General features: G+C 38.0%; 1 protein-coding gene across 1 annotated transcript; it reads left to right on the top strand.

Annotated features, from left to right (window-relative positions):
• The first annotated feature begins 21,337 nt into the window (after positions 1 to 21,337).
• Positions 21,338 to 39,274, top strand: LOC131069710 (protein DJ-1 homolog D). The gene is made up of 5 exons (XM_058005243.2): positions 21,338 to 21,525; positions 21,612 to 21,728; positions 37,688 to 38,128; positions 38,372 to 38,734; positions 38,849 to 39,274. Exons 1-5 carry the CDS (start codon positions 21,463 to 21,465, stop codon positions 39,035 to 39,037), a joined length of 1,173 nt encoding a protein of 390 aa, XP_057861226.2. The 5' UTR covers positions 21,338 to 21,462; the 3' UTR covers positions 39,038 to 39,274.
• Positions 39,275 to 72,089: the final 32,815 nt, after the last annotated feature.

Here is a 72,089-nt window from a genome sequence, read left to right on the forward strand (position 1 = left end):
TTTCAAAAAAAGAGCAAAATTGAATAAAAGTGAATAAATCAAAGAAAGCTTGTTTTAAGAAAGGAAAATGGTTTATAAATCAATTTTTTCTGATTTTATCTCAATCTTATCTCAATCTTATCTCCTTCAAATATGAAGAAAGCAACCAATCACATCAAATCACCTGGACTGTGCTACTTTTGGGAGAATCTTGACCGCTCATCAACAATCAATCTTGACCGTCGCTTTCTCTCTAGATTTTCTATAATTTCAGGCTCTCATCTCTCAATAAAAAAAAAAGGGTTAGAGATTTAATTGCTATCATGTTGGTTTTGCTCTAGAGTCATTGAGAATATTGCATCTTAGCTTATTGCATATTAGATTAATCATGTTAGCTTGATAGAATCATATAACTTGATAATTATTGTTAGCGTCTAGATTTCATATAGCTTAATCTTTCATTCAAATAGATTAAATCCTCCATCTTGGTGTAGTCTAGTCACTGGTATTGCTTAGATAAATCTGAGAGCAAATATACACTCACATATTTTAGGAGGCAATAGGTCGACTTATTATGGTTTTACATTCATTGATTTTGATCAACTAACCATGCATGCAATGACTTATTGAGTGTTTGTGTTTCAGATACAGATTCCAAATTTCACACACACACACACACACACCTTTCAATTCCTCAAGAAGGAGTTGGTTGATTATCAAAGAAGATGTGGTAGTATGGAGGTCACGGGGGACAAAGGTAGACACTGTAAAAATATGGAGGTGAGACGATAGGAGCACTAGGTAGATATGATTTCATTGATAGAAAGTAGGAGTTAGCACAACCTTTGGAGGTGAATATTGCATGTGTGGTGCTTGTTACCCTTTTAAAGCAACCAAATTGTATCCAAGGAGGATTTCACGCAGGTAAGAATGGTAGATGGGATTGTTAGAACAATGATGAGATTGTTAGATTGAAGGGATATTTAACAGGAAGAAGGGGATTTGGTAGGTAAGGCAAGATGGCATACAATTTTGGCATCAAATGTTTGTGCAAAGAGGAATCTAGAAGGCTCAATGGAGAAAGTTTTTTGTCATCAAAGAAGATGTTGTGTGGGAGGCAATGGATCCAGCGATCGCAGTCAAAAAAAGTTTTGGAACCTCGTACGCGTTTTGTTGTCAATAAAGTTTGAATTCAAGGTACTATTCTATTTTAACATGCTACAGAATCTATACCTCGGGCGTCGAAGCTGAAGCTACAACAATTGCGGGAGGAATATCAAATGGTGTATTAAAACCCACTACTGCATCCTGAAATACATATTGTTTGTATCAATTTAAATCGATCTATAAATGAAAATTCATTTATATTTACAATTTTTAAGTGATTATTAAATAAAATATCAATTCAAATTAATAGTCCTCTATTTGCATGTGATCACTAAACACCATATCCACCAAATCACCAGTCAACGCCACATCCTCTGCAGTGGTAGTCTAACATCTACTCCCACAAATTGTACACATATGGGACGTGGAACCATCTTCACTGGCCTCGACATCCATCCCAGAGAATATACCTAAACAACTAGGACACACATGTTGAAAGGGCTCACCAAGGCCAGATGGCTCAACTACTGGATCACCGTCTGGGGCAAGAGGGTGTGATAACTTTTTTCCATGTTGAATGATGACATTGGTCAATGCAGTGGCCACCGAAAGAGTCTGTAGCTCCATTGACTCTTTCAGGGTTACTGGGATCATGACATGGACCACAGGTTTTGGTGCTAGGGGGATGCGAATTTGGGGGTTTTGTACCCTCGAAGATCCAGGTCTATCTTGGGTAGAGCCTCTACCTCTACCTTGGAACTCTCTCATATAAAAATATTTTGGTTGCTCAGTGAGGATAAAATCACAATATAGTTTCCTCAAAAAATATAATGGAACCTCAAAATTATTACAAGGTGGTTGGTCAAAGACCATCCACCACCTATCCCAGAAAGCATTTTTCATCTGCAAATGGCTACACCAGTGTATAAGAAACCTCTTTGAATTAATAGGTAAGGTCTCAACCATTTTGGGATCAATAAAAAGAGCACATATTTGTGCTTATGTTTTTTTTTCACTTCATTATATGACAACCCACTAGCATAAAAAGCACGACATCGATCCCTATAACTTCCCCATTTTGTAATTTGATTGGAAAATTCATTGGCACTAATAGCCAAAGATTCTAGGGTTGTGGCAAGGGATGCATGATTCTCATGCTCGGATGCCTTCAGTCTATTCACCAGTCTAGTTATTTTGACACTGTTTTGTGTTAACTGGTTTATCAAATCCTCTTGTGTAGTTTGTGAATGGTTTACTGGAGGAGTTGGAGGGTTTGTATCTTGAGGGTTCTCCTGTGGGTTCTATTATGGGGTTTTCCCTAAGTTTTCAAGAGGTGTGTCTTGCGGGGGGCATTATTTTCTGAATCTAATATGCATTCATAACAAAAAAATTTAAAAAATAACTAAAAACGATGAATTTACATTCTAATTGCAAATATAATTTATCAAATGCATACAATAGATGAAAAATATGATCTCGTACCTCTTTCCATTGTGTGTGTGTTTGATTTTAAAAAACTATGTTCATGTATTGTGTTGCTTGAAACCCTTAAAGTGTTTTTTCTTGCGATCACAAGTGAAAATGACCAAGCAACCGTAGTAAAAAAAAAATTATTGACAGAAAAATGCGTACGAGGTTTTGAAAACTAAACCGTGTATGCATTTAGTATAAGCAAAACCCCGTACCTAGTTTTTCTTCATTTAAGCTCGACAAAACGATCCAAAACATGTACGGGGTTTTTAAAATGTCAAATAACCAGTGCGCGTTTTGTGTTTTTCCAACTTGTTTTTTTTTTTTTGGGGGGGGGGGGGGTGTCTACCTTTTTGCACACCATCTTGGCACACACACCCATAAGCTAAAATGAGTCACACTAAGGTAGGGGTACAAAAAGTGATGTAAATTGTACATGGTTATAATTTACGGTAAAGTAGAGAGAGAGAGAGAGAGAGAGAGAGAGAGAGAGAGAGAGAGAGAGAGAGAGAGAGAGAGACTACAAGGAGATAAGACATCACTAAATTCAAGGGAATAAGATCCCAAGCTTAGGATCTTAACTCATACAATCACATACAAGGACACAAAACTAGACAAAAAAACAAACAAAAGGCAAATAGACAAAAGACACACAAAAGGGGTTAGCAGTAAAAACAAAGTCTCGAAGTCAACTAGTTGAAGAGACCTTGATAGTGAAAATATCTCAGCCACTAATATAATTCTCAAAATGCTATCTCAAGTGGTCACATGGAAAGAGAAAGAGCTTACATCAAGTGATGAACCAAGATTTAATGGCTAGTGAGGTATATTATGCTATGGGTTCACGGGGAGGAGAAAGAAACACACAGATTCCACTAGCTAGCAAGCTATGTTATGGTAGGTGATCCATGAAAGAGAGGTTGAAAAGAAACATGGATTCCACCAGCTATTAATCTGTGTTATGCTAGGTGAAACATGGATTCTCATGGGATAGCAAGTCATGTTATGTTGTGTGATCCATGTAGAAAGAGAAAGGGAGAGTCAAAGTAGTCTATCATGTGTTATGATAGTCAACTCATCCTACAAAAGGAAAAGGAAGAGTTAAGTAGTCTATCAAGTTATGTTATTATATATAGTCAACTCATCCTACAAAAGGGGTTCCAAGCAAAGGTTTCATAAATTGCAAGGTGATTGCAAATTGGAAAAGGAGAATTAAATAGTATAGCAAGTTGTGTTATGCTAGTCAACTCGTCTGACAAAAGGGAAATTTCCAAGATAAGTTGTCTTATTACAAGGAAATTGATTTGACAATATTTTTCCAAGTGAAGCTTTCTTATCACAAGGTGAGCAATTGTAAAGGTGTTACCGAGACACCGCAACAAGGATAACCAAACAAAGCATTGTATGTAAGGAAATGTGCAACACAAATTCATCATAATCAATAAGGAGGTTGCATGTATGCCCTCATTAAGATGTCAACATAGGATAATGTTGATGTCTTAAACCAAGACAAGGATACATACCTTTACAAACTAGGATCCTACTCAAATGTGTTATAAAAAAACCTTGAATGATATGATTAAATGTAAATTGTAACTAAATCAAGAACGGATGAATCACATAACTTGAAATGATAAATCTCAAATTTGAAGCTTAAATGTAGAAATATGAAAACAACATGAAATCATACCCAACCCCTTTGGAAGAGGTACAAGTCAGTCATGAGTCAATGATTCCCTATGATCCTCCAACATCTCCTAAAGCTTCCATCATGGTGAATGAATTTGATGCAAAATCGATGCTTCTTGATTAGATCTTGACTTTTCTGGTTTGAATCTTCACATAAGATTGCATCTTCACTTCATTAGGATATCATAATATTACACCTTCAATTTTTGCTTGAGTGCTCTAGATTCATATCACAAATGAGGAAAGGAACTCACTTATATGTGAGATCCTAAATTTTGTTAGTGTAGGTTTTTTATTTTCCTTATGTTAGGGGGTATTTATTTTTCCTACACATATATTATTTAAGCTTGCTTAGGTTAATAGGAGTGGTTTATATGAGGACACATGGTGAAATACTTCAGATACATGTGTAACTCTCCACCTCACATGGGTAGTTGAGTTACACACCCTCTTTTGGCTTGTTGTGCCACCTCTCATAACCACTATTTTGTCATTTCCTAAGTGGGTTATGGGGTAGTTGGGTTTCACACCCTCTTTTGGCCTTATGTGCCAACTTTCTCAACTCCTTTTTTGTCTTCATGTAAGGAGGTTATGCCACATGTTTTGGCATTTACCAAGAAGGTAAAACCTCCCACTTTTTATGGGGAATAGGAGTTAATGCACCCCTTGGATGTACATTCTTGTATTTTTCTATATAATAAGCACTATACTCTCACCTTCACTAGTTAAGTTAGTGGAGTGATAGCTCGGTGAGAGTCTTCTCCAAATTTTCTTCTTTGTCTCTATTTCTCTCTCATATTGAAATTATCTTCATTCAGCTATTTTTATCTTCGATCATCCATTGTGTGAGGAGTTGCATGTGATCTACGACCGACATCATATCTTGGCTCGATTCTCGCTTCTCGCTTCTCGCTTCTCGCAGAATCTCACATGGTATCAGAGCTTATTGTCTAGTATAGCTCATTGCTTTTTTTTTATTTATTTGAGGGATTTGAGACTTTTATATAGCTAATATTTTCCTTAAAAACTAAGTATGCTCTTCTCCTGCATTCTCATGTGATCTGGAGAATCAGAACAGTTTAAAGGAAAATAGCTTCTAGTTAAATCTGGTTTACATGTATGTGTTCTTGTGAGATCTGGGTGATTACAACTTTGTGGTAAAATTGGAAGCTTAATAAAAATTTCCAGAGTGTCCATAAGGCTTGACAAAGTCAAAAGTGACTTTTACTTCACCAAAATCAGAGTTTGGAGGACACAGTAAAAAATCAGAGTAAATTTTTTTTACTGGAGTTGTTTTCATTTCGGCTTTAGTGTTCCAACTTCTGTTCACTTTCACAAAAAATGATTTTTGGGTTTTCTTCCCAACATCGAAAAACTTTTGGGTTTCAGATGGTATTTCCATAAAATTAATAAATGTTGTAGAAATCGAGCATGAATAGGGCCTAAGCCGTTTTTCTATCAGGGAAATTCAACAACATTTCTTAAAAGTTGCACAACTTTTGCCTCAGGTGTCAGATTTTTGCAAACAAATACTTGATGGAAAGTTGGAAATGAGCACTCTCCATTATTGCAAGTCTAATTGAAATTTTTTGCCTTTGTCTATCAGATATTAAAGGTTGGATCAGCTGCTTCTTTTTCTCTTCAACTGGTCATGTCTTTCTCCTCACAACTTTGTTTTTCAAAAACTAATAGTTGTTGGAAAGGTATTGAGATAAATTAAGCAATTATAAGGCTAATTTGTTTCAGATCTGTCTCAAATTATTTGTATTTAAAATCTCTATTGGTTTCTTAAAAGAATTGTAATCTAATAAAAAGCCTTGTAAATGCACTAATTATAAAGTGCCAACCTTGTAATATTTAGGGGGGTGATTTCTGAGACTAGTGAAAAGTGGGGGTGTCTCTTGTGCCTTCTTTCTTGCACTTTTCCTGATTCTTTGCAATCTTATTTTCTACTATCATGGATGCATCTATAGTTCCACTTTTAACACCATATAATTATTTTGAATGGAAATCTAAGATGATAATATATCTGAAAAGACATGGATATCATCATGTTACTATGGGACTTGAAATTGAACCTCAAGATGCTACAGAAAAGATTAAATGGTTGAATAAATGTGATGAAGCTTTTGGTACTCTATGTATGTCAGTCTCTCTAGACCTTCTTTTTCACATTGAATCTACCACTACACCAAATGCAGTGTGGACCACTTTGGAAAACCTCTTTGGTAAGCAAGATGAGCTAAGAGGTCATCAATTAGAGAATGAACTCATAGGGTTGAATCCAACCAATTTTGATACTATACAAGACTTCTTCACTAAACTTAAGTCTGTAAGATTGCAATTGGAACGGTGTGGAACTAAGAAAGATGATAAGCAACTAATCTTGAGTATTCTTTCTAAGCTTGGTCCTAACTATTCTGTGTTTGTTTCTACATTCTATGCTACAAAATGTGCCCTAGGTACCACATTCAAAATGCCTTCTCTCGATGAATTTGCTACAGAACTCACTAGGGAGCAAGACAAATTGGTTCAAATGGGTACAATAAAACCCTCTAAGTCACATGCCTTAGTTGTAAATCAAGGCACACAAGAACAAAAAGGGTCTAGTAAGCAAGATAAGAAACAAAAGAACTAAGGAGAGAAGAAAAAAGATCAAAAATCTGCTACTTCAAAAGTAGATAATCAGACCTCTTCATCAAGAGGTGAACAACCTGAGAAGGAGAAGGTCAAGTGTTCTTATTGTAAGAGGCCTAGTCATGATGAGAATAAGTGTTTAAAGAAACAAATTGATCACCTTTCAAATCTTCTTGAAAAGAATAATATCAAGGTGCCTGATTCAGTCAAACAAAGTTCATCAGAAGGATCTTCTAAGGATATAGATAAGAGTAAAGGGAAAGGAAAGGGTAAGGCCCTAGTTGTTGTTGCTTTACAACCCAATACTTGGATAATTGACTTGGGTGCTTCGCACCATATGGCTTCTTCAAAAGATGATTTCACCTCTTTAGAGCCATGTTCTATGCCTTCCATACTAATGGGTGATGACACTCTTATTGAAGTGCATGGGAGAGGGTTTGTTGATGTGGGTGAAGGAACATTTAAGGATGTCCTTTGTGTTCCATCTTTATCAACTAATCTCCTATCCATTTATCAAATCACTCACACTGGTTCTAGCAAGCGAGTTGAGTTCACACCAGATACAGTGGTAATCAGTGAAATGCATAATGGGTCTACTATTGCCGTGGCAAAAGCAGATCATCAATCCAGATTATATCAGTTTTCTCACTTTGTTTCTGACTCTCCTTCGACAGTTTTACTCACTCATGCAGATGAGATTAGTTGTTTGTGGCATCAACGATTTGGCCACTTGAACTATCGTTACTTGCAACAACTCAGTAAACAAGACATGGTTTCAGGGTTGCCTTCTATTCGATTTTCTGATGGAGTTTTCCAGGGATGTATTCTTGGTAAGCGTCCTGAGGAGAAGTATGATAAAGGAAAAGCATGGAGAGCTCCACAGCTATTGGAGTTCATACATAGTGACTTGGCAGGACCATTTCCACAACCATCTTTCAGCAGGGCTAGATATGTCTTAACATTTATTGATGACTTATCTTGATTTACATGGGTTTACTTTCTCAAACAAAAGTCTGAGGTATTTGAGAATTTTCTATATTTCAAAGTTTTTGTAGAGAAACAATCTGGGAAGTTCATCAAGATTCTGTGTACAGATAATGAGGGTGAATATGTTAATAATCAGTTTGAACAATTTTGTGCTTCAGAAGGTATCAACATGCAGCACACAGTTCCATATAGTCCTTAGCAGAATGGTGTCGTAGAATGGAAGAATAGGTCCTTGAAGGAGATGACAAATTGTATGATTCACTTCAAGTCTTTGGCACCTCAGTATTGGGCAGAGGCGATCAATTGTGCATGTTGCATCCAAAACCGAGTTCCTCATAAAGTTGTGAAGGGGGTAACTCCTTTTCAAGCTTGGACTAGTTGGAAACCTATAGTTAAGCATTTCAGAGTGTTTGGTTCTCTTGCATGGACCCACATTCCAGCAGAGAAATGCAAGGCTATGGATCCGCAGAGCAAGCCTTGCATATTTGTTGGGTATCCAGATGATGTCAAAGGGTATAGACTTCTCCATCCCTCTACACATGAGTTGTTCATTGAGAGGAGTGTTAATTTTGAGGAGAGTTCTTCTATTTCTTCTCATACCACTTCTCCATCCACTATCACATTGGAGACATTTAATGATGATGACAGTTCTTCTGAGGATCTTAATCCTCCTAATCCTATTGAGGAGTCTTCTTCCTCCACTTCAGATGGTGATAGTGATGGTGAGGATTTACATTCTTCTCATAGTCATCCTTAAGAGGTTGATGATTCTCCCCCAGACTCTCCAACTTCAGTGCCTCTTTGGGCTTGACAAACTTTTGAGTCAGCAGGAGATTGGCTTGGTGATCCATTAGATTCTAGAAGAACTAGGTCACAATTTCAGCAAGCTCCACATCTCTTCATTGCTTCGGCTTCTGATCCATAGTCTTTTCAAGAAGCTACAGGTGTTCCCGAATGGGATGCTACAATGCAAGAAGAGTTTAATTCCTTGGAAAGGAATCACACATGGGATTTAATTCCTCTTCCTAAGGGAAGGAAACTTGTTTGATGCAAGTAGATCTATCAAACAAAATTTGTAGTGGATGGGTCGGTTGATAAGTATCAGGCTCGCTTGGTAGCAAAAGGCTTTTCCCAAGTTCCAGGGGTTGATTACTCTGAGACTTTTGCTCCAATTGCTAAGATGAATTCCATCTAGCTTGTCCTTGCTATTGCTGCAACCCATTGTTGGGAATTTCATCAAATGGATGTCAAGAGTGCATTTCTTCATGGTGATCTTCACGAGGAAATCTACATGGTGTAGCCACAAGGGTTTGTTCAAGATCCTTCACTTGTGTGTCGACTTTAAAAGTCTCTCTATGGCCTCAAACAAGCTCCTCGAGCTTGGTATGCCAAGATGGACTCCTTCCTTCTAACAGTTGGTTTTACTCGATGCCATTTTGATCCTAATGTCTACATTCTGCACCAGGATGATACTCTCACATTTCTAGTTCTCTATGTTGATGACTTATTGATCATAGGGAGTCACTCATCCACCATCAAGGTAGTGAAAACTGCTCTACATGATAGATTTATGATGTCAGACTTGGGTCTTCTACATTACTTGTTGGGAATTGAGATTACTCAATCTTCTTCAGGCATCTTCCTTGGACAACCCAAGTATGCACTCGATATGCTCTCTAGATTTCGCATGGCGGACTGTAAGCCTGCACCTACTCCTTTTTTGTCTGGGGTCAAACTTGAGGCTAAGTACTCTTCACCCTTGGTTGATAGCACTTTATATCGACAAATTGTTGGGAGCCTCATCTACTTGATTCATACGAGACCTGACATTTCATATGCGGTGGGCATGGTCTCTAGATTCATGCAGGAGCCACATGAGTTGCATTGGAAAGTAGCTAAGAAGATTCTCCACTACATTCAGGGTACTCACAATTATGGAATTCAGTATGTAGTAGGCATGGATATTGACTTGGTGGGATATACGGATTCAGATTAGGCGGGTGATTCTCAAGATCGCAAGTCCACTTCAGGGTATTTCTTCTCACTTGGTTCTGGTCCAATTCATTGGTCGAGTAAGAAGCAGTCTACAATTGCTCTTTCATCAATAGAGGCTGAGTATCAAGGGGCAGTTAATGCCACCACTGAGGCAAATTGGCTTCAGAATATTCTCACTGAGTTTGGTATTCCAGTTAGGAAGCCTACTATCATCTTTTGTGATAATCAAAGTGCTATACAGATCTCAAGAAATCCAGTTCATCACCAGAGGACGAAACACATTGAGATACATATGCACTATATTCGGGAGCTCATTCAGGAAGGCATCATTGATCTTAAGTATTGTTCTACAATGGAGCAAACTGCGGACATCTTCACCAAACCCTTCACCGAAAGCAAGTTCCTTCATTTGTGATCTCTGCTTGGGATACGACGGGTGTCTACCTCAGGAGGGACTTCTTAGTCCTCCTTTCTTTCTCTCCTTATTTAGGGGGGGGCTATTCCTCTTATGGGGGGGCTTCTTCTTTTGGGGGGGCTATCTATGTACATGGGTACCTAACATGGTTGCATTTGTCGGGACCCATATTTTCACCCACCTAAGCTACACTTAAGGGGGGGTGTTAGTGTAGGTTTTTTATTTTCCTTATGTTAGGGGGTATTTATTTTTCCTACACATATATTATTTAAGCTTGCTTAGGTTAATAGGAGTGGTTTATATGAGGACACATGGTGAAATACTTCAGCTACATGTGTAACTCTCCACCTCACATGGGTAGTTGAGTTACACACCCTCTTTTGGCTTGTTGTGCCACCTCTCATAACCACTATTTTGTCATTTCCTAAGTGGGTTATGGTGTAGTTGGGTTTCACACCCTCTTTTGGCCTTATGTGCCAACTTTCTCAACTCCTTTTTTGTCTTCATGTAAGGAGGCTATGCCACATGTTTTGGCATTTACCAAGAAGGTAAAACCTCCCACTTTTTATGGGGAATAGGAGTTAATGCACCCCTTGGATGTATATGCTTATATTTTTCTATATAGAAGCACTATACTCTCACCTTCACTAGTTAAGTTAGTGGAGTGATAGCTCAGTGAGAGTCTTCTCCAAATTCTCCTCTGTCTCTATTTCTCTCTCATATTGAAATTATCTTCATTCAGCTATTTTGATCTTCGATCATCCATTGTGTGAGGAGTTGCATGTGATCTACGACTGACATCAGATCTTGGCTCGATTCTCACTTCTCGCAGAATCTCACAAATTTAATTGGATGAAATGGCCAACCTAGAAATGTTATTTTTTTACATTGAGATAGTTTTGAAAATTGTAAGATTGACCCTATAACCTCTTGAAAATTTAGCCAAAATGCACTCAACAATGGAGCTTGGGCCAAATTTGTCCCAAAAAAATAGGTCTGATTTTTTAGGGTCATTAGACTATAGGATCTAATTCTCGAAAATGCAAGTTTCATGATGAATTATGATATTTCAATGGGAAAAGTGTTATTATTTTTGAGTTTTTGAAATAGGTAAAGACAAAAACTAATTAAAATGATGAAAGATAAATGGTACGCCTAGAATTAAGGGCCCAAATAAGAGTGTGATAAGATTTAAATTAAGATAGACTCATATTCTTGAACTAATTATTAATTAAATACATATGGTCCTATAATGCATAGTAAAATGAGACACACATAAGTGATTACCAAAAAAGTGTGGAATTGGACACCCTAATTAGAGGTGTACAATTTATGATGATATATTAGTCCCCACTTTAGCGATCATATGAAATTACATGCATATGCAAGATAAAGTATAGAAAAGTAAACATTCATGAAAAAGAAATGTATTTGTAAAGGTGTTGAATGAAACTCAAAGTATAGCAATACCTACAATACAATGTTAGGAACCGCATTCTGCAAGACCACTTTGTCAATCAAAATCATAAATCACCTAAAATGCTTACTAAGAATAATGAAATCAAGGGTAGCTATATGCTTTCTACTTGCTACTTAGGAGGTAAAAATAAGGTTTCATGTATATTGCTTTCAATTGTGAAGGATAGGTGATTACAAATGCTCTCAATGAGGTTCAAAATGACTCAATGAGCATTTGGAAATATAGAGGACTAAAACTTGATTCCAACATATTAGACAACACACGAATCAGAGTCCTCTAGGTGAAGATATCAAAGGATTAGTGACACATGGCAAAATAAGGGTTTATAAAGAATCTTACCTTTAAAAAGTGCAAATCCCACTATTCATTTGCCTTATTCATCTTTTGTGTTTATTGTAGAGTGGTCTACCAAGGTCAAGATGTCGAGTTAAGTGGTACCTTCTAGGTAAGTAAATAATTGGTTGGTTGAGTCTGTCATAGGTGCCAAGATGGAAAAAAATTCACTTGTGCATGGTTGCAAGTTAGGTCTTATAAACTTCACCACCAAGAAGAGTTATACATATCATACCCTTGGAATCTTAAAAGCTCATACTTAGTATTGATTTGATTGATGTCCATTAGGTCAAAGATCAATTTCTATTGCAAGGTAATAGAGTGTTATTATGGGTTTAGTGACCATATAATGATAATAAGAGTTTATAGATACATTTTTATTAATGTGATATCTATGATGTAGTTGAATTAGAGAATGATAATGGATGTCAAATGTTCATAATCTTTGTGAGTGATTAGTTAGAGAGCAAGGTACATGAGTGGTACAGGAGCACCTAGGACTTAGGCTTATATATATTTCTCATTTTGGCTTGTACTGACCCTAGCCAAGTCAGGTATTGAATAAGGACTCCAGGAGGGTCCAAGAGTGAGTGTGATGAGTGAAATGTAAGCCTATTTTGAGTTAGATCTTCCTAGGTTTGCATTTTGTACCTAGGTAGTGGTTTGAGTAGGTAGTTGACCTTCTTGATGGTCAAAAGTGTCAAAAATTGGTATAGGAAATAGGGAGGGTTAAATTAGTCTTAGACATGTTTAAAAATTCATGTGTGATGACTTAGAATAGGCCTCATAGGTTGAGAAGGCCAAAAAGTGAAAAAGTGCAAAGTTGCAAAAAGTTGTCATGACAACTTTTGTCCTAATTTGATTAGCGATGGAGTTAGGGATTGTCCAATGCCCTAGAAAGACTCCACATGTGGGAAGTGATATAATAACCCTCACTTTCATGGTTACCAAGTTTGGAGACTTGATTTTGTAAGTTTAACAATCTGAAACTACTCATTTTCAGACTAGTTGGCAGCATTTTGGCTTGTTTTGTTCATTTTTGTAAATGCAAAATGGATTGAATCCATTAATCTAGAAATGGATTGAGTTTCTTTGGTGTGTTACAGAGTTTTTAGTTCCATTTCAAGCTTTGTAGATAGTTTCCATTAGTGTTTTCTTGTTTTGGTTTGCACACAACCAGTTTTGGCTTGTACAACAGCTTTATGTAAAATGGTTGCCCCATGAATTCCACACGTGCTACCATCACGGAATATTGGGAAATGAAGGGAAACCACTTGTAAAGTGTACATATGTAGGGACAAGTGCTGGAGATGATTTTCAATATGGTTGTCACCTTGTTCTATGTGAGTTTTGGAGCAACCCAGCTAGAGGAAACAAGGTGAAATTGAAGTGCAAAGTGCAAGGGTGAATGCCAAACCACCATCTAATATTTTGGAGGGGTACATGAATTTAGAAAAAAGTTTTCAATGCAAGGAGAAGCCTTGAAAAAATCATTTTATTCCCAAACACCAACTTGACCAGTCACTGTCGGTTAGAAGGCCTAGAAACCCTTCAAAACCCTCATTTTGGGGTTAGGAAATTGTACGGTAGAGTAAGGAGCCCAAACCACAAACTAACTTGAGGTTAGATGATTCATTGAAGAAAATCCAAACTTTCTATGGGGTCTTTTGGACCGTTTTCACTCAAGCCCTAGAAAACCGGATTTTGGAGGCCTAATAGGGCTGATTCCTTGTAGCCCTTTTCTAGGAAAAATATTGAAATCGGTAAGAAAGCTAATGATTGCAAACCTCAAATGGACCCAAAAGGCATTAAAAACATGTTAGTAGCCACCTCCACACCTCTGCATCAACTCACAATAGTAGGAGGTCAATTTGACAAGTTGAAGCCAATAATGAGCACATGGGAAGCATTGTGAATTGGTAGGGTTACTAGCTAAAACACTTGAAGCAAACACCTTGGAATGGTTAAGAAGAAAGCCCTAGAAGTGATTGAGAAGGAATTGGAGGTCTAGAGTGCAATTAGGCCTAGAGAGTTGGTGGAATTGAGAAACACCAACTAGGTGAAGTGTTAGCAAACTAGGTGAACCCCATCAAATTGGTATCAGAGGCTATAAGATTTGGGGTAGGTGAGTAGATGTCCTTAGTGAAATCTATAGGAGATAACAACATGGTGACCAATGCAGAGTTGGCAAAGAAAGTGGATGATCAGGGGGAAGAGAAAATACTCCTGAAGGAGAAGTTGCTAGAATTGGAGAGTAAACTTGGTGAGGTAGAAACCAAGGCAGATGAAGTGTTGGTAAAGGTAGAAGGAGCAGAATGGAAGGGTAAAGAAGTGTCAGAGATTGACAAAGTACCTAAACCTGACCCTATCCTAGAACAAGAACCTTTCCTGAAGGCATTGAAGGCCTTAAGTGGGAAATCAAAGAAGGATTGCCATTGTTCACTGGTAAGATGGAGGCAGAAGTGGTCCTAGAATGGATAAAAGGCATGGAGAACCATTTTGAATGTGAAGGCATAACTGAAGCCCAAAGAGTCAAGGTGGCCAAGTCAAGGATGAGAGGAGATGCTCTCACATGGTGGAAATTTGTGCAAAATGAGAGGAAGAAAATGGGCAAAGCACCCATCTCTTCTTGGAAAGGGATGTTAGTCAAAATCAAAGAAGTTTATCTCCTTGATGAATATGAAGTACAAATTCATAGGAAGAGGCAAAACTTAAGACAAAAAGACCTTGATATCAGTACCTATACGGAGGAGTTTCACAAACTTAGCCTTAGATCTCATGTGGTGGAAGAAGAGAGTCTCAAGGTCGCTAGGTACCTAAATGGTCTATGGTGGAACATCCAAGAAGAAATCAGTCTAATGAGCTCAAAAATAGTCCATCAAACCTATCAACTTGCCCTTAAGGTGGAAAAAAAACTGAAAAGAAGGCATGACTCAAGTAGCAATAGGGGCAAAGGTAGAGGAAGGGTGTCCAACAGTGGTTTCAGAGGAAGATCTAGTGGCCAAGGTAGAGGTTCCTCATACTTTGCAACAATGAAGTGTTACCATTGCAACCAACTTGGTCATCCAACATATAGGTATCCAGAGAAGGGATCATCATCACAAGGTGGTGAAAGAAGAGTGAACTATCTTCAAGAAGAGACTTCAAGCAGAAAGACTTCAGAGGTTGCCCTAGAGTCAGAGGTAGGTGACAAATTGATGATAAGGAGAAATTTGATCAAAGAAGTGGTTAGAGAAGAGCCAAGCCAAAGAAGGTCCTTATTTAGGATCAAATGCAAGATTATGGACAAATTTTGTAAAGTGATCATTGATTCAGGGTCAACAGACAACATTGTGTCAAAAGAGGTAGTGAGTAAGCTCAAATTGCAAAGGATACCTCATAACAACCCTTATAGAGTCGCTTGGTTGAACAAAGGCCAACATTTCCTAGTCAATGAGAAAGAATGGGTGGATTTTACCATTGGGAGGTATAAGGACAAGGTGTTATGTGATGTCCTACCCATGGATGCATGCCATCTTCTATTGGGAAGACCATGGCAATTTGATAGACAAGCTATTCATGATGGAGCCAAGAATGCATACTCATTCAAGAAAGATGGAGTCACATTCAAGATTCAATCTATCCTTGAGGAAGGTGAAAAGAGGGCAGCAGGTCCTAATGCTCTTTTGGTGAGTGAAAAATAGTTCTTGAAGACACTTGAGGAAGGTGAAGGTATAGGGTTTGCACTAGTAATGAAGCCCAAAGAGGAAGACAAGAAAGAGCAGCCAGATTTGCCAATACAGGTGCAAGATTTGTTGAATAAATTCAAAGGCATAGTAAGTGATGGACAGCCAGCCACCTTATCTCCTAAAAGAACCATAAGCCATCAAATATACTTCATTCCTGGAAAATCCTTGCCTTATAAGATAGCTTATAAAATGACTCCCCAACAAAATGTTGAGATTGCCAAGAAAATCCAAGAGCTCTTAGACCAAGGCCTAATTAGGAAAAGCATTAGCCCTTGTGTTGTCCCTACCGTATCAACCCCAAAGAAAGGTGGTACTTGGAGATTGTGTACTGATTCTAGAGCTATAAATAGGATCACCATCAAATATAGGTTCCAAATTCCTAGAATAGAAAACCTAATGGATTGTTTAGGAGAAGCCAAGTATTTTACCAAGATTGACCTTAAAAGTGGATATCACCAAATTAGGATTAAGGAGGGTGATGAATGGAAAACTGCATTCAAGACTACAAAGGGTCTCTATGAGTGGCTTGTAATGCCATTTGGCTTATCTAATGCTCCAAGCACCTTAATGAGACTCATGAATGAGGTGATGAAGGACTTCATAGGTAAATTTGTGGTGGTATATCTAGATGATATTCTCATTTTGAGTAAGGATAGGGCAGATCATATTAATCATTTGCAAGATGTATTACAAAGATTGTATGATGAAAAGCTAACCATGAACTTGGATAAGTGTGAGTTTTTTAAGTAGGAGTTGGTTTACCTTGGGTTTGTGTTGTCTCAAGGAAACCTCAAGATGGATCCCAGCAAGGTTGAAGCCATTGTAAATTGGCCTACTCCTAAGTCAGCAATAGAGGTGAGAAGCTTCCATGGACTAGCTCAGTACTACAGGAAGTTCATTAGGAAATTCAGTGCTATATGTGCACCAATGTTAGACACCATTAGAAGTGGAATGAAGGCAAAGTTTCAGTGGAGTGAACAAGCAAACAAAGGTTTTGAAACCTTGAAGGAGAAGATAGCTACTCAACCAGTGCTAGTGTTGCCTAGTTTTGAGAAACTTTTCATAGTGGAATATGATGCAAGCAATGTTGCAGTAGGTGCTTTCCTAAGCCAAGAAGAAAGACCAGTAGCCTTCCATAGTGATAAGTTAAGTGATGCCAAGAGAAAATACTCCTCTTATGATCTTGAGTTATATGCTTTAGTGCAGGCTTTGAGGAAGTGGAGACATTATCTCCTTCCTAAGGAATTTGTAGTCTATACGGACAACCAAGCATTGAGTTTTCTAAATTCACAAGACAAAATCAGTCATAAACACATGAAATGGTTGGTGTACATGCAAGCCTACACATTCACCATTAAGCACAAGAAAGGGCAGTTAAACCAGGCAGCTGATGCATTAAGCAAGAGACTTTTGACAGTCCAAGAAATCCAATTGAGGAGCATAGGTGTTGATGGTTTTAGAGACTTATACCCGGAGGATGAAGAATTCTCAAATGCCTACAAGGTGTGTAAGGAGTATCAAAATCACTTCCATAGTGAGTATTCTGATTTTGCTTTGCAAAATGGACTATTGTTTAGAGGTGGGCAGCTTTGTGTGCCTAGAGGCTCAATGAGATAAAACCTCATACAAGAGAAGCATACTGGAAACCTTAGTGGACATTTTGGAGTCAATAAGACTCAAGAGATGGTTCAAAGGTATTACTATTGGCCAAGGATGAATCAAGATGTGAAAATGTATGTGGAGACTTGCATAGTTTGCCAAAAGGCCAAAGGTACTTCTTCAAATGTCGGTTTATACCAACCTCTTCCCATACCAAATAGACCTTGGGAATGTATTAGTATGGACTTTGTAGTAGGTTTACCAAGGACAAAGCAGGGATTTGACAACATTTATGTCATTGTGGACAGATTTAATAAAATGGCTCACTTTGTGCCTTGCAAGACTACTCATGATGCATGCTAAATAGCTCATTTGTTTTTCAAAGAGGTAGTAAGGATACATGGTTTACCCATGAGAATTGTTTCAGATAGGGAATCAAAGTTCATGAGTCATTTTTGGAAGACACTTTGGCAAAACATTGGCACCAACCTCTCTTTTGGATCAGCCTACCATCCTCAAACAGATGGGCAGACCAAAGTGGTGAATAGAAGCCTGAGAAACTTATTGAGGTGACTTACCAAAGAATATGGTCAGACATGGGATCAAGTACTCTCACAAGATGAATATGCATATAATGACACCATGAATAGGACTACCGACAAGAGCCCTTTTGAGGTGGTCTATGGTGTGCACCCAAGAGGTATTTTGGAGTTGAGAAACTTAGGTAGTGTAGCAACAAGAAGTGGATATGCAGAAGACTTTTCTCAATCAATGAAGGAGGTACATGAATCAGTCAAGCAAGCCTTGACGGAGAACATAAACAAAATCAAACAAAAAGTTGATGAAAGAAGGAAGAACCTCCAATTTCAAGTGGGATATCTTGTCATGGTGCACCTAAACAAAGCAAGGCTACAACAAGGAGTGCCTAACAAGTTGAAAATGAGAAGGATAGGTGCATGTGCCATTCTAGCCAAGTATGAAGAAAATGCATACAAGGTGGATCTACCTAGTGACATAGGATTATCACCAGTTTTCAACATAGCAGACTTAGTTGCCTACAAGGGACCAATTCAAAGTTTAGATTGTAGTCACTCAAAGGTATCAGATGATGTGAACAACCTTCAGTTACCAACCAAACCAATTGCAAAGGCCGAGAAGGTGTTAAGTTCAAGGATCGCCAAGAAGACAAGGCATCAAACCTATTGGGAGCACCTAATCAAATGGCAGGGTATGGATGATGCTGAAGCTACATGGGTGCTTGAGATGATGTTTAACAAGCTAGGCATTGATCAAAATATGATTCCCAAGGACGTGACATGATTTTCTTTTGTTTGGGAGAATGGTGCAGGAGCACCTAGGACTTAGGCTTAGAGATTTTTCTCACTTTGGCTTGTAGTGACCCTAGCCAAGTCAGGTATTGAATAAGGACTCTAGGAGGGTCCAAGAGTTAGTGTGATGAGTGAAATGTAAGCCTATTTTGAGTTAGATCTTCCTAGGTTTGCATTTTGTACCTAGGCAGTGGTTTGAGTTAGTAGTTGACCTTCTTGATTGTCAAAAGTGTCAAAACTTGGTATAGGAAATAGGGAGGGTTAAATTAGTCTTAGACATGTTTTAAAATTCATGTGTGATGACTTAGAATAGGCCTCATAGGTTGAGAAGGCCAAAAAGTGAAAAAGTGCAAAGTTGCAAAAAGTTGTCATGACAACTTTTGTCCTAATTTGATTAGCGATGGAGTTAGGGATTGTCCAACGCCATAGAAAGACTCCACACGCGGGAAGTGATATAAGAACCCCCTCTTGAATGATTACCAAGTTTGGAGACTTGGTTTTGTAAGTTCAACAATCTGAAACTACTCATTTTTAGACTAGTTGGCAGCATTTTGGCTTGTTTTGTTCATTTTTGTAAATGTAAAATGGATTGAATCCATTAATCCAGAAATGGATTGAGTTTCTTTGGTGTGTTACAGAGTTTTTAGTTCCATTTCAAGCTTTGTAGATAGTTTCCATTAGTGTTTTCTTGTTTTGGTTTGCACACAACCAGTTTTGGCTTGTATAGCAGTTTTATGTAAAATGGTTGCCCCATGAATTCCACACGTGCTACCATCATGGAATATTGGGAAATGAAGGGAAACCACTTGTAAAGTGTACATATGTAGGGACAAGTGCTGGAGATGATTTTCAATATGGTTGTCACCTTGTTCTAGGTGAGTTTTGGAGCAACCCAGCTAGAGGAAACAAGGTGAAATTGAAGTGCAAAGTGCAAGGGTGAATGCCAAACCACCATCTAATATTTTGGAGGGGTACATGAATTTAGAACAAAGTTTCCAATGCAAGGAGAAGCCTTGACAAAATCATTTTATTCCCAAACACCAACTTGACCAGTCATTGTCAGTTAGAAGGCCTAGAAACCCTTCAAAACCCTCATTTTGGGGTTAGGACATTGTACGGTGGAGTAAGGAGCCCAAACCACAAAAATCACTTGAGGTTAGATGAGTCATTGAAGAAAATCCAAACTTTCTATGGGGTCTTTTGGACCATTTTCACTCAAGCCCTAGAAAACCGGATTTTGGAGGCCTAATAGGGCTAATTCCTTGTAGCCCTTTTCTAGGCAAAATATTGAAATCGGTAAGAAAGCTAATGATTGCAAACCTCAAATGGACTCAAAAGGCATTCAAAACATGTTAGTAGCCATCTCCACACGTCTGCATCTACTCACAACAATTGGAGGTCAATTTGACAAGTAGAAGCCAAGACAACCATAATGAGCACATGGGAAGCATTGTGAATTGGTAGGGTTCCTAGCTAAAACACTTGAAGCAAACACCTTGGAATGGTTAAGAAGCAAGCCCTAGAAGTGATTGAGAAGGACTTGGAGGTCTAGAGTGCAACTAGGCCTGGAGAGTTGGTGGAATTGAGAAAAACCAACTAGGTGAAGTGTTAGCAAACTAGGTGAACCCCATCAATGAGGCGCCCCTTGATAATCACACCCTTTCCAAGAGTGTGTAGATGTTCTTTGAGTGTGATACCTAGTATGTTGCCTAGACAAGACCTAGATTTTCATGTTGATCTAGTTCTAGGAGCAATGCCTATTTCACCAATGTCTTATAAGATGACCACTTATGAGCATTGTAAGCTGAAGTTGTAGCAAGAACTATTGGAAAATAGGCACATTCATCTTAGAATATTCTCTTGGGATGCACCTATCATCTTCATGAAGAAAAAATGATGGATCTTTTTGCTTTACATTAATTACTCACAATTAAATAAAGAATACTAGCATGCTTAAAACAAAAGTAAATACTCAACACCAATATTTGTTAGCACTACAAATAATGGCTTCTAGAATAGCATTATTGCATAAACATCTTGTATGATCATATTGCATAAGCATAATGTATGATCATAAAGGAAGAATATATGATGAACACATGCTAGAGATTGACCAACAATACCTAAATAATTAAAATATATTTCTCCCATCTCATTTAATGTTATGTGGTATTGAAGATTCCTCATTGAAAGCCATTCCTTAATGTTTCATGACATAACAACAACATTATTTAGGAAATTTTGTTCCCTTAGAATATCGACAATATTCTTTTATATTATTTCAATAAAATCCATTATTTATACAATATTATTCCATGAAATGTTGACAATATTTAACTTTTTTTTAAATACAAAACCTATTAATTAAAAAAACTTTTTAAAATACCTAAGTTAAACTACTACATTTGACGAGTCTTCAGCCTATTTTGAAATCATATCAAAATTAGGTAGACTGCTATGGTCTTCCGACCATCCCTATTAGTATAGTATATTGATGTTGAGCATAAACTTTAAAAATAGCACCTACTGCAATAATAAAATTAAAATTCCCTTCAAACATTATTAAGCCTACAAAAAGTTGTCCTATTCGGATTAATTTATCGCACAGTCCGGTTGGCAATCTCCGTCGGATTAATCATCTTTCCCATGCTGCTATGTATCCGACGTTGAGAAGAGCCCACTCCGAGCTCGAAGAGTTTTCAGAAGAAGAAAACGATGGATTCTGCAGCTCACAAACACGTTCTTATGATTTGTGGAGACTACATGGAAGATTATGAGGTAGGATTCGATCAAGCCATTTTATCATATAACTGTCTTTTTGTTTCATAAAAAATAATTTAAAAAAAACTGAACTATGTTCGCAGGTAATGGTACCATTTCAGACCCTTCAAGCCTATGGAATCAAGGTGGATGCTGTTTGCCCCGGGAAAAAAGCTGGCGATAAATGCCCCACTGCTATACTTCAATTCTTTGGTCACCAGGCATGTTTTCTTAACTTATCTCTTTTTGACATTTCTTAAATATGGTCACAGGCTAGAACAATGTTACAATTTACTTTCCCCCTCATATTTGACAATTTATAATACATAAATGATTAACGATCCTCAGGTTCCTTCAAATTCGTTGGAAACTAGGACAGGTGTGATTAGAATTCCATATCTTATATTGTTCTATTTCCCTGTGTTTTAAGGATTTTTAAATTTTGTGATGTGACTTTCGTCGGATGCTAAAATCATAATAGGAAAGGAAAGGTCCTTTTAAGATCAATAATGCTTGCCGCTTTGCACACCTAATTGTGCATAGACTAGATGGTAGCTTATGGAGTCTACTTACCCACCTGACTGTGTTTAGACTATGGAGTGCACATACCCTACCTCATCAGCTTTCAAACTTTTGGCTCCCCTCATTCACTCAAGAAAGAAAGATAAGACGGAAAATGCATTTATAGTGCAATAGTATATCTTATTAGAGAAAGAGAAGAAGAGGAGGCTTTTTTTTTTGGGTAAGATTAAGTTAGCTGACTAGGGACCCCTTGGAAACCAATTTAGCAACCTGTGAAGCCAGGGTAAAGTCCATTTGGAAACAGAGTTTGTACCTCGTGAATGATAGTCTTGGTAAATAAGGGGAGAAAAGGAAGGATCCTTTTAAGTTCCACAATAACTGATGTCCTATGCCCCTAACTGTCCTAAAGTTGCAGGTAGCTTATACCTTGTGGGATGACCCTGCATTTCTGATCTTGCTTAGATTATGGGGGCACATACCATAACACTCGTAGGCTGCAAATTTGTGCCTCCCCTACTCGAGAAAAAGCTCTTCACTGCCAGGCCCACTCATGTGTACCTCGGGTTGAGTAATGCAATGAAATGATTTGAATTACATCCATGAGACTTACCTCTTGAAAAGACCATGAAGGTTATGTCCGCCTCAGACAGCATCAATAAAATAAGAAGCAAATCTTCTTCTAGTGTTTTCTATTAGAAACTCCCTTACATTCTTTATTAGATTGCCTCTTCAAATAAGTATTTATAACTTGGTAGAAGATAGAATCAAGGTTGCAGTTGCACAGACACTATCCCAAAAGAGTTAGAGGGAAAAATAGGGATTCTGATTATGGATCACAGAGTGTGATCCAAAATGTTGATGCAAAAAATTACACACAATCAAAACCAGAAACATCTACAATAGCTATTATGGATTGTGAAAAATTAATACATTAAAATAGGGATCCTGTTAAAGTATGCAAGCTATATGGGACTGCTTTGCAAGCCATAGCCAAGGACTGATCTCAAAGGAAGGAATGCCCATCAGGGTTGCTGTAAGAATGCAGATCAGATCCAAGGGCTTCTGCCAAAGATACAAGCCGGACAGGACTGCTGTCAAGGACATACATGAGGGCCAAGGGCTGTTGTCAGGAATTTCAAAGGAAGAGTAAAAATAAGATACGAAATCTGAAGGAATTGTGGTAGTTTGGGTGAATGTGGATCTTCTCAAGGTCTAGCTCCTCAGTATCATCAAGTTTGGGGTAGATGAATGATTGAATTTTGAAGGTATTTGAAGAGAGGGAAGTAGTCGCCTTTCAATTTGCTATTGGTGTGGAGATGGCATGCATATGTCTTAAGAGAGCATAATAAACTGAGTAGAACAATATAGGTGGATTGAGGATGATGCGCAAGGAAAATCACCAAAATGGAGGGAATAATCCAATAATTGGAAGATTTGTCACATGTAAGATAAACAAGTTTAATCATGGGAATAAGAGTACACATTCCTTAGCAAAGATAAGGTGTAAGATAGGGTATTCTCCATTAGTATTTATTTTGGTTACTATGGAAATCAGTTAGTCCATACATATTTTCTTGTTTAATTTTGGCAAAGAAGCATTCTTTAACTCATACAAGAATTCAAGAAAATGCAGTACACCTTACCTTTGTCCTTGAGGGTGCCATCTTTTTCTTATTGATGCCTCTTCGAATTATCAGCAGAAACAAAGTCCAGCAGAGAGGTCTGCTTTTCCATTTGACAAGCCTTCCAACCAGAAGTAGGTGGCGGTGGGATTCGAACCCCTGATGCTCCGCCTCTGATGCTGGTCATAAAGACCAAATCATTCCGCTTTATAGTAAGCGTGTGAATCTAGCCTTAAGCTCATCTTCGTCTTGATGGCTGTTATACAGCTGCCTCTTCCAATAACCAGCAGAAACAGAGCCCTTTTGCATTTGATAACTATTTCGCTTAGAAGTTTAGTATCTTTTGTATATGATATATGTCTACACAAATACAATAGAGAAAACTGCAATCTTCAACTGCATACTGGGCGTACCCAGCACACTCAATGACTCATTGAGCTGGTAGCAGCAAAAATCTTTGTTGGAAAAAATTGACAACTAAAAAATATAAGATTTTTCAAAAAATGAGGATTTTATCGAGAAAAATTTAGATTTTAAAAAAGATAAAAAAATGACAACAAAAAAAGGAGTAGAAAATGTAGCCTTTTCATCAGTTCTCTCGGTGATGGACCTCCCATCCGGCTCTAAAATCTGGAACAACATCTTAAAATGCAAAAACGCCATTATGGATAACCTCCAATGGCAAATTGGTGATGGGAATAACATAAGATTTTGGGAGGATGTTTGGATTGGAGATAGCACCTTAAATTTGTATCCTGGCCTAAGTGAATTTACAAACCTTCTGCAAGAGTCACTTTAGCCTTATTGTAAAAGACTACATCTCCCCTCAACAAATATGGAAAAGTATTGCTCTATGCTGCCTAAATCAACCATTCTTAACCCAAAAAGCTCTTGAGCTCCAGATTGAAATTGACAAAATCAGAATTCCACTATTCCCTAGAGCAGATAGTTTCATCTACAAGGACAACAAAGGTGATTTTTTGGTCAAATCTGCTTATATGGCACTGCTGAGGAATTAACTGCCCCGTGGACCCTGGCAGAAGATTTGGAACCCCCACCTGATAACTATAATCAACTTATTTTGATGGACGACTTTACATGGTAAGATCTTTACTCAGGACAATCTGGTCAAAAGAGGATTTCAAATTCCTAATCGGTGTCCTCTTTGTAAAGAGGAGGAAGAATCCATTTTGCACCTTATGCTAAATTGTAAGTTTGCAATTGAAATGTGGACTAAAGTCCTTTAGAAGCTTGAAATTCCATGGGTTAGAAACGGTGAGCTTCAGCATTTAATTGATGAATGGAGAAGCCCTTCCTATAACCTAATAATTGATCAACTCTGGAAACAAATTCCCCCCATGTCTACTGGAGTCTGTGGAAGGAGAGGAACAACCGAATTTTCAGAGACTCTGATAACTCTCTTGAGTCCGTCTTTATACTTTGTGTAAATCAGTCCTTGAAAATCTTTCTGTCACAACAGGAAAATGTCCACGTCATCCCCCAACTAAGTATGATGAGAGAGTGGGAAAAAATGGGGTTTGCCCAAAGATTTCGCCATCTTTGACAACTCCAAAATAATGGCCAAAAATATTACTAAATGGTCCCCCCCTAATCAAAATTGGTGCAATCTGAACTTTGATGGGGTGGCGAAGCAGGAGAAGGCAGCTGGGGGAGGTCTGATTAGAGGTGCTGAAGGGAAACTGATTGCAGCTTTCTCAAGGAACCTTAATGGCCTCACTAACAATCAGGCAGAATGCATGGCACTCTACTGGGAGATCAAAAGTGTCGTTTCTTTGAATATAAAATCCTTGGCCATTGAAGGTGATTCAAAGTTGGTCATAGATGGTGTTGGTGGATTATCTAATGTGGGTTGGAAAATGGTTGATATCATAAATGACATCAACAAACTTCTTTTCGGTCTAGACAATTTCACTATCACCCACATATTTAGAGAGGGGAATAGATGTACTGATTCTATGGTGGCTCTTGGCCTTCATCTGGAAGGTATTAGAGTTTGGAGGAAATGGGAGTCTCTTCTTGGCCGGATTCGAAAACTCCTCATAGAGGAGAGCAATATGCTAGATTGAGGATCAGACTATAATATATAGATAGCAAAATCAAAAAACCAAAAATCAATGCACATAAAGAACACCAGAATACCCTGGGAAAACCTCCCTCTTGTAGGTGAAAAACCCAACAATAATCTCAGATATTATTAGGCAAAATCAGTATAAATCTTTACAAGTCTGCTTCAACACTCGAAGCACTTGACCAGCAGAATATGCACAGTAGAGTGATAGATTCAAAACTAGGTCACAACAGTATTATGGACTTATCTGCAAAACACTTGAATGATGATCAAGGAAGACAAACACCATTCGCTGATAATGAAGAAGATTCTCAGCCTCTGAATGGACTCGCTGTCTTGGAAGAAGTTCGCTGTCCCTAAGAGATAGTTCGCTGTCCTAAGAAGATATTTGCTGACTGTAGATGCTATTTGCTGATCACTGCTGAATGAATGTATTCTCTGATAGTTTCTGAAGGAGACTGTTGTGTGGAATGAATGTATCATAAGCATGAATGATGCTTTGTATATATATGTGACATAGCCTCCCAATTTACCTAGGTCGGCTTTATTGTTTTGGCGCCAAGAATAGGATTAGACCTATAGATTACAAGTTACATTCATATTGGTCCTGTCCAATACAATTACAAGTTACATATAGGTGTTGCTTAATGACAAGTTACATATGACGCCCAATTAGGGCCAGACTTACGTAAAGTCAAATTGAATCAATAATAAGCCTAAGGCCGACGGGCCAGTTAATTGCCAAGAGTACTAGGTCGGCCCTAGAAGGGATCCGACCTAGCTACAAACATCAACACTCCCTCTTAGCTAGGGAGGAGACCTTCTCAAGATCCGAGATACATGGCTACTCCCATGAAAGATGCAAATGAACACCATCACCATGGCTACTCCTATGAATGGAATTACAAACGAACACAACCACCATGGCTACTCCCAGATGGTGGGTCCATCATGGCTACTCCCATGAATGGAAACCAAATCACGTTCACCATAGCTACTCCCAGAGGGTGAACAAAAACAAGTGCTATGACATCCACCATGCCTACTCGCAGAGGGTGGAAGAGGACTTTCACCTCAAACTTCTCCCAGAGAAGAGTGCATTACCACCATGCCTACTCACAGAGGGTGGAACAAGGGCTTTCACCGTAAACTTCTCTCGCAAAGAAGAATGCATTAACAAGAGATTGCACCTCAAACTTCTCCCTCACAGAGAAGAACTCATTAACAAGGGATTGCAACTCGAACTTCTCTCTCACAGAGAAGAACTCATTAACAAGGGCTTTCACCTCAAATCTCTCCATCACAGAGAAAAATGCATTAACCAAATCTTCATGATGACGTGGCTCCCTCTGAAGCTGAAAATGTCAGGCTCCCTCTGAAGCTGAAATGTCGGGCTCCCTTTGAAGCTGAAAAAAATGACATTTCCTCCTTTAGAATAAGAACCCTTTTGAGTTGACATTTGACCTTGGCTCCTCCTGAGGTGTCCCTATGTCAACTTCCGCAGAAGAAGCTAGAGGAGTAGACCTAGATTTGCACTCTCGAGCAATGTGGCCATACTTGTCACACCTAAAACATTGAATGTAAGATAAGTCCCTTTTCGGAGCAGAATTTGGACCTCTGTCACTATCCCTCTTTCTTCTTTTGCCTCTTTCCATAGAAGTGTGTGTAGCAAGGACTTGATTTTCCACATCATAATGACTATGCTCAATTCCTCTTGATATCAACCTCAACTCTTCTTGAATTGGAGTTTCTATTCTTGATCTTCAGGCTCAGGCTGATCTTTTCCTTCTACAAACTGAAGTAGATCATTCTCTTCAAGTGCAATAAGGACTCTAACCTTCCACGAGGTGAAGTTCAAAGCTCCGTCAAGTCTATCTTCAAACTTCAAACCAATCACCATCTTCAATGCTGGAAATGGCGTGAAGAAGGAGCGCTGCTATCACAAAGTCTGATCACAACTGAATCAACCTTAGCTTTGATACCATGTTAGATTGAGGATCAGACTGTAACATATAGATAGCAAAATCAAAAACCAAAAATCAATGCACATAAAGAACACCAAAATACCTTGGGAAAACCTTCCTCTTGGAGGTGAAAAACCCAACAATAATCTCAGATCTTATTAGGAAAAATCAGTATAAATCTTTACAGGTCTGCTTCAACACTTGAAGCACTTGACCAGCAGAATATGCACAGTAGAGTGATAGATTCAAAACTAGGGCACAACAGTATTACGGACTCATCTGCAAAACACTTGAATGCTGATCAAGGAAGACAAACACCATTCGTTGATAATGAAGAAGATTCACAGCCTCTGAATGGACTCGCTGTCTTGGAAGAAGTTCGCTGTCCCTAAGAGATAGTTCGCTGTCCTTAGGAGAGAATTCGCTGTCCTAAGAAGATATTTGCTGACTGTAGATGCTATTTGCTGATCACTGCTGAATAATGTATTCTCTGATTGTTGCTGAAGGAGATTGATGTGTGGAATGAATGTATCATAAGCATGAATGATGCTTTGTATATATATGTGACATAGCCTCCTAATTTACCTAGGTCGGCTTTATTGTTTTGGCGCCAAGAATAGGATCAGACCTATAGATTACAAGTTACATTCATATAGGTCTTGTCCAATACAATTACAAGTTACATATAGGTGTTGCTTAATGACAAGTTACATATGACGCCCAATTAGGGCCAGACTTACACAAAGTCAAGTTGAATCAATAATAAGCCTAAGGCCGACAAGCCACTTAATTGCCAAGAGTACTAGGTCAGCCCTAGAAGGGATCTGACCTAGCTACAAACATCAACACAACACTGCTTCCTAATTATGATGCAATCCAAAATTTTTTGTCTTCTCTCTATCTTTCTCCTGCTTCTTGGCCTTTCCTGTGACCGAGAAAGCTCCAGTGTTTCAACTCGAAGTTTGAGTTTGATGAGGGTGGCACAATTTTTAAATCCCTTCACTAGGCAAGCGGGTAAAAGCAAAAGGATGGACGGCGTGGCAATAAATTCAAATCTCATGACTAAGCAAGATAAAGATGATAGGTGGGAGGAGGACATGGCAATGAATCCTAATAATTGTAGGTTGCGCCCAACGAATCATGATAAGCTTCGTAACCACGAGCTCGTTTCAATTATAGGATGACATCACCATATTGATACCACAAAAAGATAATTGGTCATCCGAATGGTGATAAGATTTTGCAAGATCGGGCACATTTAATCGCCTTCAGTCTTTTGAAAGGATTAACCTTTTGGCACGTGTGGAGTGTTACCGCAAGGAATGGAAAAATCAATTGCTTGTGCATTGTCGCGATGGCCTCGTTAACCACACACCTTTTACAAGTTTTGTAAAAGGTAATTTCCTTTCCGAAAAGAACAGTGAGAGCAATAATTTTTCTAATTGTGAGAAGTTAACTTCTACTAAAGGTGACAATATGGGTGGTGAAAGAGTGACGATGAAACTAGACAAGCATGAAGAATTCATGTCCAAGGAAGCGGTTTGGCACATATGTAAAGAGGGTGGGGTTGCCCAGTTCATTGAATCAATGAATGGGCATGATGCAATCCTCTCCATTCAATTTGCCTCTTTCTAGACGAAACAAAGAGTGACTATCAGAGGGATTTCCTTCGAGATCAATGAGGATGTTATTACTAAGGCGATAGGGCTATCCACGAAGGGAAGGAAGTGGAAAAAAACTAGTAGGTTTACAGACACTAAGAGCCTAAACTAGTTCTTCAGAGAAGAAGAGAACTCGGTCAAGCTTCATGGTGGATTTGATAGGGAGGAGCTATCGGACCCATGGGATTAGGTATGTCTCATGATTCATGAAATACTTTACACTGGAGGGAAGGTTTAAAGTTTTCTACTACTATCATTTCCCTATACTTAACTACTTCTGTAACAACTCTAGAATTTCCTTCCCTTTCTTCCTCCTCCACTCCCTAGAAAATGCTATTCTGGAGGCAGTAGACTGTGCCAAATCCGAGGGCAAAAAGCCCATTCCTATCCACCAAAGCCTCATCTTTCGCCTTTATTGCTTCCACTTAGCTCTTTGGCCTCCACACCTTATTGTTGTTCATGAAGCGGCTATTTCACTTGCCTCCTCCTTAAATGTTATAGATATCCCATGCCCTAGTCGAAAGAAAGGAATAAGGAGACCAAACCTTTGCTCCCAACAGAGATAGCCTCAAACCTTGACTCACAAAACCCTTGATTCTGGCACTACGACGAAGACAAAGAAAACCCCCCTGCTAACTTGGAGAATTCCAAGTCCAAAAAACCAAAGTCATTTTGCAGGAGGTGGACTTGGAGGAGGATATGGCTGAAGATACCAGTACCCCTAGGCACTTCAATAGACTTGCCTCTAGGTAGCGCTCGGGGGGTAGGAAAAGAATCATCGACAATTCGGGCTCCAAAGCGGACGGGGATCACGATATTGAAGAAATTGTCAAGGAATGTCAAAAGGTCCTGGCGAATAAGGTGGAGGAAGGGTGACGAGGATTCTGGTACCGCCAACAATTCAACCCACATCTTGGATTCTACTAATGTTGGACCTATCGATCTCACTCAGGAGATGATGCCTAATGAGGAAGATGAAGCGGTCAAAGCTCCGGAAGGGACCTGTCGAAAAGCTCAGGAAGGGACCTGTTCTAAGTGCTCGGAGTTGAAAGCCGAACTGATCAAAACAAATGAGAGGCTGACTGACTTGGAAAGAAAAATGGGCTCCTTCTCCAGATTCGGGCTCATAGTCATGCACAGTTTTGCCACCACGCTTTGCCTGTTGCATCAGGACTTGGTGGGCCAGAAGGGCAAGGACGATGAAAGTTGCAGGGAACTTTACAAGTTCTTGATAGAAGACTGGGCGAATGTCTTTCAGCAAGCTGGATGCAAAATCCACAGGAACCGTTAGGGCTTCGTCCCGATTTTAGTTCTTTTTGCTTTATGCCATTTTGGTTGGGGTTTTCAAAACTCTTTATAACTATTACAGTAGTTTAGTTTGTGTTTTTAAGACTGTTATTTTGAACCTCTCGGATGTCTATTATTGTTAATTTTCTTTGCTATTGGTGTGTTTGTTTACTGGTAGTCTGGATTTAATATGCTGATACTAGAGTTTTGTTTTGCAGCCATTGGGCTTTTGCATCTTTGGGCCAGCACCCAGTTTTTGCTGCTTTTAATATCGAAAACATGTAGCCTTTTAAATTTAAAGGCATCTCGATAGCATAGAGATGTGGAGAGCAAATAAAATTGAGAGTTTAGCTTATTAATTATAGAATATAAATTTTTGTTATTAATGCTCATATCACCAATTACATTGCATTGCACAATGCTAGTGCATAAATAATAACTATATGCTAATAGTTTTCAAATTTTCAATTGCAATCTATTTTGTACCAAGTCAACCTACAAGCTAAGTACAAAGTTTGAAAGAAAAACATAGCTACTAACTTTTGGTCATACAAAGAGAGCCCCATTATGATGGGGTGGATGGAGCAGATGTAATGTCCCTACTTTGAAATATAATTTAATAATAATAATAATAAAATTAAATTACAAAAGAATAAAAATAAAATTAAAATATAAAAGATGAGGCCTTGACGCCAAAAGCTAACAAGGCCGACATAAATGGTTAAAGGATGCTAGAGGCACATATATATGCGAAGTCAATGTCATTGTAATTACACACAATCAGTGATTACATTCCTATTCGGCATTCTACAGCAAATTACTTTTGTAATCTGCGAATCATCTTCTAAGTCAGCAACACATATTCCTAAGTCAGTGAAGCACATTCAGAGGTCAGCGAATCATATACAAAGGACAGCAAACGGTTCCTTCTGACAGCGAACATCATCTTGAAGACAACGAAAATCATTTGAGCGCAACGAACTGTAATGTCCCTACTTTGAAATATAATTTAATAATAAATAATAATAATAAAAAAAAATACAAACGAATAAATATAAAAATTAAATTAAAATATAAGAGAATATAATTAGACATAAGTAAAATTTGATTAAAGTTAATGAATGGTCAAAAGGCATGAAATGATAAGTTGTGACTCCCTTAAACGTGAGATATAAAAGGGAGAAGAGAAACTCATTTGAGGGGGGGAGAATTTGGAAAATGAGAAGTGCAGATCTGATTTAAATAAGAAATGCAGATCTGATTGTGGAAGGTTGTGTCCGTTCAAAGGGCAAAAAGAATGAAGAGTTGCACTCTTTCAAAGGGTGCTGATGGTGAAAGGGTGTGTCTCTTGCCGAAGGACATACATGATGAAGAGGTGTGACCTCTCCCTCACATTGAGAGATATAAAGGGAAGGAATCAAAAGCATCTAGTGACATCACCATTGATGAGATGAGATCAGAACTGTTATTGAGTTACAGGCAGTAACATTTGTGTTCTTGGTAGTATGCATGGGATGTGCTAAATATGTATGCTTAATATATGAAGCCTGATAATGTTGTTATACAAAATTTAGTATATTGACTGCAATATGTATGACAGTCATACTTAATTTCATATATATTATGAACACATGAGAAGTTAGTATACTTATAGTCTAAATCATGTTATTACTGTCAGTATTTAAGAAGATGGGAATGAGATGTTCCAAAGAGGGGCAGTCTAAATCCAAGCAATGGGTTAAGTCCCAAGATAGGGTGGGGATCAGCGACCCATAAGCCTTGAGGGTATAGACCCAAGATAGGTAAGGGCTTGCATCTGTAAACTTTGAGGGAACCTATTGTATTTGGTCTCTAAGCGCTTTGGTAACATACATAGACCGTTCTCCCTTAAAACTGAAGTAGTAGCAGGGTTTGATAACTATATTAAGAACTATGAATAATGAAATTAATCATCTAATGAAAAAAAAAAATAAGAACTTGTTAATAACTAATTGAAGAATAACAATCAATTTTAGTATATTGAAATAGATCAAGTAGGGGACATTACAACAGAACAAACTCAAAAAATTCAATTGAATCACAAACATGAATTATTAAACACACAAAAAATATGAACACGGAAATTAATGTGCTGCAACACCAAAATATAATTTTATTGCCTGCAAAAATTGAGTAACATTTGCCTCTTTTAAAGAGGAATTTGGGAGCATATAGAAATTTCTGGAAAGAATCATAACATACAGTCTTTTGTATGACTGATGGAATTAACTGCCGTTTCAACGGTGGAATTGGTGGTAGACTGAAGTTAGCCAGTGGTTGCACGGTGGTAGAAGTTTTTAGCATGCGGGAGAAATTACTACATTCTAACACTCCCCCTTAATTTCGACCACAAATGCTACTGCATGTACAATTCCTTGACTGTTGTCTTCTTTTGTCTCATTCTTTGTCTTTAGACTTTCTTGAACCTTCTTTTGCTTGACAGCTTCAAAACAACTCTTGATCTTCAGATCTTTCCTTTCTTTTTGCTTCTTTTAACTGCTACGACAGTCCTTCAAACCTTCAAAACTTCAATTTGAATCTTCTTGCAAACTCCCTATTTGTAGGCATCTTGCTAGACAATATTTTCCTTTGACCTGAACATTCAAACCTTTGATGATCGTTCACATTCACATTTGAAATTTTATACTTGAACAAATTTTTGAACATACCTGTAGTAGTTTGCCAACTAGATCCATAAGTCCATCCACAATCCATTTTCAGGCATTCATTCTTTAACTCTTTGTACTAACCATTCTTATCACAATGATTTTTCAATCCACAAATATTGCATGGATGGAGATCCCAACGTCTATCCTTCGTATGTCCTTTCCTGTTACAATGTGAACACTGAATACATTGCCTTCCTTGATCTGATTTGCTTGTACCTGGAACACTTGTATCATTCTTTCCTTTACCTATGACATACCTGCGACCTTCATATTTGGGCCTCATTATTGTTTCAAGAGGTTTTCTCATTCCTTGTTCATGCTTGCCTAAGCCTTTACCTTTATATCCCATTTCTTTCATGATCTTCAAACCAACATTCATTTCATTGCCATTACATCTAACAATATTATCATCAAAACAACTAGAAGCTTTTGTATTAACAACATTACCATCTTACCATGACAATCTTTATCACTAACATCTTCAACAAAGTTACACTTATCAAAAGGCAAACACAAATGTGCTACATGAAATATCACATACCAATGCCTTAGACTTCAAACATCCGTTCTCATCTTTCAATGTTTTGATTTCCTACAATTGTAAATTATTTTATTCTTCTAATCTCTTAACATTTTCTTCCATATCTGCATTCTTTTTCTTAACCTCATCAAACAACTTTAACTTTTTCTCTAACTCTTTATTCTTCTCATCAAATTTAATCAATTCCTTTATCTGCAAAATATGTTCTTTCAACCACTATAATTTTTCCTCTAGATCTTCAATTTTCTCTTTATAATCACTAATTTCATTTGAAATGTTATATTTTTCTGCGTATATCTATACTTTACTTTACTTTTCTTCACTTCTATTAATTCTTCTTTTAAAAGATCTATCTCGGAAATTAGATTTATATTTTCCTTCAACACTCTTTTGCCTAATTTTCCCATTGAAATTCACAAATTTTAACTCACCTTGTATACTTGTTTAACTTTCTTTGATTCTGCAATCTTTCTATACCTGATTCGTCCTCCTTATAGATCCCTTGACTGTCTTCCTTGTCTTTTACTGAGGTGTCACCAATGATCTCCTTTCTTTTCTCTAACTATTCAATTGCCTTCATACTCTTCTATTCTCAAATGATGGTCTGGTCTTGACTAGCAATCTTTCTTCAGCAATATTGTATGATCTGGCAGCATTGATAAAAAAACTGTGATCTACTTCTTTAAGGCTTCCTCCAATTGTATTCTTGAAAACTTTGACGAACTTCTTAACTGCTTTGATCTTGGCTTGAATGACAGCTCCAACATCTCCAATTAGTGACCTTTTCTAAGGCGTCTCAAACTCCTCAAAACAAAATTCTTCACAGATTTGCAATCCTTCTGATTGTAGAGGGGCTTTAGACTCATCAATAAACAACTTTCTAATGACTGCGGCATTCTTCCTGAGAATTCAATTCTAGAATCTGGAACTTATTTTTCTTGGCTTTATTAGTGACCTTCTTTTGGATGGGCAGCGACTTCTCTCACAACTCCAAATCTAGCAATGGGTGGATCTTTAATGACTTTGATAATTTCTTTGCTTTCACCAACTTCCAGCGAACACCATAGACCTGATCCAACAGTCTCATGCCCAAGATCTATTCTCATGTTCTGATACGACACTGATGGGGTGGATGGAGCAGAACAAACACAGAAAATTAAATTGAAACACACACAGGAATTATAAAACACACAGAAAATATGAACACAGAAATTAATGTGCTGCAGCACCAAAATATAATTTTATTGCTTGCAAATATTGAGTTACATTTGCCTCTTTTAAAGAGGAACTCAAGAGCATATATAAATTTCTGGAAAGAATCATAACTTACAGTCTTTTGCATGACCGATGGAATTAACTGTTGTTTCAATGGTGGAACTGGTGGCAGACTGAAGTTAGCCGGTGGTTGCACGGTGGCGGAAGTTTCCAGCATGTGGGAGAAATTACTACATTCTAACTCATTAGAGGTTTGTAGGTCCTAATGATGAAACTCATGTTTGAGCCTCTCTTGCATCGGTCAACCACATCACTACCATATTTGTGCCTCATTAAGGAGATCATAAACATCACCATTGTCAAGGACATGATCAGTTGCAAACTACCTAGAATCTGGATCAATCTTGTTAAGGTCAATTGGCTGGTCCTCCTCACTAGTACCTAATTTTGTTCACAGAGAAATTTGATTTAGGAATTGAAAGTGAAGAAAACTATGATTACAATTTATAATTATTATTAAAAGGGTTTAAACTCTAAACTTTAGCTTTCATTAGCTTCAAGTGGAGGTCATGGTGAGTGAACATCAAGTCATTCATTTGTTCTTGTGTTAAATGGTTGTGTTTCTTGGAATGTATTGTTAAAAAACACTTCAAGTACACTCGCAAGGATATGAACCACATGGCTGTCTTAAAATGCACATTGCCATCTTTGAAGATAATTGACTTCTTGGCCACAAAAATCCCACCATTACACTAAAAAATACAAATTATTTTGAGAAGACATCATTTAAGATCTACTATTAGCTTAACACCTTTATTTTACATGTCCACAACAAAGGGAGAATGGCAAGAGTTTATGGAGCTTACTTGATTTGAGGACCTTTGTGCTTTGAGTGACAACCATACTTGAGAAAAATTTCCTTTCTTACTTGTATTTTGGTAGCTTTGCCATAATGATATGCAATTTTTTTGGGGTAGGAGACATTTTCTCCATGTACATGAGTAGATTGTGTGTGACCTCAACATCATCTTTGAATTAAGGACTATAGAGCAACGTTGAATTTAGATAGTATCCAATGATATGAAGAGTGGATTGCATCTATCAATCCTATCTACTATCAGTTATATCCTACAATGGTATATATTCGTACTTGTTATTTTCCATCCTACCTCTCATCACCTCCTTGGCTCTATCCATTGCCTCATTTAAATAGCCGATGGAGGATTCTTTCCCTCCTCTAGTTGTAAAACTTTTTCTAGAGGTTTTTAAAAATTCGACAAGCTATTCAACCGCATCCCAAAAAAGCATAGGAAAAATGCACTTTGCCACTAATTTGCCATTTGTTTGATTTGTGAAGTGAGACTCCATCCACTCACTTGAAATGAACATTTGGCTCTACCAAGGAGTTTGCAATGCAAGGAAGTGCTTAACAAATCTTGTCACCCCTAGTCAAACTAGCTCCTTGCCCTCTGTGAAGAAGCACATCATACACAACACCCTCATGTGATCGTAGATGAACTTGTAAGAATGTGAGCCTTTGCAATGCTTCTTAATCTATTTACATAGATGAACTTGGTAATAATGTGAGCCTTTTGCAATACTTCTTAATCTATTCATGTTTTCCAATGTCTTATAAGGTTAGATCAAGGTAGTGTGCTGTAAATGAGCTTTAAAAACATAGTAGGATACTTGTCCATAAGGAGTCTCCGAACAACACAAGAAACAAGATTGTCTATAATAAATTGAACTACATTTGATGGCCTTATATCCATGAACACCTTGTCAAACAACTTAGAGTAGTATACTCACAGATTTGATCCTATTTGATACATCAACATATTTCTAAAAGATCTTGCCAATATCCCTAGGAACTTGATGAGTGTTCCATTCCTTCTATTTGTCTATCCATTTTGACATTATGTTGCATCCAAACTTTGCTAACTGATGTTCATTAACAATATCCTCAACATCTTGTATTGCATAATTGAGTATATTGACCCTCAATATCTCATGGGAACTAAAGCCATAGATTAAAGAAACCTTGAGGGTCTACATTGCCTCCTTCCTATGCACGAAAAAGTTCTCTCTGATGAAACTCTATTATACATCAGTTTACTGTTGCACTGTACAAGAGCCTCTGTTAAATTCTGCGCTAAACCGACAAACCTTATTCTTTTGACACTAACAACATTCAACACTTGACTTTCACTCAAGATTTAGTTACACACTTTTAATACTGTGCAACCGTGGAAGATATCTATCTACCTTGCTTGTCTCTAGGACATTAAGCTGTAGGATGTTTGTGCATTCTACATTTTTTGTTGAAAATTGGCAGATCTGTAGAACTGATAGTGAGTTTACAAAATGATAACAGAAGGGGAGGTTTTTTATGCACCATAAATGATAAGGTATTTATGTTGAGTTTCATTACTTTCAAAAGTTATTTGCATAGATATTGGATAGGATTTGTGCTACCTATTAGGCTTTAAATTTTGAATATCAGCTCTAAATAAGGCACTGATAAATATGAATATCTGATCCAAACTAGGCTCTGCTTATTGTGTATTGCAGACTTACTCAGAGCTACGAGGTCACAATTTTGAATTGACAGCAACATTTGATTATATTGATGTAAAGATGTACGATGGGTTGGTGATTCCTGGAGGACGGGCACCTGAGTACCTAGCTCTAAATGAATCTGTTCTTGAACTGGTTAAGCATTTTTTTGATTCAAACAAACCCATTGCTGCTATCTGTCATGGGCAATTGATTCTTGCTGCTGCAGGTGTGTTAAAAGAGAAAATGTGTACGGCATATCCTGCTGTAAAGCCTGTTGTTGTTGCTGCAGGGGGGGTATGGAAAGAACCAGAGGCATTATCAGCATGCTGCATTGATGGTAATTTGATCACCAGTGCAGCTTGGCACGGACACCCTGAATATATAAGCCTTTTCTTGAAGTCACTGGGAGGAAAGGTTACTGGCACAGGAAAACGTGTTCTTTTTCTCTGTGGGGTAGGCATTTGCTTCTTTGATTGTTTATATTAGTCCGTGAGCATGGAAATTAATTTTTTCTGTTTTGCAAAACTTAGAACCTTGTGATCTCTTTTAGATTTTGATTTGTTTTTTCTCCTCCGGCTGGCCAATCTGTATGGATATATTAGAGCCCAAGTGCAACATATTTGTCTATTGAATGAATCTCTGGTCCATTGATCTCTTCTTGACACTTTTATAATCATGTTCTCCTTTTTTATGTAGGACTACATGGAAGATTATGAAATTATTGTTCCATTCCAAGCTTTGCAATCTTTAGGCTGCAATGTTGATGCTATTTGCCCGGGCAAGAATGTTGGGGACACATGCCTAACTGCTATCCATGATTTTGAAGGTGACCAAACTTATAGTGAAAAACCAGGCCATAAATTCACTCTCAATGCTAATTTCGAAGATGTCAAGGTTGAAGACTTCGATGCTTTGGTAATTCCTGGAGGTCGTGCTCCTGAATATCTTGCATTAAGTGACAAGGTTTTATCCATTGTAAAGCTATTTGCAGAAAGTAAAAAACCAATTGCCTCAATTTGTCATGGGCAGCAGATACTAGCAGCAGCAAACATACTCAAGGTAAGTTTTTTTTGCATAAAATGGCAACTTTACTTATACCATGATTCAATGTTATGAATACATGTGCTTGGAAAGTGTATTATTTCATGTACGAGTTGAAATGTTGTTTCACAGGGAAAAAGGTGTACAGCATACCCGGCAGTAAAACTTAATGTATTGCTTGCTGGTGCTGAATGGATGGAGCCAGAACCAATAACTAAATGCTTTACAGATGAGAACCTAGTGACAGCAGCAGCTTGGCCTGCACATCCTGAATTTATCTCCCACATTATGGTATTGTTAGGAATTAGTGTATCATTTTGAACTGATGGTCATGTTACCTAAGAACTAATTGTACTTTGTATGTGCAAAAATTCTTTGTTGTATGGACCTGCTGAGTGTAATATGTAATAGAACTCTCTATTAATATGCATCAGTGTAATTGGGACACACATTTCCTGACTCTTGGGAATGTCCTTATCTCAAATATTCTTGAATACTGCAAGTTGCAGGTACTTAAAAGGATATTGAGAAAAATGAATAACATATTCTCTTTGAGCTTGGGGAAATCTTGTGTGAATTCATGAATTGCTTTAACTTAGTGTGAAGTCCACGAACCTGGTGCGGCTCAGTGCAAAATAAGATGCCGCAACAAATAAACAAAAGTAACTGTTTCCTTAAGAATACATGGCACTAAATGATGTTGCTCAAGAAAGAAATGTCTCAGTAAAATTACGCATCTGACATCGAATTAAAAATGTTCAATAGGTAGAAGACTTTCACCAGCTCCTTATTCATAGTTCTAGAATCAACAAATAGAATTCAAAGTAAACCCCCAAATATTTTACTACTCTAATAGGTATATTATTTATGTTTTATGTAGGTATATTATTTATGCTTTAAATTGCTATTGGTCTAGAAACTTACCATTAATGTTTAATAGTGGGCCTCACTGTGGTAGCTCATTTTTTTTAATCAAATCCTCCTTCTATCAGATTTATGTTGGTGTCAAATCTACCCTTCTTTGTGTCTTCTTATAATATTTTGATTAGGGTTTGAGGATCCATAGTGATATGTGTTTGATCCTATCTGCCCACCCTTGGATATTTCATCATCATGGATCCTCATAGGTCATTTTCTCCACCTGATTTACATCCATATATTTATGATTTTGACATTTTCCTAGCTTTTGTGGCCTTTTCTATTTCAATCTTCAACCCTTTTAATAAGGACGTCTTTCTATGAAGGTGGTGTTCTATCATATACTTGCACTTTGCTCCTTTGTTAAGTTGGTTAGTGCCTATCCTTTTTTTTAAAGATTCATTCATCTCACTTGTCCATGACCTTTATGTTGATCATATTTCTCCTATGGCTTGTGATAGTGATGAGCATGCGTATGGTGCAGTTTTACCTTATGATGATTTTATATTATGTCATGGATATGAATGATGTACCTTCTTTACGTACACATGACCTTGTTGCACCTCATGATTTGTCTCTTACATGTTACAATAGCATATCCATCCCCATCAATTCATGTTCTTTAGAGGAGTTACATTGTTTCACGATGACGTGTCTTGTGATAACTATTATTTTGTATTTCATGTGAGCCCTATGGATACCAATAGACATTCTTTTACCTAATGATATCTCCCATCATGATAGCATACATTGTGACAATAGCTCCTCAGTTTTTCCAATAGAGAGAAACAGAGTGATAAGGCGGGAGGAAGGGAGAGGTAGCGAGGGAGTGATATATATATATATATATATATATATATATATATATATATATAGAGAGAGAGAGAGAGAGAGAGAGAGAGAGAGAGAGAGAGAGAGAGACGTTGTTGTGGAGAGGTGTGTTCATCTCTCTTTTGGTGGGTACCTAATATGGCCTATTAGCCAAGACCCATCTTGCATTATTAGCTTGAGTCTACATTCCCCTAAGTTGCACTTAATAGGGGGTGTTGGTGTAATTAATTTATTTTATTTATCTCCTAAGATATAATTACACTTTATTTAAGATTACTTAGGGAATTGAATAGGAGTAGTCGAAGCATTTCCACTTTAGGTGGACTTATCCTTTCTTAGGATGCATAGTTATTTGTGTTGGGTGGTTGAGTTCTAACTAACTCCTACCTACCCTTGCATTTCAATGAGCCACATGTCATTATTGTGTGCTCTCATTCCCTTTTGCCTTACCAAAATAAGTAGGCTTATAGACATTGTTTATTCATCCAGCTATTTGCATCTTGATGAGAATGTGGTTTGTTCTTGTCTCTATTGTTCTCTCTTGTTTTTGTGTTATTCAATTGGTCTCTAGTTATTGGGTTGCTATAGTCAATTTTTACAACAACCCCCCTCCCACCCCCCCCTCTCTCTCTCTCTCTCTCTCTCTCTCTCTCTCTCTCTCTCTCTCACTCCCTCGCTACCTCTCCCCTCTCTATATCTCTCAATCACTCCCTCACTACCTCTCCCTTCCTCCCTCCTTATCACTCTCTTTCTCTCTACTTGAAAAACTAAGGAGCTATTGTCACAATGTATGCTATCATGATGGGAGATATCATTAAGTAAAAGAATGTGTATTGGTATCCATAGGGCTCACATGAAATACAAAATAATAGTCATCACATGACACGTCATCGTGAAACAATGTAACTCCTCTAAAGAACATGAATTGATGGGGATGGATATGCTATTTTAACATGTAAGAGACAAATCATGAGGTGCAACAATGTCATGTTTAAGTAAATAAGGTACATCATTCATATCCATGACACAATATTACATCATCACAAGGTAAAATTGCACCATGCACATGCTCATCACTATCACAAGCCATAGGAGAAATAGGATCAACATGAAGGTCACGGACAAGTGAGATGAATGAATCTTATAAAAAAAGATATGCACTAACCAACTTAACAAAGGAGTAAAGTGCAAGTATATGATAGAACACCACCTTCATAGAAAGACGTCCTTATTAAAAGGGTTGAAGATTTAAATAGAAAAAGGCACAAAAGCTAGGAACATGTCAAAATCATAAATATATGGATGTAAATCAGGTGGAGAAAATGACCTATGAGGATCCATGATGATGAAATATCCAAGGGCGGGTAGATAGGATCAAACAGATATATCGCTATGGATGCTCAAAGGAGAAAACCTAGTGGGAAACCCCCACCCCCCTTCAAAAGAGAGATGAACACACAAAATAACTCTCAAAGAAGAATGAGAAGGACAAAACCTCGAGTGAGGAAAAAGGACTCCCCATAAGAGAGAATGGAGAAGTCAACTGACCCGCCTTGATGAAATATCTTACACCCCCAAGAGAGCTCACAAGTGATGAAACTCACTCTCTGTGAAGGGTTTGGTGAAGATGTCTACAACCTACTATGATGTAGGAAAATACTGCAAATCAATACCTGCTATGTTGTAGGACAATACTTGCTCCTATATTAGCTCCTTGATGTAATGCATATAGATCTCGATGTGTTTAGTCCATTGATGGTCAATTGGGCTCTTCGAGATTTGAATGACACTCTAATTGTCACAATGAAGGACTGTAGGTCATGGAGGGTGAAGCCAAACTTAGATAGAATATTTTGAAGCCAAATAGCCTCAGTAGCTGCATTGATAGACCCTCGATACTCAACCTTAGTTGAAGAGAGAGAGAGAAATATCATGTTGTTTCTTACTCTAGCAACAAATGGGGCCAAAACCAAGATGAAAGTTGTAGCTTGAAGTGAACTTATGATCATCAAGATCTCTAGCCCAATCAGAGTTTGTATACCCAACCAAGTCAAGTCATGTACCTGTTGCATAGTAAATCTCAAAGTGATGTGTACTCTACATGTAATGCAAGATGCATTTGGTAGTGTTCCAATGAAGCTCATGTGGTTCCTACATAAAGCGTGAAACCAAGCCAATCACAAAGGAAATATCAAGGTGTATGTGAGCCAAGTAGATGAGACTCCCAAAAACGTTGATGATACAAAGTGGCATCAACATGTGGAGTGGAACACTTAGCCTCAAGCTTGACTCTTGAAAGAAAGGGAGTCTATGTAGGCTTACAATCAACCATGTGGAATTGAGCTAGAAGATCAAGAGCATAATTGGGTTAAGCAAGAGTGATCCCAAAATAAAACCCTGATATCTTAATCCAAAGAAAGTAGTGCAAAAGGTCCAAGTCATTCATAGCAAATCTCTCATGCAAAGAAGATTTGACACTGCCAATGATGGATGAGGTACTCCCTATAATGATCAAGTCATCAACATAGAGCACAAGTAGCAACTAAGAGTCATCCTATCGCAAAATGTAGGCATTCATATTTAAATGACATCTGGTGAATCCTGCTAACAGAAGAAGGGAATCCATCTTGGCATACCAAGCCCTAAGAGCTTCCTTGAGGCCATATCTACAAACTTCCTTGGTCTGCAAACCAAAGAAGAGTCCTCAATGAATCCTTGTGACTACTCCATGTAAATCTCCTCCTAAAGATCCTTGTGAAGAAAGGCACTCTTCACATCCATCTAATGTACAACCCAACTATGAGCTGGAGGATGAATGCAAAATGCAAGATGGGTGCAATTTTGTGAGTGTGTGAATTCCATTACTGCCATTCAATTTCACAAAGTTAGGCTACCTCTCTCTAACAATGTTTTGTTTCTTGTGAAGTGTTGTCCCATCTATCACACTCATAGGAACACCACCAAAATATTAGTCCATGTTAGTACCAATAATCAAAATCAAAATAAAAGACTCCTCAAAACATTTCTTCCTGTCCAAATAAGATACACTTATCTCAATGCTTAAACAAACAAAACATTTTTGTATGTTTTCTATTAGTTAAAAATCATTTTAATGCACACACATACTCATTTATGGTACATTTCATATTTTCCCTTTAGCTAAAGGGTTTTGCATAGCAAAATTTGGCATTGTCGAAGACATAAATTGTATTCTTTGTGATCATTTCTTCAGTTGGGATGACCATTTTGTGTTAATGGTTAAGCCTTGGCACAAAGATTTCAATCCCTCTTTCGAAAATTTCAACAAGATGCCTTTATGGGTTAGAATCCCTAACCTTCCACTTCATCTTTGGGTGGATTCTCTTCTTGAGGAAGTGGGTGAGGCTCTTGGGGACTTCCTGATGTTTGATTCTAATTCCTTTAATATTCACCATTCTACCTATGTTCGCATCTTGGTGGACATTGACATGTCTAAGGGATTGCTTGTAGAGATCAAACTTATGTCTCTTAAGGGCCATTGGATTCAGCCTTTGGTCTATGAAGGGATTCCCTTCAGATGCAGAAGGTGCTTTAAAACGGGTCATGTTCCTGCAAAATGTGATCTTAGTGTTACTAAGAAACACTCCGCGTCTTGGTGGAATAGTGCTTCAACTCAACATTATTTTATTGTGAAAATTTCTTCATAGCAAAGTTTTTCCTAGGTGGTTACTCAGGACAACCCGATTGCCACAACGGTCCTGTTGACGAATGTGGTGGGTTCCCCCATGGTGGGTGGTTCTGTTTCTTCGCGGCCTAAGATGGTTTCTGGGGGTTGTGGGTTGCATGCTGGTGTTTCTTCTGTTGAGGTTCTCCCTCCTGTTGCTGTTAGGAAGGAAGGTGATGTTGCTGGCTCTTTGGTTATTGGGTCTACCCCGATTGCTGGATTCCAGTCTGCTGGGGTTGATCCTGTCTTAGGGGAGATTGCTGGTGCAGTCCCTTTGCTTGGTTCTGTTACCAAGGTTGATTCTGGCCCCAGCCTTGCTGGAGCTGCATCGCATGCTAGTCACTCCATGGCTGCTGGGTTTCTAGCACTAGATTCATTGGAGTGACAAGATGAGGCTGCTAAAGTTGAAGATGGTTGGATTAAGGTTAAACACAAACATTTAAGCGGTCCTTGCCTTCTTTTGACATGACCCTTCGATCCCACAAGAAGGCTTCCATAGGGAAATCCTAAGTTAGGGGGGTTGTCTTTACCCTTGTGGGCAGCTGGAACTTTCTTTTCTTTTTTCTCTCTGCTGCCCTTTGTTTGTTATGGTCTGCCTGCAGTTGGTTCATGGTTTGGCTTAACTTTTCAGGCAACTTTTCTCTTTGGGGTCTCTACCCTTTCTTTGTTTTGTTTTGTCTTGAACCGGTTCTGTTCCGTTTTGTGAGCCTGACTGAATATCTCATGTTGTGGGTTGCAAGAGCCCCTTTTAAATCCTATTTTGTACAAGATTTGGGGTCCCTTAAAAACCTATTTTTATCTAATAAAAAACATACCTTTGCATTGCAAATGAGTTGACCAAGTTACTATGTATTTCTTATCAACATTCTTAGCATGTACTTGTATACACTTGCCATATTTTTAGCTCATTCACAAATATCAATACCTCGTGGAAAGATCATTTAATTGTTCATCATTTCAAGACACACAATGGTCATTTAAGGATTAGGAATTCTCTCTAAGAATAACTTTAAGCTAGATCACAACTTGATAATATATAAGGATTAACAAATAAATCATTCATGCATACCCCTTTAGATGTGATACTTAGGTATGTTGAGAGATCTTCCATGAATAATCACATATCACCTAAAAAGTTAGTGGATCCAAATTGCTATTTATGTAACCTAGGCCCTCATGTGTATCTTGCCACAACAACATTTCAAGGATAACTATCAACTCAGTTTCACATAATTCTAGAAATAAAATGAAAAAAATCCAATACATGCACACACACACACACACAAAGAGAGAGAGAGAGAGAGAGAGAGAGAGAGAGAGAGAGAGAGAGAGAGAGAGAGAGAGAGAGAGAGAGAGAGAGGCTCTCATGCCTTGTAATCCACACCATAATGTTGTACAAATACAAGTGATATAAAAGTAATGATGTAAGAACATAATCAATGAAGTCTCTGGCCATCACTGACCTACATGGTCATCCGCAAAGCCTAAGAGACAAGAACATGATTTGGGTGCTTTTCCTCCCAACCACAAATCTTATGCTTCCTTGGGATTCTTCCTACTCAAAGAATGCCCAACCCTGCAGTGTGTAGCTACCTGAAAAAAATAGGCAAGAGGGAATCTAGTGCAACCTGATATATCTACATGCATTTGTTTGTATGAAATGCAATGTATCCTACTATCGGGATATGACAAAGAAACATATTAATAAAGTTTGCTAGGCTAGTTCCATGTATTTCAATGGACACATGGCTTTGGCCAAAGAACTTCAAATTATTTGGATTTCCCCAAAAAGAGGATCATCGTTCTTTGTGATTCCATATTCAATGCCCATCCCAAAAACATAAACCCAAAACACATATAAAGAGAACTACTTTTATTAGCAAAATAATCCACCTTAACATGCATATTGCTCAACATTAATTACTACACACAATGTTCTACATCTTTTGACATTTCATAAAAATAATATATTTTGCTTAATCAGTATATTAATACTAGCCCGGTATGTTCTCTGCTATATACTCCCTTGAGCATTCTCTTAGTGTTCATCTCAAACACGATAGAGGACAACACTAACATAACTTAGGAGCAACGATATCAAACATTTGGAATAATCACCATGATATTTTTAGAAGAAAATCACAAGAGGAGAAATTATCAAACTCAACACTAAATCATAAATGTGCACATCTCAACAATAAATCAAGTGTGACCAACAGTGACAAAATAAACAGATGAAATAGTTTGGTGACTAAACCGTTCATAAGAAAATTCAAAAACACAATACGAGTCCTTACAACACAAGGAACATTTTCATCAATAACAAAAAATAAATCATCAAAATTAAAAATGGTTTCAAATAAATTGCGTGACTAACACTAGTCACATTAAGGGAGTAAAAAGCTACACGTAACCTTGCATCCAAGGTCTGTTAGAGACATGCCCAAACTCATGGCAAATATTATCCTTAAAGACTTTAGTACTAGGCAAAGACAAAAATCAAACATCCTTAATCAAGTGTTCAAACTCAATTTGTAGACACTTATATCCTTAGTGCACTATTATAATATTATTATGCATGAATTATGTTGGAATCCAATAACACTGAGGGGGTGGGGGGCAAGCGGGGAGGTGAATCAGTGTTATACCAAAATGATCAATTTTAGCCTTATAAAAACATGCATACACTAACCGGTATATTGGATAATACAAAATTGAAAGAAGTAAAAAGAAGTAAAGCAACCAATAAGCCAATCACATAAATGAGAATCATAACACACAAAATTATACGTGGAAAACCTCAAAGAGGAAAAACCACGATGGGATTTGTGACCCACAATATCAATTCACTGGCCATATGAAGAGATATTACAAAATATAAGGGTCTTGCTTGCAGGAAGGCTTATAGCCTAGAGCACACTGCTCAATCACAAAAAAGGAGTCTCGCTGACTACATATAAATCCAAACTACAATTTGGAGAAGTGGTGAACTGCTAAGATAACATCTTCTATGCCTGAATACAGTTCCAGTTTAAGCTCTCTCAGTTCCGGTCTGAAACCCTAAACCCTTTACCGGAATAACACTTACATAAATATCCTTACATACATAATATCTCTGATATATTTCACATCATATTACATTTGCATTCCATAATCTTCTCTATGTAAAAGATGATCTAATCCAAACTAACCTATATACCCTATACAATTTATCATGCCTTATGTCGGCTTACAAAGATAATTACAATATCAAATTGCATGCCAGCTAGATAACATAAATACATGAATATCAAAATTAATTTCCGAAGCTGGATCCAAGAGATGTGGGCCTCCAATACCGATAACCATATTCTAAACCATGTCATCCTCCAATACTGGTAACCAAAGAAATCCTTATGTCCTGTCGATGCCGATGTAGTATCTGCGAAGTTCTTGCCGGTAGACAACTGAACCAAAACATGAATCCAAAATACAATACCATGTTGCCATCAATGAAAATATAGTGAAACCAACCAATTGAGTGTCAATTTCCAACAATCTTCCCCTTTGGCATTGATGGCAACACTCATGTGAAAAATGGTCAAGGTTTCATCTGCCGGTTTTATCATGCCTACTCCCCCTGAGATGAATATTTATTAATGCAAGAATAATCCATATCCCCATGTCTCCATATCTCCCCCTAATGTATACAACTCTTTCTATTATTTTTCACATCTATATCACTCCCCCTTTAACATCAATGCCATCAAAAATTCTAAAAAGAATGTCAAAGATTCAAAAAGATGTACAATGAATATCCCAAAAATATCTTACCAGAGTTTAACAAATTTCAAAATTTCTGGATAAGCCTTCTCCAATATCTCAAGATAGGTGTCCCAACCAATTTTGAACGTGCCGAAAATGGGTACAAGACCATTTTGTACATGTGCAAATGACTCTTTCTCATTTACCTCTACCAGTGTGGGATTTCCCACCATATCCATACACTCTTTCTTATGTACACTGAGTGAATCCAACCAGGGACTCACTAAGCCTCTTAGACTTCTGGCTCTTCTTATTATATTGTCTCTTTCCTTCTCAAGAATAGAAATTTGGTTTTCCAAAATCAAAATTTGACCATCAATGGATGTAGTCAATGATGTCAATCCATCAAAAGAATTAACTATATTTGCAATTTTCTCCTAAAGTTATTTTATTTTCTTATCCACATTTATTGTAAGTATATCAGTGTTGCAACATACCCTATAAATATTTGTACATTGTTTCAAAGAATTATCTATCAGTTTTAGTTTTTCACCAATCTTTTTCTTCTCAAATTCAATCACCTGATCAAATGCAGCTCTCTTAGCCTGAGTGAATCTCTCCAATGCTTGCTGGTTTGAAATTTGCTGTAAGGATTTAAAATCCTTTGAGATATGCTCAATGATCATCTTAATCTTGTTGGATGGGCTCGCTTCATTGTCAATCTTGCATTCCAGGACTACTATGTGTAAAACTGTGATTGATTGATCAATAACCCCTTTATATATAGATCCCTCCTTCATTAATTTTTGTGCTACCATCATCATGAGTTCAGTAGGACTCATCTCTTTTATGTTTTTCTTTTCAACCTGTGAGGTGTCAATTGACAACAATGATGGACCATTTTTTGGTTCTCTGCCAGTTTCCCCTTCCTTCTCCTCTGATGATTTGTCCTTTATAGCTTCCTCACTTAGACCGATGGCTTCACCACTTGGTGCAGTCTGTGTAACTGTCAATTCCTCTTTAGGAACAATAACCTCAACCTGTACATTTGTATCCAGAGGACTGATATCCTCAATATTAGTATCCTGTACATAATCAACCTTTTCGCTCTCTGTATTAACCAGTATTTCAATATTTGTTTGTACATTTGTATCAATCGGGGGCTTGATTTCCACTATCTTAATATTTTTCAAAACTGAGGGTGAAGTACCCATAATCCCATCCCCTTTACCTTCAACCAGGATGTCTACAATGTTTGTCTTTGTTTCCGGTGAAGTAAAGAATCCTCTGTTCTCTCCAAAGAATTTAATCCATGCTTGTTGAGTCTCCTTTATTATTTCATTTACCCTTCCTAGCATCAGACTAGTTAGTTTATGTTTGCTATTAAAGACTTTTCTATCTGCCACCCCAAGCATCCTTTCCATTTCATCTGGAGCAATAGTGACACAAACAGATAATAACTCTTGAATCTTAATATGTTTGTCTTCTTGCATAGTTGGCAGTCTTCTAGCATTTAATATATTATACAATTCAGTCGGTATTTGATTTTCTATTTCTATTAAGGATTTCTTATAAATATCCAAGTATAATAAGAATGCTTCCTCTACCTCTCTTTGTTCATCATCTTCTAATTTTTCGTAATAAAACTGTACATTCTTCAATATGTCATCCTTAGCGATTTCATCTATTAATTTTGCACAATTTTTAGGTGGAATGATATTCACATTACCAGATTGAATAGTTGTATCAATTTCATTCTTCTTCTTTCTCTTTGCAGTATTGGATGCAGTTGAAGGTGTTGCCTTTGGTACTTGCTTCCATGCCAGTATTTTGAGTGTAACCTTCCTAACCAGTTGCCTTTTGGCTTCTACCTTTGCTTCCTCTATTGTATTCCTAACAACCCTCTTGAATGCCAAGGGTGTGTCATCCTTAGATTCAGATTCTGTAGTAATAGGCTCAATGTGTACTTTTAGATTCTTCCTCTTCCCGCCTTTCTCTGAGACAACATCAATTAATTATTTGATGTCATGTGAGACTTTCTCAACAAATTTGCTTGCTTTTCCTTCCTGTTTCTCTCTATTTTGACCTCATGTGTTTTCTGTTGTGCAGTTCCATAGGGATTCTCTGCCTCATCAATAGGTGCATCAATCAACATTTTTGCATAAGCTTCAAGAATCAATGCATCTACTTCATAGCCCATTTCCTTAATCCAAATCTTTCGGGGCTTAACTACTTCCATAAATGTTTCATCCTTCTTGAACATGAAGCATATGTTAGTTGAATATTTTTCTACAATATGCTCAGGAATCCTTACCCTAAACTTCCTAGATTTCTGAAATTCTTTGAAATATCCCCATACCTTATCATCTCTCTGACTTCCTAAAGTAGCAATTGACTATTTCAATTGTCTTCCTACTAGAATGTCAAATTCCCATTGCCTTTTACCAAAACCGGGTGTATCATTCATGAAAAATAACATTAAACAAACTATCAAGCTACCATACCGGAAGGTTCCCTTCTTTTCTCCCTTAATCTTTCCTAGGTTTATTAATAACTCATCTAACATCTAGCCACATAGGTCCAATTTCACACCCTCTCTCATCATTTTGTATGTAGCCAAAATGCATGAACTGAAAACAAAATTCAGTCAGTTTGACTCAGTTACCTTATACCCGATGATCATGCTATCGAATTTGATGTCTATGTCGGTAATAGTGCTCACTCTCATAGATCTCCTGTCAAATGTCGTGCCGATGATCTTGTTCACGAAACATTCGAAACCTTCTTATATGGATGTTGCCCAACTGATGGTAAACCAGTGATTGCCCGAATGACTTCCTTGGTGATCTTGTAAGGTCTATCTAACCAGATGAATTCCCCATGCACTCTGCTCAAAACATATCTAATTATCTCATCTTCCAATTCCGGAATGTCCAAAATGCTGGTAAACCCTAAGTCTTCAATGTGTTTGTATGTCGCTTTGATATTTCCAGATTCTCCCATCAGCTTGCTCATATACATACCCTTAATTTCTGATGTTCCCAAGTCCTCAATGTGACTATGAATATATGTCCTAACATCTTTAACATAGACAACACCCTCCAGAACATGAGAAAATTCTCCAACCAAATCTTCCAGGGTAGCCACATGTGGATACCACTTGAAAATTGGCCTGGAGCAGTCCTTGACCTCTACTACAATTGGGTTGGCAAGAAGGATAGGAATAGAAGATGATCCCAATTCCATGTTCAAAGATAAATACCTATTGATCACTCTCGGTGAAAAACCTTCAACAAATTCATCCAGACGTCGGTGAAATCACTCAAGTAGAAATCTGATTTCTCTGAAATTCCTTTGATCGCTCTTAGTCACTATTGATCGCTCTGAAATCGCTTTGAATGCAAGGTGATCAATAATGAAGTGAATTCGACCTTTTAACCTTCGAGAAAAAACCCTAATCTTCCATTGACATAAATGAATGCCGATGAAAGATACCAGATCTCGCACATAACATATCCATGCCGGATAAACATCTCCAATGTCTGGAACATCTTCCAGAACCTCTTCCTGGGGCATATGCAACATCTTCATGAATTTTGCCTACCCCTAAGGCATCTGCCTTAGTTACCGGATGAGCTACTTGCTGATGTAGGAACAACCTCTTCTGTCAGATAATTAACCAGGACATTTCCATCTGATGATTGTTCTTCAGTCTTCCTAACCCATCCCTGAGTATGATCTTGTCGGATTTCACTAACCTTCTTTTTCCCTTTCTCTTTTGATCCCCAATTACCAATCGGTGGATTTATGCTTCTACAAAATTTAGCAATATGTCCAGCCTCATTACATGCATAACATGTAACATTGTTTTTTTGAATTGCTTTGCTAAAACCGGTAAAATTTCTTGACCTGCATTGATTAGCCATATGTCCAAACTTTCCACATGCATAGCATTTAACATTCATTTTGCAATCTTCTGTCTTATGACCATACTTATTGCATTTAGAACATATACCGGGAGCAGAATCAGGGATCTGATTTTCTCTGTTTCTACATTGTCTAGCCATGTGACCAAATATATTGCAAACAAAACATCTACCATTGAATTTATAAGAATTAAATTACCTTACCGGTGCCTTATGGTTTTGATATTCATTAGCAGTACTAGAACTCTACCCCTTGCTCAAATTCAGGTCCACCGGAATCTCCAATTTACCTTTGTCTCTTCAACAACTCATCCAGCTGTGCTGAGCTAATATTGAATTTTTCTTTATACTCACTTGCAGTAGTTAAGTCTTCTCTCAAAATTATCATTTGTCTCTCAAGCTCTTGTTCATTACTCTATGATTGTACCAAATCAGTTCTCAACATATCATTTTCATGAACAAACCTCCCATATTCTTCAAATTTGTTCTTCAGGGATACAACAAGATTTTCTTCCTTTTTCTTTCGGTCCTCAATCTCCTTAGACATCCTCATAGCTATAACTTGCATTTCATTTTTCGTGACCATGTTCTCCTGACTCAATTTCTGATATTGTTCTTTAAGTGCATCTTTCTCTTTATCATCTCGACTTTGCAAAAGTTCCTTCCTCCTAGCTTGAACAGATGATAGCCTCTCTTGTAGGACAAGAATGAATTACTTAGCAAAACTCAATTCATCTTGTAGCTTTAAGTTCTTCATCCTTTTAGCATCATAATCTTCAAATGCCATCTCAAGTTGCTTTTCCAAAGCCATATTCATGGATTCCAGATTCAGGGTCTTCCTCAAGCTGTTAAACTTCCTCTGAGGCACAAGGCTCCAATACCAATTGTTGGAATCAAATAACACTGAGAGGGGGGTGGGGGGGGGTGAATTAGTGTTATACTAGAATGATCAATTTTAGCCTTATTAAAACATGCATACACTAACCGGTATACCGATACATACAAAATTGAAAGAAGTAAAGCAACCAATAAGCCAATCACATAAATGAGAATCATAACACACACAATTATACGTGGAAAACCTCAAAGAAGAAAAAACATGGTGGGATTTGTGACCCACAATATCAATTCACTGGCCATATGAAGAGATATTACAAAATATAAGGGGCCTGCACTTGCAGGAAGGCTTACAACCTAGAGCACACTACTCAATCACAAAAAGGAGTCTCACTGACTATATATAAATCCAGACTAAAATCTGGAGAAGTGATGAACTGCTAAGATAGCATATTCTATGCCTAAATACAGTTCTGGTTTAAGCTCTCTCAGTTCCAGTCTGAAACCCTAAACCCTTTACCAGAATAACCCTTACATAAATATCCTTACATACATAATCTCTCTGATATATTTCGCATCATATTACATTCGCATATCCATAATCTCCTCTATATAAAAAATGATCTCATCCAAACTAACCTATATACCCTATACAATTTATCATGCCTTATGTCAGCTTACAAAGATAATTACAATATCAAATTGCATGTCGGATAGATAACATAAATACATGAATATCAAAATCAATTGCCAAAGCCGGATCTAAAAGATGTCGACCTCCAATACCGATAACCATATTCTAAATCATGTCGACCTCCAATACTGGTAACCAAACAAATCCTTTTGTCCTACCGGTGCCGGTGTAGCATCTGTGAAGTGCCTGTCGGTACACAACTAAATCAAAACATGAAGCCGAAATACAATACCATGTTGCCATTAATGATAACATAATGAAACCAACCAATTGAGTGTCAATTGCCAACAGATCAAACACCAATTGATTATGCAGTATAATCACAAATTTCACTTTCTTTCTAACATCACACGTGTTGAAGAGCAATCATTCTACTTCAAATGCATTACTCGCATTATAGAGCTCATATTTTCCAATCAGATTCAATGGATATGCAATCTTAAGAAAAAGTTGGATAATCACTCCAATCAAGAAAATGCACAGGCGGAACCAAAACTTCAAGGTTCCATCAACATGATGCAAGATGTATTTCACTAAGGGATATTATTTTTGCTTCTATTAACTCTAAAGCAAATGACATATTTCCCTTTCTTGTTAGGTGTAATAAAAACTAGGAGGCTCTCTCCCTCACTACTCTAGTTGATCCACATTGATCCAACTATTGACTCAATCTATAAGTACTTACACATAAATGTGTTAAACACTATTTAACTAGAGAGTTATGTGATCAAGTGTCACAACTGAGCATAGCAAACTCAAGCCCCTAGTGTGGAACCTAGAGCTCTGATACCAAATGTAAGGACCGCCATAGTAACATAATAATAAAATTCACAAATTACACATTAACAATCATCCACTAATGCCACATGTTCAAATACAAAAGATAGAGACATGAAATAACATTTCTACATATAAGTTAGAGTGTATAAGCTATAGATCAAAGAAAACATATACATCTACAATAGACCACATGGTTGAACTCAATAAATTCTAAAGGAACAAATCACAAAGACCACCTTGATAGGAACTTCTGACACTTGTCTCCCTCATGCACATCACAGATGAGAACATTGTCGGAGCGCGTTTCCACCCTACCACGAAGTAGTTACACTTCCCTAGAATCTTTCATGACACAAAAGATACCCAGCCCAACATGAGGAAGACTAGCAATGCGATATTGCCAAGAGTAATAAAAATTTTGCAGCATGATATCCACATTCTCACACTAACAAATATGAAAGAAGCAACAATCATTGCTTAACTATCACAAGTCATTTTGAGATCTCATTTCCATCTCAATCATATTTATTATGATAGGTGAACATAATATGAATTTATTTGAATCATAGAGAAAACAAAAGAATGTATATAAAAGCACTTCAAAGGCATACACGAGCATTCACAAGAATAGATGAACACATAAGTGGATATAAGTGTTATAGTCTAGACATATCTATAGGTCCACAAAAGCACTCATTGGCTTATAAAGACATCTTTTTATTCATCATCATTTGATAATCAAGACTACACATGAAAACCAATCCATTTTTATAATTCACATAAACTAAACTTGGTGTTTCCAAAACTGTATGATATAGTATAATAGCTTATGATATCAGTTGTAAGAAAATTTATGTCATCTTTACTTCCCTACTTAATATTTGCACAAGTAGCAACAAGATAGGCATCTACTATACTTATAGAGCCAAGCTCTTCCATGAAGTCAAAATAAATGAAGTCCAAGCTTAAAGATAAAGATTTCCTAATCCTTGACATGAATTTTAAGTAAGCTAATTGCATCAATATGACTTAACTAAAAAGGCCCCTTGTATAATTTATGTATTTATACCTATACTTACATTAATGAGGAAGTAGATAATATTAACCTTAAGGGAGCATACACTAATATTAACCCATTCTCTAATTTGATAAACTAATTTAAAATCATGCAAATGACGCTTTATACATTCACAATTATGCTCCAAGGACCCATCCCCAAATAAAAACTAGGATCAATCATGAAACCAAATTCCATTCTATTGACTAAATTCCCTCAAGGTAATCAATTATCTAATAAAATTTTAACATAACAATATTTATTAAGGATAACTAATTAATTCACATCTCTTCAATGACATAACACATTCTATTAAAGAACCAACTTTTCTATCCCAGTATAAAACATGACAAATGACTACTACTTAGTTCTACTTTCTCTCAGTACAATATTTGATAAAATAAGAATATCTACGAGATGGTACCTCAATGACACTCCTCTAATGAAGGGCATATATGTAGAATCCACAATAAGTTTGAGCTATGTCAATTTCAATCTTTTTCATATATAAATATAATGCATATTCTATGTTCAAAGAGTAGAGATATTGCGTCAACTGAGGTCAATACTCTATTTTCAAGGTGTCGATTCTAAAATGGACATACTATTACTCCAAGGACTTAGATAGACAAAAGCCAAACCCATACAAGTTTCAAAGATATCCTAGTCTACTATAATTATACAACCAGGAATGAGGAAATCTAAACAAAGAGATCGGAAATCTAATTATAACTTAGATGATCATTACTAAGCTCAATATTTCAGTAGAAAGATAGCATCAATTAGAGTTTGGAAAGCTTATCCTACTTCTGTTCCGTGTGACTTGATTTCACCTAGTCTCATAATATGGGCTCTCTAATATGGAAAGAGATTGTCCATGTATTAAATTCTCCAATGTCGATTCGACATTCTGCAATTTCTATCCTCTAATTCTTTGTCTGAATTCTCCATATTACTCTACTCCATCTATTCAACATTCCTATCTTGATTCATGTAATACTATGACAAATCAATAAATTGTCTTCACAATAAAAATGAGACTTCAGTTATTGTTCTCCCAGCCAAATTTTCCACCCTCTGTCTGCTTTCATGAGGTTGTCACCCATTATATTGAGAGAAAAGCCTCGTGCATGTGACCATGAAAAACATGCAAACCTTACTATCAAAAGCGACTTCGAGGTGCACCAGTAAATTATGGGTAAGTGCACAAAGATGGGGATAAAAAAGGTCTTAATATGCCACTTTTTTTTTTCTCAAATCAGCAAAGTCTAAACTTCGATGAAAAATTGAAGATAGGTACACTCAAAATTTAAAGATGTAACAAGAACAAAAGTTGAAGTGCTCCAAATCTACTTTCTAAACTACTTTTTTTTTGGAAAATGGTAGAGATTAAGAGTTTCAAAAAGGGGCACCACATTTATTGTTCCTATTTTTTTTCAGAAAAACAAAACATACCACCAAATGTGGTGCCCTTAAAATGTTATTATTATTTTTTTTAATAATTTTGCCTTCTGCTGTGGAGAGAAAGTAGCTAACATACTAAGGTTTATCCCAGATTTTTTGGTAATTTTTTATGAATATTTGAATAATTACAAATTTCTGAAGTGGACACATCTTGAAAAACAAAAATTTCAGCATGCTCCTTGCTAAAAAAATGTGAAAACTAATCAAAAATCAAAATTTATTTTTCTTATAAATTGTGTAGAATGGGGTCTAGTTTCTAGAAAAGTATTTTGTTCAAAATTTGATAAACGAGTAAAAATCTATGCCTGAAATATGACATGTTCATTTTTGATAGAAAATGGACACACTAACAATTTTTTTTTAGAGATGAAGACCTTAAAATTATAAAAATTTGAAAAGAATTATATGGTTGGATATCTAAGAGAGAGCTTGATGATAATATGGTGTTTTTTCTTGTTTGCATTGAAACACGTGCATACTGTTGGAGAACATGAACAAAAAAGTTAGAATTTTTTTAATGTTTACTGGAAAACACGTCTCATGCTTGAGAATAACATCCAAGCCTTTGGGTTGGATGCCCAAGGCAAATACAAGCCCGAGGCTTGGTGTTTGCCAAGGCAACAAGTTTGGTGCATGCCAAATATGACACACGCCAAATGAAAAAAACATTTGGCCTACACCTTATTTGGCGCATGCTAAATATGACATATGTCGAATGCTTTGTATTGAGAACCTTCACAATGTGTCTTCTCTCTCTCTCTCACACACACACACATATACGCACACACACATCTCCTCCCTCCCTCCTGACCCTATTTCCTCCCCCTCTTTTCCTCCCCATCCCTTCCTCCTATCCCTCATTAAGCCTCTCTTTGTCTTTGTCTCAAACACACACACATACATATTCTCCCTCCCTCCCCTTCTTCTTCTTCTTCTTCTTCTTCTTCTCCCTATGTATCTCCCCTTTCTCTCTCTCTAGATCTCAGACACACACATACACACATTCTCTCTCTCTCTGTCTCTCTTCTCTCTCTCTCTCTCTCCCACACACACACACACATCTTCTCCCTCATTCACCCTCTCTATCTCTCCATTCTTCTCTCTCTCTCTCTCTCTCTCTCTCGCACAAACACATCTTCTCCCTCCTTCTCCATCTCTATCTCTCCATTATTCATCTCTCTCCATCTCTCTCTCTCACACACATCTTCTCCCTCTCTCTCTCTCACACACACACATCATCTCCCTCCCTCCCTTTCTTCATCTCCCTCTCTTCCCCCCCCTCCCTTCATCTCCATCTCTATCTCCCAATCCCTCCTTACCTCTCTCTATCTCTGTCTCTCTCTCTCTCTCACAAACACATAAACACATATCATCTCCCTCCCTCCCCTTGCTCTACTTCCCTTCCTACCCCTCTCTATCTCTCAATCCCTTCTTACCCCCCTCTCTCTCTCACACATACACATATTCTCCCTTCCCCCCCTTCTTCATCTCCCTCACTATCTCCCTCACTATCTCCCCCCACTCTCTCTCTCACACACACATCTTCTCCCTCCTTCTCCCTCTCTATCCCTCCATTATTCTCTCTCTTTCACACACACAGACATCTTTTGCCTCCTCCTCCCTTTCTAACTTTCCATTCTTCTCTCTCTCCCCCACACACACACATCCTCTCCCTCCGTCCCCTCCTCCTCCTCCTCCTCCTTCTTCTTCTCTCTCTCTCTCTCTCTCTCACACACACACACACACACACACACCATCTCCCTCCATCCCCTTCTTCCTCTCCCTCCCTCCCTATTCTTCCCTTCATCTCCCTCTCTATCTCCCCATCCCTCCTTACCCCTTTCTCTATCACACACCAACACACACATAATCTCCCTCCCTCTCCCTCTCTCTCTCTCTCTTCCTCACCCTCCCTCCATCTCCCTCTCTATCTCCCCATCCCTCCTTACCCCCCTCTCTCTCACTCTCACACAGACACACACATAAACACCATCTCCCTCTATCCCTTTCTTCCTCTCCCTCTCTTCCTTTTCTTCCCTTCCTCTCCCTCTCTATCTCCCCATCCCTCCTTACCCCTCTCTTTCTCACACACCCACCCACAAACCATCTCCCTCCCTCCCCTTATTCCTCTCCCTCTCTTCCTCCCCCTCCCTTCATCTCCCTCTCTATCTCCCCATCCATCCTTACCTCTCTCTCTCTCTCTCTCTCACTCACACACACACATCTTCTCCCTCCCTCCCCTTCATCTCCCTTTCTATCTCCCCATTCTCTCTCTCTCTCTCTCTCTCTCTCTCACACACACACACACACACACACACACACACCTTCTCCCTCCCTCCCCTCCTTCTCCCTCCCTATCTCTCCATTCTTCCTCTCTCTCTCTCACACACACATACACATACATCTTCTCCCACCCTCCCCTTCTTCTCCCTCTCTATCTACCCTCCCTCCCCTCCTCCCTCTCTATGTCTCCATTATTCCTCTCTCTCTCTCTCTCCCACACACACACACCTTCTCCCTCCCTCCCCTCCTTATTTTCCCTCTCTATCTCTCCATTTTCCTCTCTCTCCCTCTCTCTCTCTCTCTCACACACACGCATCATCTTCCTCCCTCCCCTACTTCTTCTTCCTCTTTTCCTTCCTCTATTCCTCTCCCTCTCTTCCTCCCCATCTCTCATTACCTCTCTCTCTATCACACATACACACACACATCTTCTCCCTCCTTCTTCCTCTCTCTCCCTCTCTCTTTGTCTCTCTCTCTCTCACACACGCATGCACACACAAATCATCTCCCTCTCTCCCCTTCTTTCTCTCTCTCTCTCTCTCTCTCTCTCTCTCTCTCTCTCTCTCTCTCTCTCTCTCTCTCTCTCTCTCTCTCTCTCTCTCTCTCTCTCTCTCTCTCTCTCTTCCTCTGCTTCCCTTCCTCTCCCTCTCTATCTCCACATCCCTCCTTACCCCTCTCTCTCTCACACACACCCTCACACACACACACCGTCTCCTTCCCTCCCCTTCTTCCTCTCCCTCTCTTCCTCTCCCTCCCTCCATCTCCCTCTCTATCTCCCCATCCCTCCTTACCCCTCTCTCTCTCACACACACATCATCTCCCTCCCTCCCTCCCCTTATTCCTCTCACTCTCTTCTTCTACTTCCCTTCCTCTCCCTCTCTATATCCCCATCCATCCTTACCTTTTTTTTCTCTCACACAAACACACATCATCTCCCTTCCTCCCCTTCTTCTTCTCCCTCTCTCCCTCCCCCTCCCTTAATCTCCCTCTCTATTTCCCCATCCCTCCTTACTCCTCTCTCTCTCTTACACACACACACACACCATATCTCTCCCTCCCCTTCTTCCTCTCCCTCTCTTCCCCCCTCCATATCCCTCTCTATCTTCCCATCCCTCCTTACCCCTCTCTCTCTCTCGCTCACACACACACCCACACATCTTCTCCCTCCCTCACTCCCTCCCCTTCTTCTCTTTATCTCTCTCTCAAACACAAACACAAACACACACACATCATCTCCTTCTCTCTTCTTCCTCTCCCTCTCTTCCTCTACTTCCCTTCCTCTCCCTCTCTATCTCCCCATCTCCCCATCCCTCCTTACCTCTCTCTCTCTCTCACACACACACGCACACACACCATCTCCATCCCTCCCCTTCTTCCTCTCCCTCTCTTCCTCACCCTCCCTTCATCTACCTCTCTATCTATCCATCCCTCCTTACCCCTCCCTCACACACACAAACACTTCTCTACCCCCCGCCACTATCTCTCTCTCTCTACCTTCCTCTCCCTCTCCATCTCTCCCTTCTTTCTCTCTGTCTCTTTCTCTCTCTCACACACACATAGAATCTTCCTCCCCCTCCCTCTCCACATTCATTCTCTTTCTCTCTCACACACACACATATTCTCCCTCTCTCCTCTTCATATTCTCTCTCTCTCTCTCTTACACAAACACACACACACACACATCCCTCCCTCTCCTTCTTCTTCTCCCTCTCTATCTCCCCACTCCCTGTCTCTCTCTCTCTCTCTCACACACACAAACACTTCTCTATCTCCCCCCTCTCTCTCTCTATCTCCTACCCCCCTCCCTTCTTCTCCCCCTATATCTCTCTCTCTCTCTCTCTCTCTCTCTCTCTCACACACACACACACACACACACACACACACACACACCTCCCTCTATATCTTCCCACACACACTCTCTCTCTATTGCTACTATCCCTCTCTCTTCTTTGACATTTTGTTGAATGTTAAAAAAGTTAACAAAGAAAATCTGATGCTTTCCAAATTTAATGCATGTGAAAAATGGTAACTTTAGACATTGGGCCCATGATTTAGGTCTGCATTCCCTAGTTTTGTCTAATATATTCTCTAATCATGACAAATAAACACTTTTTCATGTTGTTGACTTATCATAGAAGCATATTTAGCATATTCCATCACAATTTCACCACCTATTTGCTAGTTGGACAAGGTAGAAGACTACAAATTGAAGTTTTTGGGGTGATTTTTGTTATATGAGGTAATTTTCTCATGTTTTTATAATTGAAATGTTTATTATGAATTTTTGTTGTTTTTATTTTGCAATATACAATAACTACATCAATAAGAGAATAATATAATTAGTGCATATGTCAATAAGACCACCTTCATCACATATTTCTATTTATGTCATAACTTTAACAATCTTAGTAGTCATAACTGAATTTCATAAGTTGCCATTGGTTTATGCAATTTTCTATAAGCTTGTTTCCATCAACATGATGATAAATCTAACTTTTGACTTCCACAACCAAAACTTGGTTTGCAATATAATGTGAAATTCAAAACAAAAAAATAGCTTAGCATAAAGAAATGTATGCACCAACCATCAACTCAAAATTGGAATGATGATAAATGCATGGTAATAAGTACTCAGAATTGGAATTAATATTAAATGATAAATGCATGGTAATAAACACTCAAAAATTGAATTAATATTATACTCAACATCCTTTTCTATTCAAAATTATCTTCCTTTTTCATCATTAGAATTAATTATATTTATTGTTAGGACTTTTCCAATGAAGTTATGAGTGTCATGAATTTATTACGAGTGTCCTACATTCATCACAATTGTCCTAACTTTATTAGGACTGTCCTAATTTCATTAGGATTTTCATAACTTTATTATGGTAATGTTGGTTGAAAATTTTGTACACTTGGGGAAATATACAAAATTGTGGTTTCAACCACAGCACACGAGTAAAAACTCTCCTAATTAAGGGAAGGCTCCCCCTATCTAACTACAACTTCGAAAATAAAATGGGATGGGACAACAATCTTTCTTCTTTTTTCAAGAAAGACAATATCCTTTTCTCTTCACAGAAAAGGATAGCGATTGAATATGAACAACAGTAATTACTTTCAAGTGAAATGAGAGAAAGGAAATGAAGTTTCCTGAAAGCGCAAAGAATTCCGTCACTTCTTTCGGGACGGGACAACAATATCAAGCTCAAAGACTTGACTATTGGAAGTCCTATCTACCCTTTGCTATACTAAAATTTACAATGAATAAAAGATAACAGCTCAAAGACTGGAATAATCTATTCTTTCAACATAAAGACAAGAAATAATGCGAGCTCAAAGACTTGCTGCTATTTCTTATCAAACAATAATTTTTCTCAAGAATGGACGCAAGCTCAAAGACTTGCTGCTCCTTCAAGAGAGTTTCCTATTCTAATTAATCTTCTCTACTTGCAACTCAAAGACTTCAAATCAGATTGGACTAAGCTCCTTTAGAAATACTTTGCATAGAAGAAATAAAAAGATTCAAACTCAAACATGTGGCTCAAAGACTCAAAACTTGAGTAATCCTTCTTTAATATTCTTCCAAAACCTTCAATTCACATTCATAAGCTCAAAGACTTCTTGCTATAAATTTGGCAGAGTTTTTGCTTGCTTTCAAAAAGATATGTATTACAATGGACCTCTCAAGTATTTATAGAATAGGAGCCTTGAGAAAAAGGTGGGAGGATGCCAACTAACTTGAGAGATTCTCTCAACCACCAAGACTCTTAATAAATAACTGAGACTTCATTAACTAACTAAGAGTTATTCTAACTAACTAAGACTTATTCAGACTACAGTCCTAATTGGACACAACTTGTAGTTACCTTACATGTAATTACAAAAGTACAAGTAATGTGTAACTTGCATTTTACATAAACTACTTTTACATGTATCTTGTTAAAACAAAATTACAACTAAGAAATTACAAAAAGAGAGAAGATTCAACTAAGTGCTGAAAAACACTTAAGTTGAATTTTGTGAAGACATGAATCCTTGAAACTTCCGGATGCTCGCTTGTAGTTCCTCGGGATTCGGTTCATGAGTGTTCTTAGCAACTACCATAGTCTTCACAATAGTGTCGTGGCAGTGGAGAAGCGTGGAATTGTCTTTATCCAAGATGGACTGAATCTCATGCAAAAAGGCTTGGTGTTTCATCAATGTTTGAATTGAAACTGCCGAGAATTGTTCACTCCTCCATTCACCTTGAATCCTCATCTGTAAATCCGCAAGAACCTCTTCTTTTGGAATTAGCTCTCCATCCTGACTTACTATATTGCAAGAGGCCCTTTCACAATGTGAGACAATACCTTGATAAACTTCATCCCGGAATCTCCTTGCATCGCTGATCTCTTCGATGAGGGATTTAAGAACAAGAGTTTTGTTTTCCATGAGTTCCTCTAATTCCAAGTACATGACCCTGGAAGAAATGGTGGCGTGATCCTCCAGGATATTGAGCTGTTGTTGGGGCATGGTATGCCAGATTGCCAGATTCTTTTTGAAAGTGTTAGAAGTCCGATCCAATTTCTCCTCAATGGTTTCCAGCTTAGACATTATTTGAAAAATGTCTTTTATCACTTGCACGCATTGATCATGAAGCTGATCAACCCAGGAATCGAGTGCTTGTACTTTCTGAGCAGCTCTTTCCACTCCACGAATCGATTCTTGGGAACCAGAAGAACCTATAGAGTTACTCCCTTCGGCAGCAGGTTTTGTGATTTTATGGATGGCTGCCATGAGCTGTCGATTTTCTTCTTCTAGCTTGTTTTTCTTTGCAAGAAGATCGTCACATCTTTGCACTAGTGAAGCAACAGAAAACTGAGCATCATGTTTAATAACCTCATGTGTTTTCTTGCCCAATTCTACCTTTGTAACCTTATAATCAGCAGCTGACATTTCATCAAGTGGTTTATCTGCAATAGGTTCCACAATTTCAGCTACTTTCATCTTGTTGCTATCAACAGTTACCCTGGAAATAGTCTTCGCCTTCTTAGCAACTTTGGATCTGGACTGTTTGAGTTGCTGGTAGTCAAAGGCATTAGGTGAGATCTCTTGCTTCTTTCTTTTCGGGATGAAAGAACTAAGCCATGGAGGCAAAGTCATCAACTCACTTCCTGTAGCAGCTGTAGGCAAAGGAGAAGTAGTTTCTGTTTGAATCACCGTGGTCACCCTGGGAGGAATATCTGTTTGAATAGCGACTATGTTTTGCTCAATTACCAACGGACATGAAGATTGCCTCATGAATTCTTCAAAACCAGAAGTGGAAGTGTCAATTTCTGATAGCTGAATGCAAATGGGAATATCTTCAGGAACTTTCAACACACTTTCTCGCTGTTGATCAGGAGAAGGCTCGTATGCTGAAATGGGAACTGCATTCTGAGGAGACTCATCAATGAGCAAATCAGGAGGAGAAAGAAGCGTCTCAATGGAAACTGGAGGAATGACCTCGTGAGGCGTGTCTAGAACTGGAGACTTAGGCACATCATCAGATTGTTGTCCCTCTTTTGGATTATTCAGATCGACTACCTGAACATGGAACCGTGATTTCTCCTTCCCACGAGTAGTTGTCTCTTCAGGTGGAAGCACTACTGCATGACTAACTCGTAATTTGATCCTTGTGCTTGAAGATGAAGCACCCTCCTTATTATCAATTTGAATCTTAGACTTCCATCCAAGAGGCCCTGTAGAATCATCTTCTTTACCAACCTTGATTTTGATAAGTCTAACAGCATTGCTTTTCAACCATGCGTTAGTGTTGGCCAAGATAGGTTGAAATCTATCAAGAATGGAGACGTACTCTTTATTTGACCATTGGATCAAAGGAAGTGGAGCTTCCTCAACCCTCCGTGAAGTGTATTCAGGATCAAGTATATGCCCGTCATCAATCATCCCTTGTGGGATATCTGCCAAGTTCAAGTCAACAATTTGCTCAACAGTGAGCCTGCAGTAATCCATCTTCAGAACTTCAGCTTCTGTGCGGAGATCTGCCCAGATGTCTTCAATGCGATGAACATGCACAAAGGATTTCTTGATCTTTTCCTTCATACCTCTATAATCAAAATCAGCTCTAGGTTTGAACCTCTTAAGCTTGATTTCCTGCAATTCAACCTCCATGGCCTTAGCCTTCACAGATGTGACAAGGGAGTATCGACCAATTTTCAATGGATTTGTGCTGGAGATCCCCATTCCAACCTTGTGTCTAGCAGACTGAAGAGTATGAACAACCATAATCTGTCTTCCCAACTCCATAAGAATTATCCTATCGGTCGGGTATCTTGGAAGCATGTATGGTTGTCCATCATAGCACCCAATCCTCATGTAGGTGAAGGTGGGAAATTGCAGGAATAAACACCCATACTCAGATACCTTGACCCATGCCTCATCTGATACTCGTTTATTTCTGAGATCATAAAATATCCAAAGAATGCGTCTTGGACTCTTCTGAAATGTAGTCTGCTAGGTTTCAAAGGCAGCTGGTCATAATATTCCCAAACTGGTATGAGCGAGCGATCACCCTTGGTAGAAAGACCTGGAAAGTGTCTAAGTGATGCTGCTAAATATACCAAATAAGAATTCATAAAGAAGGTCATAGTGGTAGGAACCGCTGCAAGTTGTTTGCACAAAGCATCGCTGATGATTTCACCCCATGAAATGTGATGCGACTGCCGTATGAACATGATGAATTGATACATCCATGGCTCAAAGACATTAGAGTGCTCAAGGCCTAACATTCTGCTGAGAAGAGTGATGGTGTCTCCTATCTCCCACTTGAAATCACAACGGTACAACTTTGCCCATCTTGAGAAGGAAGGATGTGGCTCATGAATCCACCTATTGATGTGGCGCTTGCAATCTTTTTCTCTTTTCATATAATACTCTGCTGCACTTTCTTTGGTGATTTCCATATAAACAGGTGCAGGAGGTATTTTGAAGACCTTCTCGATTATATCCACATCAAGACGAATTATGGCTTCATCATCATCATTTTTTATGACTCTTGACTCTTTGTCAAAATGATGGGCGCATGCAAGAACAAATTCAGGTTCTAGGGCAGGCACTGGGAAAGAAGACGCATGATGGATATGGCTGTCCAACAGCCGCTGCAAGGTGTTATCCTATGGATCTTCTACCCTGTGAATGAATTCTGCCATATCAATGTGCCCTATTTCTGTGTCCCTGATGCGATCCAATGGAGAAGATACCTGGGAAGGTGCAACCTCATTCTGGTATTTGTCATATTTGTATTTCATTTTCTTTGGAGTTGGCGATGCCGACAAATCTGACATTGATTGCGAACCTGGAATGCTGTGATGAAGACTTAAAAGGGTTAAGGCCACATCATAATCAGCTGCAAATATCATTCTTTCTTTTTTCAAATGGGTAAAACTTTGATCTCTGAATTTCACGGTTTTGTGAGAAGAAGAGGAAAGACATGTAGAAATGGGAAAATCTTGACTTTGACCAATTTTGGATCTTGGGGGAATTTTCGCAAGTATATAAGTTGGAAAGTACATACATGCAATCGGGATTTTAAAACCCGAATACAAGTATACTTGTAAATTCGAAAATGGAGAAACGGATGAAAAACGGGATTTTGACTTGCAGGAAATGATGGAAATGGAAAGTGCGGATATGGGGAACGTGAATGGATAGAAATGGGAATATCCGGGATAGTCATTTTCATGAAAATGGGAAGATCTTTTCAACATGTAATCCGGTTTTCAAAACCCGAATTTGCAAGAGAGGGGTATTTCACACTTTTCAAGCTTGGAAATTTAACCAAAAATGATTAAATTCCTTAACCGTAGGGGAAGAACAAGAATTTCCAGCGAACTTGTAATCGAGATTAAAAATCCCGAATACAAGCTAAGATGGAATTTTGAGAAGAATAATGCAATTTAACAATTGCATTTCAAAGGGAAGATTTCTTTCATGAAAACCAATTTTAAGGGAAGAACAACACATGCGAAGAATGTAACAAATAACGAAAAATGAAGAAAACATGAAAATAATAAAAAGAAGAGAAGAAAGGAAGAACATACCTTGATTAGAAAATCAAAATGCTTCTCCAACAATGCAATACTTCTTGAGATGAAGAAGCAAAACTGGACTATTAAACCCTTATCACGTTTTTGTGAAAATGCCCCCCAAAAATGGCAGCAATCTTAAACTTGGAGGAGCAAAATGACAATGAAAGTGTTCATTTCAAGTTTGTTGAAGCAAAACGATCAAGGTATTTGCTGAAGCAATAACACCAAAGGTGTTTGAAGAGGTAACAATGCCAAAGGTTTAAAACGCAGCCAAAGAGAATCACGTTTTTGCAAAAAATGTGGTATTCAATACACATTCAATGAATTATTAAATGTCTTGAAACCAATCCCATACTCCACGCCTTAGTAGAAAAGAGAAAAATGATTTAGGAGTATGCAACTTGTTATAGATTTAACTCCTAAAAATGTGGCATTAATGAATAGCGTGGTTGCTGTTTTTAGGGTAAAAACCAACGAATTTATCCTTGAAATGGCATGAGAGATGTCCAACAATGCATGAAGATAGGATGCAAACCCAAAACACCTCCTTCATCCAATGATTTCTCCACAAATTTCGCTTTGAAAAGGTCTAAAATCGTTTCTCTCTTGCATTTCGGGTTTTGAAGAGCCAAAGGCAAGTTCGTTTTCTTCAAAAGGAAGCAAATCGGGTTTTGGATATAAAACAACAAGTTCGATTTTCACTTTTTCCCTCTTTCATGCTTAAAATCGGGTTTTAAAAGACAAATGACAAGTTTAAAATCTCACTTTTTCACTCATTAAGCCAAAATCGGGTTTTTTTGGACAAATGACAAGTTTAAAATTGTCAAAAATGAACTTTTATGTTAAAATCGGGTTTTAAAAGACAAACTGCAAGTTTAAAAATACTTGTAAGGGGGAAATAAAATCCCTACAACAAGTATTAAACACTTGCACACATGTAATGGGGATTTAAAATCCCTATTACATGTGAAAACCATTAAAGTAGGGGTTTTTTGAACAAACTGCAAGTTTACTTGCAGTTGAGCTAAAAAACCCCTATTTTAACTAAAAATGACCAAAAAACAACAAAAAGATAAAAACATTAAATGGGAAACTTAAAATAAATTACAAGTGACATATTTGAAATAAAAAATGCACATGTAAGTGATCAAAAATTCCCCTACAAAGACCACAACAATGAATATCATTAAAACTTGTAGTTTGTAGAAAATTCTCCACCTGCAGTCTGGGTTTTAAAACCCGAAATTGAAGGAAAGGCATAGCAAACGAACCTAGGATTGGACGAAATTTGAAACGTAGTTCGAGAATGGACTGAGGATTAAGCCAGTCCAAGGATTAGTCAAAATTCTGCCTCGAGAAGCATGCCATAGAGTAATAATTTTTATTTTTTCATAAAAATTCCCCCGTAGTGGTCCTTCATTTTTGGAAACAAAAATGAGGACAACAATAGGCTCTGACTGGGGAATTCTTTCATTTATCCTTCAAGATTATGAGAGAAAAGAATCCAGAACTCTAAGTGCCTTCCTCTTATCCATTGGGTCACAGAGTCAAACAAAGCAAAAAACAAACAAACAAAAGGCGAAAAACAAACAAGAGAAAGACATTATTTACAAAAAGTTACCTCGAACCTTCATTCAAAGTAATGCTTCAAATGCTGACCATTATATGGCAGCACAAATGGAGTTCCATCATGATAAGACAAGATAAAACTATCTTCTCCAGCAATACGGTGAATGGTGAAGGGTCCTCGCCAAAGAGAATCAAATTTGCCATGTAAGCCTTTTGGTTCCCTTCACTTATCCCAAAGCAAAACACGATCACCAACTTGGAATCCTTTTTGTTTTGCTTTCTTGTCAAAAAGAATTTTAACTTGTAGCTGATGCTGAGCAATTCGGTCTACCACTTGTGTTCTTTGTTCTTCCAGTTGGGAAAGATACATGATCCTTTTATCACATCCTCATAAGTTTGATCCTCAATTGCTTTAGATAACTTGAGAGCAGGAAGTTCCAAAGTGATGGGTATTTCTGCATTAATCCCATAAAGGAGCTGAAATGGAGACATACCAATAGCCCTTTTGGGTGTAATCCTGTCTGCCCATAAAGCATCAAAAAGAGCCTTATGCCAGGACCTTTGATTTTCCTCCACAAGCTTGTGAATAATAGTAATCAAATTCTTGTTACTAGATTCCGCTTGACCATTACCTTGAGGATAATAATCAGATGAATGAGTTAACAAAATATTATACTCAAAGCAAAATTGTGAAATTTCTGAGGAAGAGAAAGTATCCGCATTATCAGTCACAATCTTGAAAGGAACACCAAACCTGGAAATAATATTCTCCTTGAGGAATCTGCATACTACCTCAGAAGTAGCGTTCTTTACTGGTATGGCTTCCACCCACTTGGTGAAATAATCAGTAGCTGTAAGGACATAGGAATGACCTGCACTTGAGGAGGGATTGATCACACCAATGAAATCAATGCCCCATTGCCGGAAAGGTTCTTCAACAATAACCGGCTTCAATGGTAATGCTACAAGCTTTGGTTTACCTGCAAACTGCTGACAATGTACACACTTACGTACCCACCGAAAAGCATCTTGAAAGAGTGTAGGCCAATAATATTTTGCTCTCAAAATTTTATGAGCGGTCACTGGTGCAGAAAAATGTCCTCCACAAGCCTTGTCATGAAAAGATTCCAGCAATTTAGTTTGTTGCGCTTTGTCAACACAACGGAGGAAAGTACCGTCAATGGCTTTCTTGTACAAACCAGCATCCCATAATACGAAGTTTGCAGCTTTCAACTTGATACTTCTCTTTTCCTTGAATGTCAAATGTTGTGGACATTCGCCATAGGTCAAGAAAAATGCTATATTAGAGTACCATTCATTAGTAGTACTAACAAACAACACCTTGGGAAGATCTTCTGAATCATTCAATTCTTGCTCCTCTGGAACACCTTCCACCATCAACTGACAGAGTCCTCTTCCTCGAACGAGCTTTGTAGGCCTGATCTCCAAGTCATATTCTTGGATTCTAGCAATCCAATTTCCTCTTTTTGTACCAAACTCTTGTTGTGTTAAGATAGATTTGACTGATGTATCAGGAACTAACACAATGGTATGAGAATTCAATATGTAAAAACGGAAGTTCTTAACTGCTTTTACCACCGCATAAGCATTCTTTTCAATAGAGGAATACTTGAGTTCATGAGACTTCAAAGGACAACTCATGAAAACGATAGGAGATTCAATTCCTTCTGAATTTTTCTGCATCAAAATAGCCGACAAAGTATGCTCGGAAGCATAGCTATACATAATGAACTCCTTAGTGTAGTTGGGACAAACCAACACAAGTGCATGAGGAATTGCATCTTTGATTTCATTGAATGCCACTCTTCCTTTAGAATTCCAATGGAAAGAAGACTTTCCTTTCATCATGTCCATAATATGACGAGTTTTCTCCGCAAAGTTAGGAATGAATCTTCGTAGAAAATTAACCTTACCAAAAAAAGAATGAACAACAGTCTTGTTGGACGACAAAGGGAGATTCTGAATAGATCTAACCCTTTCAGGATCAACCTTTATGCCCTCCTTGGAAACAATGTGACCAAGTAGTTTTCCTTCCGTCACCCCAAAAATTGACTTCTTAGGATTAAGAGAGATGCCATTCTTGCGACATCTTTCAAGTACATCTTGTAGATGAAAAAGATGATTCTCACGGTCTTTAGAAAAAATAGTAAGATCATCAAGATATACTACAATATACCTCCCCACAATACCACGGAAAGCTAAGTCCATAGCTCGCTGGAAAGTAGCTCCTGCATTGATCAAACCGAAAGGCATTCTACGGTATGCAAATGTACCCCATGGAGTGGTGAATGCAGTCTTGTATTGATCAAGTTCATTAACCTCAATCTGATTGTATCTCGAAAATCCATCGAGCATAGATAGCATCTCAGAGCCTGTCACTGTTTGAAGGACTTGATCCATGATTGGCAATGGATAATTGTCTTTAAGTGATAGCTGATTAAGATTCCTAAAGTCCACACAGATACGTATTTCTCCATTCTTCTTATGCACCGGTACTATGTTTGCCAACCATGTTGAATGATGGATGGGAAAGATAATCCGAGCATCAAGCATCTTTTGAACTTCAGAAAGAATGGTACCTGAAATCTTTGGATTATATTGGCGTTGCTTTTGTCTGAAAGGTTCCGCACCAAGCTTGAGAGGAATGTCATGCTGCACTTCCTTGGGTTGGAAGGACTTTAGATCATAATATGAGTACGCCAAGACATCATGGTATTGACGCAAAAGCTGAATAAACTGATTTCTCTCTTCTAAAGTGCAGTTATTGCCAATATTGACAAACTTTGGATCTCTGTCAGATCCAATATTGTATTTCTCATATCCCATAAGAGAATCAGTACTCTCTTGTTGTCGTCTCTTGATATAACGATCATGTTGATCGAAAAGTTTTTCAAGAGAAACCAATCCCTTGGGGATTTTATTTCCTTTCAGCTGAAGGATATTTTCATCTGATTCAGATGATGTATCAGACACCGGATCTGAAGACGAAGAAGAAGGAGAATTACTTCCTTCAAAATACAAGTTGTTGAAACCATCCTCAGCTTGCAAGAAATTATTAATCTGCTTATCATCATTGAAGATCTGCCAATGATCCCAATTATCAGGCACACTAGGTCTGCAGATTATCTCAATGATGTATTTATCTTGACCAAAGTCAAGATGTGGAATTAATGAAGTAGCTGAAACAACAAGAGAATCAGCTCTATCATTGTATTCACGAGGAACAACTGAGATATTGAAAGAATCAAACTCTTCAATATTCTCCCATACCAAATTGCGATAATGCTTGAGCCTGTCATTCTTAGTTTGATATATGTTTCTCACTTGACAAACAATTAATTCTGCATCGTCTTGGGCATGAAGGTTTCTGATTCCTCTTTTCAATGCAACACTCATTCCCAACAAGAGTGACTCATATTCAGCCGTATTGTTGGTATTAGCAAATTGTAATTTGAAAGAGTAAGGGAAGAT

This window comes from Cryptomeria japonica, chromosome 11, assembly GCF_030272615.1.
Source record: "Cryptomeria japonica chromosome 11, Sugi_1.0, whole genome shotgun sequence".
NCBI lineage: Eukaryota > Viridiplantae > Streptophyta > Pinopsida > Cupressales > Cupressaceae > Cryptomeria > Cryptomeria japonica.

Bases quoted from the DNA above. Each gene is read 5' to 3' on its own strand.
- LOC131069710 (XM_058005243.2), top strand. From the start codon at position 21,463: ATGGATTCTGCAGCTCACAAACACGTTCTTATGATTTGTGGAGACTAC. The intron at 21,526-21,611 runs GTAGGATTCGAT...CTATGTTCGCAG, and splicing joins ACTACATGGAAGATTATGAG to GTAATGGTACCATTTCAGAC. The intron at 38,735-38,848 runs GTAAGTTTTTTT...GTTGTTTCACAG, and splicing joins CAGCAGCAAACATACTCAAG to GGAAAAAGGTGTACAGCATA.